Here is a 72089-nt window from a genome sequence, read left to right on the forward strand (position 1 = left end):
ACTACTGCCGTGGTTCTGGGGGCCAGTCCACCAACCACTCCCTCTGCTTCTTCTTCCAAACCCTCATAGTCCGACATTTCAGGCCCATCTAACGCCAGTGGGCGGCAGGATCCACCATCACCTCCCCCACTGGAGCATAGTCCGAAGGGGCTACTCCCTCCCCTTTCACACTACCCCCCCAGCTATGCCAACTCAGTACCGTCGTATGTTGGAGGACCATCTGGGCCTTCTCCAACAGGAAGTTACGGCTCTCTTGGCCAAGGGATCCATGGAGCGTGTTCCTGCCCCAGAAGTAGGTTGTGGTTGCTATTCCCACTACTTTTTGGTACCCAAGAAGGACAAAGGCCTGCGTCCTATCTTGGATCTCAAGAACGTCAAGCGCATACCTCCGAAAGGAGACGTTCAAGAAGTTGACGTTTGCTTAGGTCATGACTGCCCTAGAACCTGGATACTGGATGGTAGCGTTGGACCTGCAGGATGCTTACTTCCGCATCCCCGTCCTGCTGGCCCACTGGCGTTGCCTGCGGTTCATGGTAGGCCACGAGCTCTTTCAGTTTACCGTACTCCCCTTTGGCCTTACCAGCACCCCTCGGGTGTTCACAAAATTGATAGCAGTGGTCGTAGCTCGTCTGCCATCTGCGCAGATCAGGGGTTCAAGTCTTCCCCTATATCAACGACTGGCTGTTGAAGGCGGGCTCTCCCCAGGCTGTCGTCTCCCACCTCCAGGCTACTGCGTACCTCCTGCATTTGCTGGGGTTTTCCATCAACATGCCAAAGTCACACCTGATCACCTCTCAGAAGCTCCTCTTCATCGGAGTGGTTCTGGACACGACGCAGTTTCGGGTTTATCCTCCCGAACTGCAAGTCTGGGATATTCGGGATATGATTCCGATCTTTCAGCCTCTATCCCAGGTTTCGGTCAGGATTACCCTGATTCTGCTGGGCCTCTTGGCCTCCTGCATCCTGCTGGTCGATCATGCCAGGTAGCATATGCGGGCTCGGCAGTGGGACCTGAAGTTCCAGTGGGCGTAGCATCAGGGGAATCGCTCCGATTGTGTCCAGATCTCAGAGGGCACTGTACTAAAATTGAAGTGGTGGCTCACGAACCAGGATTGGGTCAATAATAGATCCCTCTCCCTTCCCCAACCAGAACACACAATGGTGACAGACGCATCCCTTTTGGGGTTGGGCGCCCACATGGGAGAGGCAGAGATCAGAGGCCTCTGGTCTACTGTGGAGTCAGGGCTCCACATCAACCTTCTGGAGCTTTGGGCGATCCGTCTTGCACTCAAAGCCTTTCTTCCCTCTGTTCAGGAAAGGGTAGTGCAGGTGTTCAAGGACAACACCACAGCCATGTGCTGTAGTTTAGTTCCTATTTTACCCATACAGGATCTGCGAGTTCTGGATATCATAAACTGTACCTTTGGTGGCAGACTGGCTCTGGACACCTCCACCGAGAATCTTAGCCTGTTTGTGTTAGCTAGCTCACAGTGCCACTAGACTCTCCTCTCATCGGGGAGAGGTTAATTTTTGGCAACCTCAGAACATGAAAACCCTGATCCTCCAGGATCATGAAAACAATATACTTCTTTTTGCTCAGTCACTCATGCTCACTATTCGGTCTCAGAGAGTTACACAGAAGAAACAGTTGTGCGTGTTACAATAAGAATTTATTGCACAGTTGTTCTTCTAGTGTAAAATAGATGTCCTGCAACAACCGTTAGACAGTAGCAGATATATATGATTTGCAGTATAGGGAAAATAAAAGGATAGTACAGTTCTACCATCTTGCAATAATCATGAATACATACATGAATATAAAATGCATGATAAAAGTGTGCATACTCCTACGATGCCTATCTAGATGTACGTAAGTGTACTTAGCATGTGAGTAGGTATATATATTTTCGTTGGTGGCGATTGGTGAATCCTCCTGAGTATGAGGATGGAATAACTATATAAACAAGCGCTGTCCCCAAGCGAGGGAGCGTCTCCAAGCCGCACTCAGTTTTGAATGTTCAATAAAGTTGATACGAACAGTTTAATAAAGTTTCATAGTTTTTTTATTATTGATCTTGATTCTTCTTATTCTTTCAATTTCATCTTCTGTTCCATATTCATGGAACATTATTTTCTTCAATAATATTAATTTTTATGCACAAAATTCTGGTGTTGCACCCAATGCATTTCGGGCTTGCTCTTCGCCAGGGGACTTATTCTATAAACATAGAATTAACTTCCAGCATAGTACAAAAACAATAACAATAAACTGTACTATAACATTATCACGATAAATCAAAGAAAAGGATTGTGATGGTGCCTGTGATATGATTTTCGTCATATAGTGGGATGCTCAGCCTCATATCTGGTGTTTCCACCGTGATGTAATCATTCAAGTCCACTGTCACCAGAAATTCCAACAGGTTCTGGCAAGCTATTGTTACTTCTTCCACACTGTCTAGCATTGTCTGAGCCCATTCCCCGTTCAGAAGTTGTGTCCTCAGATTTCTGCCTATGTCTGATCTTCAGGCCTGCAACTTTCTTCTTCTTAAACTGAGGCTTTGATTTTGGCTTTTCTTCTTTTTTGGAAGTATAGTCTTGAGCGTGTTGTTTGCCTCTGGATTTTGTACCCTCTTCTTGTCTTTCTGACTGTCCTTCCCTCTCAAGGTTTTTCGATGAACCCTGAAAGGAACGAGATGAATGTGTATCAGTATCCTGATATCTGTCAGGTTTCCTCAATCAGGTTTTTATTAAGAGCGAGGGGGGTGCTGGTTCTAGTCCATCAAGGAGGGGGTCTGTCGAAGAGCCAGGTTCTGAGGTTTCTCGGGAAGATGGGGAGTGATGTTGTCTGTCTGAGGTGGAGCGGAAGGGCGTTCCAGGCTCTGTCCGCGAGGAAGGAGAAGGAGTGGTCTCCCGATCTGGTCTTTCTGGTAGCAGGGGACCACGGCAGAGGAGAGCTGGGATGATTGTAGGGTCCTTTGTGGTACGTGAAATTTGAGTAGGCTGTTCAGGTATGCTGGTCCGGTGTCGTGGAGGGCCTTGTGCGTGGGTGAGAATCTTGAAGGTGATTCTAGCCTCGATGGGGAGCCAGTGGATTGTGCGCAGGTGCTGGGAGATTTGGCAGTATCTTGGCAGGTTGAGGACCAGTCTTGCGGCGCCGTTCTGGATGTTTTGTAGCTTGCGGGTAAGGTTTTTGTTTATTCCGGCGTAGAGTGCGTTGCCGCAGTCGAGTCGAAGACGTGAGTGACGGTCTTTCTGTGCTCAAGGGGGATCCATGTGAAGGTCTTACGAATGAGGTGGAGGGTGTGGAAGCAGGAGGATGCGACGGAATTGATCTGGGGCTCCATTTTGAGCTCGGAGTCCTAATATTATGCCAATTCCTGAGATGATACCTCTTTTCAGAGGGCTCCTGTGGAGGAGATCTGCCTTGGGAGTGAGATCTGTTTCCTTTAAAGTTTTTTTTATTTTTTATTATCCCACTTCTTTTTAGAAGAAGCAGGTGTCTGCTTAGAAGTGTCCTTTTCAGGACTGCCATCAGTTGTGGTTTTTAAGCTTTCCCACCCAAACGGCCTCTGCCTAATTCTGCATAATTCTGCATATGCAGTTTCAATTATTTTGGGTAGTTCGTATTGTTGATCTATAGGACTGTACTCCCTTAGGCGCTGGTGGATTGCCACTGAAGCTGCCTCTCCTTTAATATTAGCTAGTATTATGGCTGATACCTGGTCATAGTTCATTCCTAAATTCAGAGCAGGGTCTGCTCCGTACTCGTTTTGTACTTGTCATAATACATCTGGTACCACCGCCAACAAAGGAATACCATGAGTTCTGGTATAAATGGCAGCAAAGACTGCACCCCAAGTGGTACAATCTTCTACTTTAGGTGTTATCCCTATGGACAAGCAGATAGTTAGCATTCTGTGTTTTTGAAATGGGGTAGTATTTAGGAATACTGCCCCGAGCTGAGTTATTTTCTGAACTACCCAGAATGGCATTTGGTCACGTTTCATGGACATTTTGCCCATTACCGCGTGCAACGTTTGTGGTGTGATTTTAGTTTCTGTACCCTGAGATTGAGTTCTATTTGTTGCAACTGTTGCTGGTTGGACTGTGAACGTCCTCATGACGAATTGCGTTAAGTTTCTATAGATTTTAATGAAATCCTTGTGTTGTATGAGTACAACGAGAGGAACAAGTATCAGTATCCTGATACCTGTCAGGTTTCCTCAATCAGGTATTTGTTAAGCACAACTACTCACCCGTAAGGGTCTCAAGGCGCTGGCGGGGAGGGGTGCAGGTTCCAGTCCATCAAGGAGGGGGTCTGTCGAAGAGCCAGGTTTTGAGGTTTCTCGCGAAGATAGGGAGCAATGTTGTCTGTCTGAGGTGGAGCGGAAGGGTGTTCCAGGCTCTGGCCGCGAGGAAGGAGAAGGAGTGGCCTCCCGATCTGGTCTTTCTGGAACGGGGGACCACAGCGTAGGAGAGCTGGGCTGATAGTAGGGTCCTTTGGGGTGCGTGGAATTTTTTTTAATGTCAGGATGTGGTGTGTATGCTGCTAATATCGGCCATGTTGCCCCTCTCCTCCGAGCGGACCTAATCTTCCTCTTATGTGGGGGTAGGGCACCTTTAAACCAGTATAAATGTTCCTGGTACGTGAGTAGAATCTCTATGTCCTCGAATTGACCATATTCCAATGGTGCATCTCCCTCTGTTTAAGAGTGAAATGTGTGTGTACTCGCATCTGCTGCTGGGAATCTAACCCACAAATAAAATACGTCTGTTTTGTTTGATTCGTGTGCCTCAATCACGAAAGCTACTAAGCCACCCCTAGAGGATAAACCATTTTCTAACAGTTCCAGGGTGATTGTATGTCTGAATTTTTCTGCAATTGGAATTGTGTCTCCATCTTCTTCTCCTGTTGAGAGCTGCAGATCCTCTTCTGGGTTATTTCTGTCCTCAGTCATTTTGTAAAGAGGAAGTTTTTGTTCAAGGTAACTAAGATAAGGTTTTATTGCACAATTCTAGGAATACTAGACCCTAGACTTCTGGGGCGTGAGCCGGGAGTGAGATTTACTAATTTGTATTTTTAATGTACGCTTCTTCTGGCATAACTTCTGTGCTTTTTTAACTAGCGCCTACTCATTCTACTTTCTGCACTTACCGGGTACTGTGCATTGTGTTATTGCGGAGAGGGCCTGGCGCTGCTTAGAGGCGGCTGGTTGGGGGAAAGGCTGCAGTTCGACAGGGGTGGCAGGAGTGAGACCGCCATCTTGGGTAGATTGCAGGTCTGGCTCCGAAGTCTTTGCGGGAGCGGTCCCAAAAGCTTCTTGAGCACCGGCAGTCGGCTCCACGCCGTTCAAGGTCCCGGTCGCGAGGGAGGTCGAGGGACTGGTCACTGAGCCATCACCATTCATCATCCAAGTCTTTGCACTTTGGATCAGGTAAGTCGAAGCACAAGAAGTCGAAGAAGCATCGTCACTCTTTGACTTCTTCCCGTCGGTCAGCTGATGCGAGACGAGGGATGCGGGCAGTGCCCCTCCCACGGATCCGCATAAGGAGCCTGAAGGGTCGACACCGAGTTTCCCTCCCTTCCCAGGACCGGGAGTGACCCCTGCCCAGCTTCATCAGTTTTACAAGGCGATGCATGCCATCTTTGGGCAGCCCAACTCCGCTGGTGCGCCTTCAGGCCCCGCAGACCCAGTTGGGCATCCTAGGCATTCCCTGCCGGCAACTCCGGCGCCGCAGGGCCCCCATGGATCCAGGCCTGGATCCGGATCAGCAACGGTTGACCTAACTACACCTCCACCGGCGCGGTTTTCTTCAGGACCGCAACCGAAACCGGTTGTGCCCCCGGCCGGCATCTACCTCGGCCTCCATCCTGATGTGGACACGGAGCCGGACAGGCATCCCCCGATGCCGGATCCGGTGCCGAATGGTGCCTTTGTGCCCCTGTTCACTCCTGAGATCCTTTCATGGCCAGATTGGTCCCCAGTGGACAAAGAGGAGGACTGGGAGGGGTCAGGTGACCCTCTGACCGACCAGTTGGATTATGCCTCGGACTGGAGAGAGGACTTGGAGGATGCCAGTGGTCTTGGTACCTCCCCAGACCATGGCATGTTGTCTCCTCCTACCGTGGCTACGGAGGAGGGAGCGTCCTATGCAGTGGTGTTGAGTAGGGCGGGCTGAGGCTCTCCACCTCGAGCTCCCTAGAGTGGCGGTCAGGACTAACCTCCTGACAGAGGTGCTTCCACAGCAAGCAAGCTCTTCAGAGCCCCTGCTACCATTTAATGAAGCCCTAACTGACATCCTTTTGGGCACCGGGTCCAGGCCCAACACGGGGGTTTCCATGGATAGGATGATTGCCCGACATCACCACCCGGCCGCGGGTAACCCCACTTTCATCTCCCAACACCCCACCCCTGAGAGCTTGTTGGTCCAAGCCTCTACTTCCAAGAGCGCATTCCCTAGCACTCCACCAGATGAGGAATCCAAGAAGTTGGATCATCTTGGGAAGAAGATTTTCTCTTCCGCCAGCTTGGGACTGCGGTTGGTAAACATTGCATGTCTATTGGCCCGATATTCACACTCTGTGTGGGACACAATTGCGCCAGTGCTGCCTCAGTGTCTGGAGGAGGCCCGGACCGTACTCTCCCAGGCTGTTGCGGCATGGAGGGATGCAGCAAAGTTTACGATCCTCTGTGGGCTGGATACCGCCAACTTTCTAGGCAAGACGATTTCCACATCTGTAGCCCTTCAACGCTAAGCCTTTTTGGCGACAAAGCAGACAATGCTCTAGAACGTTTCAAGGACTCACGGGCTATGGCCAAGTCTTTGGGCCTCTCCAACCGCCCTGCGCAGTCTGCTTTTCGCTCCTTTCATGGCTACGGAAGGGGTGCCCCACTACGTTCCACCCAGAGCCACAGGCCGATGCAAGTTTCACAACCTTTACGTGGCCGGGGACATGGGAACTACTGTCGTGGTTCTGGGGGCCAGTCCACCAACCCCTCCCTCTGCTTCTTCTTCCAAACCTTCATAGTCCGACATTTCAGGCCCATCTAACACCAGTGGGCGGCAGGATCCACCATCACCTCCCCCACTGGAGCATAGTCCGAAGGGGCTACTCCCTCCCCTTTCACACTACCCCCCAGCTATGCCAACTCAGTACCGTCGTATGTTGGAGGATCATCTGGGCCTTCTCCAACAGGAAGTTACGGCTCTCTTGGCCAAGGGATCCATGGAGCGCGTTCCTGCCCCAGAAGTAGGTCGTGGTTGCTATTCCCACTACTTTCTGGAACCCAAGAAGGACAAAGGCCTGCGTCCTATCTTGGATCTCAAGAACGTCAAGCGCATACCTCCGGATTGAGAAGTTCAAGAAGTTGACGCTTGCTTAGGTCATGACTGCCCTAGAACCTGGATACTGGATGGTAGCGTTGGACCTGCAGGATGCTTACTTCCGCATCCCCGTCCTGCTGGCCCACTGGCGTTGCCTGCGGTTCATGGTAGGCCACGAGCTCTTTCAGTTTACCGTACTCCCCTTTGGCCTTACGAGCACCCCTCGGGTGTTCACAAAAGTGATAGCAGTGGTCGTAGCTCGTCTGCCATCTGCGCAGATCAGGGGTTCAAGTCTTCCCCTATATCAACGACTGGCTGTTGAAGGCGGGCTCTCCCCAGGCTGTCGTCTCCCACCTCCAGGCTACGGCGTACCTCCTGCATTTGCTGGGGTTTTCCATCAACATGCCAAAGTCACACCTGATCACCTCTCAGAAGCTCCTCTTCATCGGAGTGGTTCTGGACACGACGCAGTTTCGGGTTTATCCTCCCGAACTGCAAGTCTGGGATATTCGGGATATGATTCCGATCTTTCAGCCTCTATCCCAGGTTTCGGTCAGGATTACCCTGATTCTGCCGGGCCTCTTGGCCTCCTGCATCCTGCTGGTCGATCATGCCAGGTAGCATATGCGGGCTCGGCAGTGGGACCTGAAGTTCCAGTGGGCGTAGTATCAGGGGAATCGCTCCGATTGTGTCCAGAGCTCAGAGGGCACTGCACTAAAATTGCAGTGGTGGCTCACGAACAAGGATTGGGTCAATAACAGATCCCTCTCCCTTCCCCAACCAGAACACACAATGGTGACAGACGCATCCCTTTTGGGGTTGGGCGCCCACATGAGAGAGGCAGAGATCAGAGGCATCTGGTCTACTGTGGAGTCAGGGCTCCACATCAACCTTCTGGAGCTTTGGGCGATCCGTCTTGCACTAAAAGCCTTTCTACACTCTGTTCGGGAAAGGGTAGTGCAGGTGTTCAAGGACAACACCACAGCCATGTGCTGTAGTTTAGTTCCTATTTTACCCATACAGGATCTGCGAGTTCTGGATATCATAAACTGTACGTTTGGTGGCAGACTGGCTCTGGACACCTCCACCGAGAATGTTAGCCTGTTTGTGTTAGCTACCTCACAGTGCCACTAGACTCTCCTCTCATCGGGGAGAGGTTAATTTTTGGCAACCTCAGAACATGAAAACCCTGATCCTCCAGGATCATGAAAACAATATACTTTTTTTTTGCTCAGTCACTCATGCTCACTATTCGGTCTCAGAGAGTTACACAGAAGAAACAGTTGTGCGTGTTACAATAAGAATTTATTGCACAGTTGTTCTTCTAGTGTAAAATAGATGTCCTGCAACAACCGTTAGACAGTAGCAGATATATATGATTTGCAGTATAGGGAAAATAAAAGGATAGTACAGTTCTACCATCTTGCAATAATCATGAATACATACATGAATATAAAATGCATGATAAAAGTGTGCATACTCCTACGATGCCTATCTAGATGTACGTAAGTGTACTTAGCATGTGAGTAGGTATATATATTTTCGTTGGTGGCGATTGGTGAATCCTCCTGAGCATGAGGATGGAATAACTATATAAACAAGCGTTGTCCCCGAGCGAGGGAGCGTCTCCAAGCCGCACTCAGTTTTGAATGTTCAATAAAGTTGATACAAACAGTTTAATAAAGTTAGTTTTTTTATTATTGATCTTGATTTTTCTTATCCTTTCAATTTCATCTTCTGTTCCATATTCATGGAACATTATTTTCTTCAATAATATCAATTTTTATGCACAAAATTCTGGTGTTGCGCCCAATGCATTTCGGGCGTTGCTCTTCGCCAGGGGACTTATTCTATAAACATAGAATTAACTTCCAGCATAGTACAAAAACAATACCAATAAATTGTACTATAACATTATCACAGTAAATCAAAGAAAAGGATTGTGATGGTGCCTGTGATATGATTTTCATCATATAGTGGGATGCTCAGCCTCATATCTGGTGTTTCCACCGTGATGTAATCATTCAAGTCCACTGTCACCAGAAATTCCAACAGGTTCTGGCAAGCTATTGTTACTTCTTCCACACTGTCTAGCATTGTCTGAGCCCATTCCCCGTTCAGAAGTTGTGTCCTCAGATTTCTGCCTATGTCTGATCTTCAGGCCTGCAACTTTCTTCTTCTTAAACTGAGGCTTTGATTTTGGCTTTTCTACTTTTTTGGAAGTATAGTCTTGAGCGTGTTGTTTGCCTCTGAACTTTGTACCCTCTTCTTGTCTTTCTGACTGTCCTTCCCTCTCAAGGTTTTTCGATGAACCCTGAAAGGAACGAGATGAATGTGTATCAGTATCCTGATACCTGTCAGGTTTCCTCAATCAGGTTTTTATTAAGCGCGACAACTCACCTGTAAGAGGCTCGACACGCGGGGGGGGGGGGTGCTGGTTCCAGTCCATCAAGGAGGGGGTCTGTGGAAGAGCCAGGTTCTGAGGTTTCTCGGGAAGATGGGGAGTGATGTTGTCTGTCTGAGGTGGAGCGGAAGGGTGTTCCAGGCTCTGTCCGCGAGGAAGGAGAAGGAGTGGTCTCCCGATCTGGTCTTTCTGGTAGCAGTGGACCACGGCAGAGGAGAGCTGGGATGATTGTAGGGTCCTTTGTGGTACGTGAAATTTGAGTCGGCTGTTCAGGTATGCTGGTCCGGTGTCGTGGAGGGCCTTGTGCGTGGGTGAGAATCTTGAAGGTGATTCTAGCCTCGATGGGGAGCCAGTGGATTGTGCCCAGGTGCTGGGAGATGTGGCAGTATCTTGGCAGGTTGAGGACCAGTATTGCGGCGCCGTTCTGGATGTTTTGTAGCTTGCGGGTAAGGTTTTTGTTTATTCCGGCGTAGAGTGCGTTGCCGTAGTCGAGTCGAGGACATGAGTGACGGTCTTTCTGTGCTCAAGGGGGATCCATGTGAAGGTCTTACGAAGGAGTTGAAGGGTGTGGAAGCAGGAGGATGCGACGGAATTGATCTGGTGCTCCATTTTGAGTCCTAATATTATCCCAATTCCTGAGATGATACCTCTTTTCAGAGGGCTCCTGTGGAGGAGATCTGCCTTGGGAGTGAGATCTGTTTCCTTTAAAGTTTTTTTTATTTTTTATTATCCCACTTCTTTTTAGAAGAAGCAGGTGTCTGCTTGGAAGTGTCCTTTTCAGGACTGCCATCAGTTGTGGTTTTAAAGCTTTCCCACCCAAACGGTCTCTGCCTAATTCTGCATATGCAGTTTCAATTATTTTGGGTAGTTCGTATTGTTGATCTATAGGACTGTACTCCCTTAGGCGCTGGTGGATTGCCACTGAAGCTGCCTCTCCTTTAATATTAGCTAGTATCATGGCTGATACCTGGTCATAGTTCATTCCTAAATTCAGAGCAGGTTCTGCTCCGTACTCGTTTTGTACTTGTCATAATACATCTGGTACCACCGCCAACGAAGGAATACCATGAGTTCTGGTATAAATGGCAGCAAAGACTGCACCCCAAGTGGTACAATCTTCTACTTTAGGTGTTATCCCTATGGACAAGCAGATAGTTAGCATTCTGTGTTTTTGAAATGGGGTAGTATTCAGGAATACTGCCCCGAGCTGAGTTATTTTCTGAACTACCCAGAATGGCATTTGGTCACGTTTCATGGACATTTTGCCCATTACCGCGTGCAACGTTTGTGGTGTGATTTTAGTTTCTGTACCCTGAGATTGAGTTCTATTTGTTGCAACTGTTGCTGGTTGGACTGTGAACGTCCTCATGACGAATTGCGTTAAGTTTCTATAGATTTTAATGAAATCCTTGTGTTGTATGAGTACAACGAGAGGAACATGTATCAGTATCCTGATACCTGTCAGGTTTCCTCAATCAGGTATTTGTTAAGCACAACTACTCACCCGTAAGGGTCTCAAGGCGCTGGCGGGAAGGGGTGCAGGTTCCAGTCCATCAAGGAGGGGGTCTGTCGAAGAGCCAGGTTTTGAGGTTTCTCGCGAAGATAGGGAGCAATGTTGTCTGTCTGAGGTGGAGCGGAAGGGCGTTCCAGGCTCTGGCCGCGAGGAAGGAGAAGGAGTGGCCTCCCGATCTGGTCTTTCTGGAACGGTGGACCACAGCGTAGGAGAGCTGGGCTGATAGTAGGGTCCTTTGGGGTGCGTGGAATTTTTTTCAATGTCAGGATGTGGTGTGTATGCTGCTAATATCGGCCATGTTGCCCCTCTCCTCCGAGCGGACCTACTCTTCCTCTTATGTAGGGGTAGGGCACCTTTAAACCAGTATAAATGTTCCTGGTACGTGAGTAGAATCTCTATGTCCTCGAATTGACCATATTCCAATGGTGCATCTCCCTCTGTTTAAGAGTGAAATGTGTGTGTTCTCGCATCTGCTGCTGGGAATCTAACCCACAAATAAAATACCTCTGTTTTGTTTGATTCGTGTGCCTCAATCACGAAAGCTACTAAGCCACCCCTAGATGATAAACCATTTTCTAACAGTTCCAGGGTGATTGTATGTCTGAATTATTCTGCAATTGGAATTGGGTCTCCATCTTCTTCTCCTGTTGAGAGGTGCAGATCCTCTTCTGGGTTATTTCTGTCCTCAGTCATTTTGTAAAGAGGAAGTTTTTGTTCAAGGTAACTAAGATAAGGTTTTATTGCACAATTCTAGGAATACTAGACCCTAGACTCCTGGGGCGTGAGCCGGGAGTGAGATTTACTAATTTGTATTTTAATGTACGCTTCTTCTGGCATAACTTCTGTGCTTTTTTAATTAGCGCCGTACTCATTCTACTTTCTGCACTTACCAGGTGCTGTGCATTGTGTTATTACAGGGAGGGCCTTACGCTGCTTAGAGGCGGCTGGTTGGGGGAAAGGCTGCAGTTCGACCGGGGCGGCAGGAGCGATGAGGAAATATGAATTTTGTGATCAGTTATGTCCCCTATCGTAGACCCCAACGGCTCCATGTACATGCTATACGTACATGTATGTTCCCTCCTGCTCCAGGTTTGAAGACGCAAATATATGTGCGTCCACCGTCAACATGTCCTCTTTCAGATCCACCATGAATGGGTCAGATATTCCTTTTCTAAGTATGTGGTTCACTTTCCACATTTTACAGATTCAGGCGAGTAGGCCCGAATTCTGTCATCAAGCCTTTTCCTGCCTTCTGCCTCTGAAAGCTCCAGTCTGAGCCTGCATCTATGACCATGAACTTTGTCTTACTCCCTGCGCGGCTAACGGTGCCTGATCCAGCCCGTCGCCTGCCAAGAAACTGTATTTCACCTTCAAGATTATCTCCTCCGCCCCTCATCCGATGCATTCCTGTCTAGTAGTTTAGGTAAACATTCCTCCAGCTACCGTGCAAAGGGCCAGGCCTCGCTGTCCTCATGCAAGTAATTCATAAGCCCTGTTACCATGGAATATTCCTACCCCCTCGCATCTAGTGTAGACACTTAGACGCTTGTACACGCACTAACAGTCAGTATAGTCAGTATAGAATAAGATTCTATCCTAAGAGACCTCTCTTTTTGGATAACACAGTTCTTTAAACATAGGATATTAGATATGATTTGGGATTAGGTTGACATAACCCCAGACTTCTGTCTCCACATGTAGAGTTAAATGTCAAGTCCCTTTCTCCCTCTAGTTGCACGTCAATCACACGTCATGCGGCTGCGCACGCATCTCTGCCAACTATTTCTGCTGACATTGCAGGATTCTCTTATGGATCCACCCACTTGTGACATCATGAATGATGACGTTTTCTAGTTACGCCTATTCTAGTTACGCATGCATAGTTTATTTTTCTTATCAGTTGATACGCCTACTGCATCTGTTTTACTGTAATGCCTTTTCTATAAAAATGATTACCTGTCAATAATATATGCCCTTCCTTCCTGAACTTTCGTGGTGATGGAATAGAACGCCAACAATTCGAATTGTATTCCTTTGTATAGGAATAAAGCCTTTTTAAACCTCTAATACCACGGATTCTGCCTCTCATTTTACTGAGTTATTCTTAATAGACTTTACCGCATAAAAAATAGTACCGGTAACGAAATATTTACCACATAAATTGGCGCCCGAATAGGGACACTTTCTCATCTCACGCGCCGGCGGTGCGTTGCAGGCCCGGTCTCCTGCCACAGCTGAACGGACAAAAACGCGTACCCGCAGGATTTCCTGTATCTCCCTCCGGCCAAGCGGGGACGACTGAGGCTGCGATCAACACCCAGACGAGGCGGTGAGAAGTGCGAAGTATCCCGACCAGAGCCTAGCTGAGAGAGCAAGATCCGAGGTATACAGAGACCCGCCAGGTTCCGAAGTTCCGAGTCCAGTCCGGTCCAGTCCAGTTTCAGTTCCGTTCCGAGGCCTTCCGTTCCGAGCTACCCGGTGAGTACCATTACCAGGGAGGCATTTAACGTGCACATAGTCTGTGCCGGTCAAGACGGGTTTGGGTACACAAATCCGGTCTGCACTGTTTTAGCAGTGTATCTGTACTGTTTAGCAGTATATATAGTATGTTTTCCATATAAATAAATATAAATAAGTATTATCTAGTGTCAGTATTATGTCAGTAACTAGTTTTCTATTAGTTATCATTGTTCGTAAAAACTGTTAAGTGTTAAATGTTTTTAAATACGTTCTATATATTGTGGTGTGAATGACTGTTCATTATTGTGTTTTTTTATAAAGTGTGTCCTAGTAATAAGGTCAAAAAAATGCCGCTCTTCTCGAAACTAAGACAGATCAAAACTAGGAAAGGTGTACTCGAAGAAGCTGTTCCCATCCCACCTAGGGACACTCCAGGGTACTTTATGTATCATAAGCATGGCCTAGATGCCGTATTATTTCTTGATTTATGGGTGGACTACACCAAAGAATTACCAGAGAGTCAGAGATGGCCCGCAGCGGGGACCTGGGATGCAGATTGCATCATGAGAGTAGAAGAAGAATTATGGAAAAAGAAAGCCAGACAGTCACAGAAAGATGCCATTGAATTATGGCGTAAAGAATCATATAGACGTACAGAAAAAGCACTCAGACAGGAAGAGAAAGGTAGAGAGTATTCCAATAAAAACCGAGAAAATCTATTACTTGAGGAAGGTACCCGAGTAAAATCAGAACAAGTAGACAGACAAAGAAACGCCCTTATGAATGGTATGTATCCACTTCTGGCCGAAGGGTTACCTAAGGCTACTCCGGAAATACCAAAAGACTTGCCACCTCCATTGTTTCCAATAAAAGCACATCCCAAGGGGCATCCCAGAACCGCAGAAGATGTTTTCCTTTCCTCTTATTTAGATGACGCAGCTCCCGAGTATGCTAATACCGCACCACATAGACCGCTTGCCGATGATGTTCATCGCCAAGATTCTCCGTCTGTACCTCCACAACAACAAGCTTCGACACACATTCCGACAAACACATCTGTTTCTACCGCTTTTCCCGCAACGACGGTTGCTGTCTCGCCTTCAACAAATCCTTTCACGTCCAGCACCCCAGATGGTGCTACAGGAGGTACAACAGACATTTTTTCTACGCCACCCAGAGGAAATAAATTTTCCCTTAGAGAATTAGCACACCAACGTACGCCCAAACTAGCAACCCCCGACATGCTCAAGGAACTTCTAGTAGATTGTAGATATGATCCTGTACCCGGTAAACGGGACGAAATGCTGCTGTCATCATTACGTATTCGACGAGCTGCAATATATTTAACGAAGCTACCAGGAATGGCTACACATTTAGAAAATATATATCACTTTGTCCAGTCAGGACGAGGTCCTGAAGGTATTAGCAGAGCCATGGAGTACCAGAAAGCGGAGGTACAGGGACAACTGTTACGTTTCCTTATAAACTGTGTAATCAGAAATCAAGACCGGCCTGGGGTAAATCCGGAAGAAATGCAAAAACTTGTCACTTGGGGCCAGAATATATCCGATGGGAGACATGATAAACAGTTATGTATAGTAGCTATGTACCGAAAGATCCGCAAAGAAGTAGAACGAATACACGAAGAAAGATTAGAGATAGACGCCGCTGACCTAAACAGAGAGGAGGAGGAGCAAGAATCAGACCAAGTAGATACAATAGCTTATGTAGGTAGAGGAAGATCCCATAATAATACCAGAGGTTTTAACGACCCAATACGCCCAATACGTCCAGAATGTCATAGACATCTTCCAAACCCTATGCTAAACACAAAATCCCCTGAACACTTATTCCAAGCCGCTGATAAATTACTCCGAGATCGAAGGGGGTACCACGTGCTTGATTCCATGGACGAACAAGAATTAGCCAGGTCCGCAGTACAATGGGCTGACAGTCCCGGCGAATACAATGACGATGTACTTGCACACACGTTTCTGAATCTAGACCCATATGAACAGCGTTTAACTAGTATATACATGATTCAACACCTCCTTATATTATATAAAGGCCAACACTCCGATCCAGGACCCTTACCTGACATATTGACAGAACTACTCACGAATATATGGAGAGGGTCAGGTACTGATTTGATTAAGGAAATTCTGGAATCCCGAAATCAATATTTAAATTTCGTATGCCCAGAACACGTTCCAGTTCCCATTATGGGAAGAAAAATGTATCACATAGATAGACAGAATCCGTTACGCGAAGTACACCCGATCAGAGGTGCCGGTGATAATTTTACACGCGTGTTTGTGTACACGCCTATAACTAAACTAGAATTATTAGAAATGAAGAAAGTAGTACCCAGCCATGACAAGGACCCAGCAGGTTTCCACCGTGAGATAAAAGACATGTTACTAATGGGAGAGTATACCTACCCCGACATTATGAAAATATTGAAAGTCCTATTACCTGCCGGTGTTTATGAGAAACTTAAAGAAAAGGAATGGGAGGTGGGAGACCAAAAGATAGATTGGACAGCATTAGAAAATGAAGAGAAGGCCCGAGCTGCAGGAGCAGGGCTTGGGGAAAAGACTACAGCATTAGCAGGATTACTAATACAGGTACTGCCACGTTTATTAACTACGAAAAAGGAAGACTGGGGTGCAATCTCAGCCTGTAAACAAAAACCAGATGAAGACACTAGTGATTTCTATTCCCGATTTGAAAAATGTTTTAGTATAAATAGTGGCATAAAAGCCAGTAGTGAGTCATATCCACATCTGTTTGTGACAAAATTAGTTGAAAATTCTCTGCTACAAGTCAAGAATAGAGTATTGAAATTTGAAAGTACCTGGCAAGGTAATACCCCATCACAAATGCTACAGATGTTACAATATCACCACAATAGAATTAGAGAAGAACAAGAACACGAACAAAGACGTATGAAAGATACAAAAATGAAAATGCTTGTTGCACAGTCAGTTCCAGCCGATAGTCATCAAAAGGGTGATTCCGCAAGTCCTGCGAAAGGGACATGCAACTATTGTAAACAACCAGGTCATTATATACACGATTGTCCAGTCCTGAAACATAATATTGCCACAGGTAGAACACATGAGAGACCACGTCCACCTAGACAGGATCAGAATCAACAGCAACTGCCTCAGCAGGCACAACCTAGGTTAGCTCCGCAACAATTAGCTCCGCAACAGGCAGCTCCACAACAGATCGTAGCACCACCACAAGCGCAGCCTGTCGCTGCAACACAAGCAACAACACAACAAATGTATCAGTATGCACAAACAGATTATCCCGATTATCAGCGATACTCATGAGATAGCCTAGAGAGGGAAGTTGGCTTACCCCTTATAGAGGTTCCTGTAGACCAAGAGGGACCTTATGTACATAGTGAACTATTAGGGGAAGACAGAAAGTTTTTACTTGATACAGGGGCAAGCAGAACAACTATAAGACACAGTGAAGTTCCAGGGGCACCCCTCTCAGGCTCACAAAATATTTCCCTTGGATTCTCAGGAAAACCTATAATTAATGATGTAACACAACCTCTTCCACTTACAGTCGGTCCATTAACACGTACTACAGATTTATTGCTTACTAAATCATGTCCAGAAAACTTGTTAGGTATAAAAACATTGAAAGCTCTAGGAGCCATAATATGTTGCTCTCCGGAAGGAGTACGACTATTTTTACGTGACTTTAAAGGTCACTACGTATCCAGAGACATGGATCACCGACTGCAGAATTTACCTACACATTTATGGGCACAAGGCCCCACTGATGTTGGTTGCATGAACATTACACCATATCGAGTCACACTAAAGACAGGAGTGGTACTACCACGAATGCGACAATACAAGTTACCACCAGATGCTGTAGTGGCTTTACTGCAAATCATTGACGAGCTCATTGCACAAGGAGTGGTTGTCGAAACTGACTCCAATGTATGTAATTCCCCGATAATTCCGATTCTTAAAAGAACGGATCCGAAAGCTCCGCCAGTATACCGATTAGTTATTGATCTGCGCGAATTAAATAAATGCATTGTACCACAATACCCCGTGGTCCCAGACATCTCTTCATTACTCACAGCTATTGACTCAGAAGCAACGTTTTTCACTGTAATTGATCTCAAGAATGCTTTCTTTAGTGTCCCAATTGATCCAGAAAGTCAGTATTTATTCGGTTTTAGTTTAAATGGACGGAGTTTTAAATTCACACGCGCACCTCAAGGATTTACAGAAAGCCCCAGCATCTATAGCCAAGCACTGAAACGAGAACTTGACAGTATCCACATGCCAGTTAACACTGCCTTGCTTCAATATGTCGATGATCTGCTGATCACCGCCCGAAGCGAACCTGAATGTGAAAAAGCGTCACTGACGGTTTTAAAATTTCTGGCTGACAAGGGGCACAAGGTGTCCCCTTCCAAGCTGCAATTCTGTGTCCAGCGAGTTGTTTACCTTGGGCACTCGCTGTCCAAGGAGGGAAGGCAGCTTACACCCGATCGCATCCAGTTAATTGCTAACATGCCACCGCCCAAGACACAAAAGGAGGTGCGGGCTTTTATAGGCCTCACTTCATACTGTAGGCAGTGGATCCCTCAATATGCATTTCTAGCAAAACCACTCATCCAGTTGACAACACAGGAGGCAGCCACATCGACTGTCCTCCCTTGGACTCCAGAACATACACATGCCTTTGAAAGCTTAAAGAAAGCTTTATGTCAAGCACCTGTCCTAGCAACACCATGTTACAGTAAACAGTTTACACTCTTTGTTACAGAACGCGAAGGTACTGCTTTGTCAGTACTCACTCAGGAACAAGCAGGATCACACAAACCATGTGCTTATTTCTCTAGTACATTAGATCCAGTAGCGCAGGCACTTCCAGCGTGCCTGAAATCAGTGGCAGCAACAGCTTTAGCAATCAGACAAAGCGATGCCATAGTGTTAGGACATCAATTGACAGTACAAGAACCACACGCAGTAGAGGTTCTCTTGAACCGCACACAAACACAACACTTGACCATAGCAAGACTCACCGGTTACGAATTAACATTGTTTCAGCCACACATAGAAATCAGACGTTGTAATACGTTAAATCCTGCCACACTGTTACCAGTAGGCGGAACAGATCCATTGGCACATGATTGTGTCGAAGTCATTACTATCACGACGAAACCCAGACAAGACTTGACAGATATCCCTTTGACGGATCCAGACTTGACATTATATGTAGATGGGTCATGTATGAGAACAAGTACAGGAGAGTTAGTGGCCGCTTACGCAGTCACAACAGACACTGAAGTCATTGAAACAAATTGTATTAACACTTTGTCAGCTCAAGCAGCAGAGCTCATCGCTCTGACACAAGCCTGTATTCAAGCCACAAATAAAAAAGTCAACATATACACAGATTCACGTTATGCATTCGGAGTCGTCCATGACTTCGGCGTACTGTGGCGAGAGAGAGGTTATTTAACTTCTCACGGTGCCCACATCCAACACGGACCCCTCATTCAAGCTCTATTAGACGCCATTCATTTACCTACTGCAATATCGATTATGAAATGCAAAGCCCACACAAAAGTTACCGATATCATTTCTCAGGGTAATGACCTAGCTGACAGAACAGCTAAACAGACTGCTCAGAATCAGACTCTCACAACTGACGTGACAAAGACAATAGTCCTGACACCAACACATTGCATGACAGTTAAGGATCCCGCCCTTGATGTAATTGACATACAGACACATGCTACACCAGAAGAAATAAAGAAATGGACTGAATTAGGAGGGATCCAAACAGATCAAGGATGGATGACGAAGGAAAAATCTATATGGTTTCTTCCCGACTCAATGGTCCAAGTCATCATTAACACAATACATAGTCCAGCGCACCTAGGAGAAAAAGCTATGCTAGACAGCATTCAACACATTTGGTTCAACAAACATTTACGAGCCGCAGCGAAACAAAAAGTTCGTACCTGTATGATATGTTGTCAGTTTAATCCAGGGAAAAGCATCCCCGTAGAACAGGGTGGATTCCAAACTCCCGATCATGCTTTTGAAGTCCTCCAGATGGATTATATCCAGATGGAACGATGTCGAGGATTCAAATATGTTCTCGTAGTTGTCTGTGCTCTTTCCCGTTGGACAGAAGCATACCCGGTTTCAGATTACACTGCCCCGACTACTGCCAAACAGTTAGTTCGAGAATTCTTCCCACGGTACGGTTTACCACGTGTTGTCTACTCAGATAACGGCCAGCCGTTCTCATCCGAACTAATGAAACACGTTTCCCTTCTATTAGGATACCAATGGAAATTCCACTGTGTCCGACATCCCGAGGCGGCAGGTCTCGTGAAACGCCATAATCAAACTCTGAAAATTAGATTGTCCAAAATATGTAGAGAGAAAGGAGTCGATTGGATAGTAGCCTTACCAGTTGCGCTCTTTTACATGAGAATGGTAGCACATTCTCGAACAGGGCTATCCCCGTATGAGGTGATCTTCGGTAGACCACCAAATATGTGGGGGACGCCTATACCTCGTAAAATCACTGATGTTGACTGTAATATGCTGACAGATTACCTGGCTTCCTTGATGTCTGCACTACAATCTTGTCGTTCACAGGTATCCGCAGCTTTTCCCGACAATACTGAGGTGAAGCCCCATGACGTGGTTCCTGGTGACCTGGTTTTGGTCAGGAATTTCGACCGGAAGACCCAACTGGATCCGAGGTGGAAGTCACCGAAGTTGGTTTTACTTACCACAAGGACAGCTGTGAAAATCGAGGGAAGGAAAGGGTGGTTGCACTCGAGTCATATCAAGAAATTTTATGGACTACCATCCAGCGTAGAGACTCAACCCTGTATTCCCTCACAAACAGACTCAAAGCTCCTTTTGGCTGAATTAACGAAACCAGAACTGTATAAACTAAAATTGAGGTCCAGTAAGTCAGACAATTTGATTGTTTAAGTCCTCTCCAAGGTGAATCGGTTGAATTTGTCTCTGACATGTATCCTCTGGACCGGAATAGAGAAAGAAATAATCAAATGCTGCTCAAAAAGCATGCGTATTGTAAATCATTTCGTAGTCATTGTACAGTAACATTATTAATTTTGTTTTTTCTAAGTCTTCTGATCATCATTGTCAGCATCCTATTGCACATGTATTACCCTATTCCTAAGCGTGCTTATAATATAACTGCAGAACATTCTTTTAGTGAATTACCTCTACATGAATTGTCTTATAGATTTGCGCTGCGCAATAACACATTCATTAGTATGCTACATCATTCTCATCAAACCAGCAATGCCACAAATTGTTGGATATGTGGCCGACTCCCTCCCTATCAGAACTATAAGGGAGTTTTGCCCCTCTTTCCCTATCCGTTCACACACAATGGCTCCTGTGGAGCATGGTTTAGTTTGATTAATTCCCTAGATTCGAATTCCGCAGTTTTTCAAGACAACTGGGTATGGGGAAACCTGAACTTAGTTTTGCTTAAAGTCTGCTACCCTAACAAGGAGGGACTTCCCAAAAGAACAGGAACTGATCTAGAAAATGAAGTATATGGATTAGGTAATTTTACGCTTAACCTCATGATCCTGAACGTTGAATCTGAAGCTACACCAATCTTGCCCGCCATGTCAGTATTCCCAGTAAAAGGGGAACTATGTATAAGAAAGAATGGCTCCATACACATGGGCCATAGTAAATGCACCACTGTAATAAACTTCAGTGATCAAGGCAAGTCTACATTTAGAGCTTCTCGTCATTCCTACTTTATATGTGGCCAGACCGCATATATACGCCTACCTTTAGATTGGGATGGTACCTGTTACATAGCATTCCTCCTACCACCTGTTTTCCTAGCTCCTCCTGATTATTATAGAAATACCCATTTAGTACACAATAGACAGCAGAGAGATCTCCCAATTGTCGATTACACTGAAACAGCATGGGAAAAATACACAGATTTCAATAAAGGTTTCTTCCCCTATATAGGTACAGTCACTAATAGTAAGCTGATACGTAGATTAACCAGAACCCTTGAAGCAGTAGTGAATGAAACTATTTCCGCCTTAGGCAATTTAACAGAAGAGCAGTCTGCTATGCGGATTGTTGTGCTTCAAAATCGTCTTGTCCTTGACGTCATCCTGGCCGATAGGGGCGGAGCTTGTAGGGTCATCGGATCAAGTTGTTGTATTTTCATACCAGAAAATTCGCCGTCAGTATATAAAGCCATAACCCGCCTTCATAAGATTGTAAGCCAGATACACCAGAATCCAGGCACCTGGACTTGGTCCGGTTGGTTCTGGGGCGTGTTGTCAGCCTGGGGATGGAGAATGCTCTCCTTCCTAGGTATTGGCTTTCTCATACTATTCAGTTGCTGCTTATGTCTACAATGTGGGCCAGCGATTTGTGGTCTGTGTGCCACCTCGTGTATCCCACATCCAAGTTTTCGTTCGAGATCCCGGAAGAAGAAAGAAGAACAAATGATGCTATATGAACAGATCGATGGATTGATGAAGATCGATATCTCCTAAGGGTCCGAAGGGGACAAGGAGGGAATGAGGAAATATGAATTTTGTGATCAGTTATGTCCCCTATCGTAGACCCCAACGGCTCCATGTACATGCTATACGTACATGTATGTTCCCTCCTGCTCCAGTTTTGAAGACGCAAATATATGTGCGTCCACCGTCAACATGTCCTCTTTCAGATCCACCATGAATGGGTCAGATATTCCTTTTCTAAGTATGAAAGGCCACCGACTTTATGTGGTTCACTTTCCACATTTTACAGATTCAGGCGAGCAGGCCCGAATTCTGTCATCAAGCCTTTTCCTGCCTTCTGCCTCTGAAAGCTCCAGTCTGAGCCTGCATCTGTGACCATGAACTTTGTCTTACTCCCTGCGCGGCTAACGGTGCCTGATCCAGCCCGTCGCCTGCCAAGAAACTGTATTTCACCTTCAAGATTATCTCCTCCGCCCCTCATCCGATGCATTCCTGTCTAGTAGTTTAGGTAAACATTCCTCCAGCTACCGTGCAAAGGGCCAGGCCTCGCTGTCCTCATGCAAGTAATTCATAAGCCCTGTTACAATGGAATATTCCTACCCCCTCGCATCTAGTGTAGACACTTAGACGCTTGTACACGCACTAACAGTCAGTATAGTCAGTATAGAATAAGATTCTATCCTAAGAGACCTCTCTTTTTGGATAACACAGTTCTTTAAACATAGGATATTAGATATGATTTGGGATTAGGTTGACATAACCCCAGACTTCTGTCTCCACATGTAGAGCTAAATGTCAAGTCCCTTTCTCCCTCTAGTTGCACGTCAATCACACGTCATGCGGCTGCGCACGCATCTCTGCCAACTATTTCTGCTGACATTGCAGGATTCTCTTATGGATCCACCCACTTGTGACATCATGAATGATGACGTTTTCTAGTTACGCCTATTCTAGTTACGCATGCATAGTTTATTTTTCTTATCAGTTGATACGCCTACTGCATCTGTTTTACTGTAATGCCTTTTCTATAAAAATGATTACCTGTCAATAATATATGCCCTTCCTTCCTGAACTTTCGTGGTGATGGAATAGAACGCCAACAATTCGAATTGTATTCCTTTGTATAGGAATAAAGCCTTTTTAAACCTCTAATACCACAGATTCTGCCTCTCATTTTACTGAGTTATTCTTAATAGACTTTACCGCATAAAAAATAGTACCGGTAACGAAATATTTACCACAGTGAGACCGCCATCTTGGGTAGACTGCAGGTCAGCGGGATAGTGTTTGCTCCCCTGACTCTTGAAAAGGAGCACAGCTGACTTTGTGCAGTCCCTAGTCTCCTGAGGCGTGAGCTGGGAGTGAGATTTACTAATTTGTATTTTTAATGTACGCTTCTTCTGGCATAACTTCTGTGCTTTTTTAACTAGCGCCGTACTCATTCTACTTTCTGCACTTATCGGGTGCTGTGTATTGTGTTATTGCGGGGAGGGCTTCACGCTGCTTAGAGGCGGCTGGTTGGGGGAAAGGCTGCAGTTCGACCGGGGCGGCAGGAGTGAGACCGCCATCTTGGGTAGACTGCAGGTCAGCGGGATAGTGTTTGCTCCCTTGACTCTTTAAATGGAGGCACAGCTGACTCCGCCCAGCGGGCGTGCCTTCGGCGCGCCAAAGGCAAGCCTGTCTGCGCCCGTCCGCGCCAGAACGTCACCAGTCGCCGAAATCTCTGCCCATTTTTCGGCTGATCATTTGAGATACTCACGCGACGAGCTCCTGCTTTTGGAGTCTAACTGTCCTTCATCAATATGGGCTCCTCAGGATGGCCCTTTTATATGTAATATTTGTACATTTCAACTCCCTTGGGAGGAGTTCCTCCCATGCCCTCCTGATTACACGGTTTCCAAATTTTTAAATTTAAATTGCCGGTCATTAGTGAAGCATCACGCCAAGATCTTTGATCTGTTAGTCGACGAAGCGCCGGATTTATTGTTTTTAAACGGAGACTTGGCTCACGCAAGAGTTGGTTGCGGAGCCTTGGCTGGCTCTTCCCCAAGGTTTTGTGATGAACTGCTTAAATAGAGAAAGTGGTAGAGTGGGTGGTATTGCAATGATTGCTAAGGAGGCCTACACCTGTAGTTTCACTAAGGAGAACATAGTGGGCTGTGAAAGTGCACTGTTTAAACTCAGGTTGAATCATACCTTTACTGTATCTGGCCTTCTCATCTACCATCCCCCTGGCCCCTCTGGCTTGTTTAGGGGAGATTTACTGAACAAAGTCATGCTACAAACTAGTAGCGCTGCAGAAATTTTCACCATTTTAGGCGACCTTAATCTTCATTTTGAGAATTGTGAGAAGGCTGAAATATCCAGCTTCTTGGCAGATCTTGAGGCTTATCAATTGGTCCAGCAGGTCCGTGAGTGCACGCATGTGGCCGGACAACTGCTGGACCCTTTATTCTCTAACCTAAACGCATTAAAGGTATTACCGCCGGTTCCGCAGGCTTGGACAGACCATTTTTTGATTCCATTTTCGTTACGACTGCAGGGAAAGATAGACCTGAAGCGTCCTGTTCCAGTTCTAAAACGACCTTGGCATAAACTGGACATCGGTCGCTTGTCGGCTTTTCTGTCTAGCCATAGGCCTCAGCTGCCCTTAGACATGGAGCTGCGAACCTGCGCTTCCATGAGTGGTTGACATCAGGTCTGAACAAGTGTATACTGGCCAAATTGGAAGGGAAGAACCGTGGGCCGTCTAACCCTTGGTTTAACGAGTCGCTAACTACAGCCAAAAAGGGCTGTAAACAGCTGAAGCGTGCCTGGAGACGCTCTTATGATGTGGCTACAAAAAGTAAATACCGAGCAACCCTTAAGCAGTATCATAAACTTATCCGGAGAGCCCGAGCGGATTACGTGGCCGATAAAATCTTGGTCAGTTCGAACCCTGCTAGGACTATCTTTTCTTTGCTGAAGGGCATGAAGAGCGCGGGTTCTGCTGGGGTTTCCCCGATTGCCTCGCACCATCAGTGTAATGAGCTGGCTAGGCACTTCGTGAACAAAGTAGAGAAGATCTACCAGGGACTGCCTATTGTGGACTCGACCGGGGTTGTTAATCTCTCGGTGGGGAATACGTTATCTTTTTCTCCCCTCTCCCCACTGACTTTGAGTCCCTTTGTTTGAAAATCAAATCGGGCTCGCCGGTCAACCCCTTGACACCTGCCCGTTTTCGTCAGTTTCATGAGTTTATCTCTCCTGTGAACATTGATCTGGTCAGCCTCTCATTGTCTTTAGCATCCGTACCCAGGGCGTGGAAACATGCCACGGTCACCCCACTGCTAAAGAAACCTTCCTCTGATCCTGCCGATCTGGGCAATTATCACCCTATCTCCCAGCTGCCTTTCCTGGCGAAGCTGGTGGAGTCTCATGTAAACTCTACTCTTTCTGAATTTATCGAGCAGAATGCCATCCTGGGTTTATCACAGAACGGTTTCCGAGCGCGGCACAGTACCGAGTCTGCCTTGCTAGCAGTGACAGAAGTGATCCAGGGGAATTTGGATGTAGGTGACTCTGCGGCCTTAGTCCTGCTGGACTTAAGTGCTGCGTTTGATACCGTCTCTCACGTGATACTTTTACAGCGTCTCCAGGAGATTGGTATTAGAGGTAAGGCCTTGGACTGGCTTCAGTCCTTTCTGGAAGGGAGGTTGTTTCAGGTCTCCATGCCACCGTTTCACTCGCAGGAGTTTGCTTTGAAACAGGGAGTGCCGCAGGTCTCAATCTTGAGCCCTCTCTTGTTCAACACCTATGTCCGCCCCCTGGCTGCGGTAGCCAGGGGTAGGGGATTGTCATTGGTGTCGTATGCCGGAGACACCCAATTGGTGATCGCCTTTTCTCAGAAATGTAGTATCAACTTGGACAAGTTTAAAGAGGACCTTTTGGTGGTCGCGGACTGGATGGCAGCAAATTGCCTGCAGTTGAATGCGGGCAAATTTTGTTCAGGATGGATCGGCAGTTGTGGTCCGAGCAGTGTTGGCCAGAGCATCTTAAACCCACCCCCATGCCTAAGGAGGCTGTGAAGAACCTGTGTGTGTGGTTTGACAGTGGCCTGACATTCGACATCCAGTCGAAGGCTGTGTCCGGGGTTTGTTTTGGGCTTTTGCAAGGTCTGAAGCCTTTATTGGGTTTCTTTCCTCCAAAGGTGCGTCAGACCATTGTCCAGGCGACTATTCTCTCTAGGCTGGACTACGGCAACTCCCTTTATCTGGGTGCCAATAAATCCAGTAGTAAACCTTTACAGAGAATTCAGAATGCAGCGGCTCGTATTTTGGTGGCTTTGCCAAAATCTAGCTCGGTTGCTCATGTGCTCCCCAAACTTCACTGGTTGCCGGTGGAAAAGCGCATTCAATTTAAATCACTCTGTGTGGCACACAGGATTTTGGCACACAGGATTTTGACCCTCAGGCACCTCCAGGGCTGGCTAATTTGCTGGAGTTCTATGTACCACGGCGCTCCCTTAGATCTACTGACCAAGCATTGGTCTGCATTCCTCAAGTTCGGAAAGCGAGAGCAGGTGGCCGCTCTTTTCGCAGTCTTGCTGCGAAGCTCTGGAACTCGCTCCCTGTTTCCATCAGAGCGCTCCAGAACCACCTTGCTTTTCGCAGAGCCATAAAAACCTGGCTCTTCCCTGTCTAATCATAACTCTCCTCCAGGCCCACAGATTCGGTCTTTGGTGGCACTGGGATGCCCCGTTGCTGGGGTAGCTATGCGCAATACAAATTCTGAAATAAATAAAATAAATACTGTGCCTTTTCAAGCTTTATTCAACCAACAGCTAATATACAGGATTCTTAGCCTACTTAGCTGTGGCGGAGTTCATGCCCAACCACTCCAGACATCTCTTGTGTTTGGTCAGTAGGGGTCTCTGTGAATAGCACGACTGAACTACTCAGATTCTACTGTTAAATAAGTACCCAACCAACGTTGGCGGCGCCATGTCGTGTAGTTCCTATATTACCCATACAAGATCTGCGCATTCCGGATAACATAAACTGTAGGTTTGGTGGCAGACTGGCTCTGAGCACCCCCACTGAGAATGTTAGCCTGTTTGCGTTAGCTAGCTCACAGTGCCACTAGACTCTGCTCTTATTGGGGAGAGGTTAGTTTTTGGCAACCTCAGAACATGACAACCCTGATCCCCCAGGATCGTGGAAACAATAGACTGCTTTTTGCTCAGTCACTCGTGCTCACTTATTTGGTCTCAGAGAGTTACACAGAAGAAACAGTCGGCCGTGTTGCAATAAGAATTTATTGCACAGTTGTTCTTCTAGTGTAAAATAGATGTGCTGCAACAACCGTTAGACAGTAGCAGATATATATGATTAGCAGTATAGTGAAAATAAAAGGATAGTACAGATCTACCATATTGCAATAATCATGAATACATACATGAATATAAAATGCATGATAAAAGTGTGCATACTCCTACGATGCCTATCTAGATGTACCTAAGTGTACTTAGCATGCGAGTAGGTGTGAAGCCAAGAATCCCACTAGGATTTAGTCTAACCCCATTACCTGAAGTGAGAGCGTGTAAGACATCATCCTGGTATCGAGTTGGACACCCCGTGAGGGATGTGTTAGACCACTATCAGCTGGAGCATCTGCATGCAGGGGCCTCGGCGTCTCTGGTCAGTGTGTCGGCCTGAAAGTCTCGGTTCCCTCTACCAACCCTAGCAGGATGGGCTGTATTTATACAAAAAGTATCTAGGGTTCCTTTGTCCCGTGCTTCTTGTATTAGCCGTTGTTGGATTTGAGGATGACATATGGGATGACCCTTGTACGTAGATATTATGCAGGTGGTGTAGCCCCTGCCTGGTTTCCAAGAACCCTCATGAATATTCATTCATACTGTTTGAGTCCATTTTCTGAAGTTATAGGAAGCTATGGTTCAGGGAAACACCCTCCTTCTGCGCCCAGGACTAGAAGTAGGTTAAGGTTCAATCCTGAAGACTCGTTACTGTGTAGTATATGGGAGATAATGTAGGTGAAGGTGTATGATGTTACCAAGGCCTATATTAGGGTACCTATATGAAGCATAACTGGTACTACAACAAACAAGGCGGGTGGGGTCGTGGACCGTATGTTAGGAGGCCCTCCACCTCTGGACATGACTGGAACATCAGGGCATATCCCTGGTGGTTCAACACCTGGAAGGTTCACTGAATGCCAGGGCGGACAAACTCAGCCGCAGGTGCATGATGGATCACAAATGGTGTCTTCACTCTGAGGTGGTGCAAGGTCTCTTTCAGCAGTGGGGAGAACCTTAGTTAGATCTATTCACCACTGAAGAGAATGTGCAATGTCAGCAATTCTACACGTTGGAATTTCCAAGGCGGCACTCGCTAGACGACGTGGAGTTGCGGTCTTCTATACGCCTTTCCGCCTACACCACTTCTGCCAAGAGTGCTGAAGAAGATCAAGCGCGATCAGGCCCAAGTCATCCTCATGGCTCCGGATTGGGCACGGAGGGTCTGGTATCCGGAGCTGCTCAACATGGCCATCGATCCTATGATCAGACTTCCTCTTCGGGAGGATCTTCTGTCGCAGCAGCAGGGGACAGTTCTCCACCCGAACCTGTCCAGCCTCCACCTCCTTGCATCAAGATTGAGCAGCGGCAGTTGACGTCTTTCGACTTGCCTCCCGAAGTCTGTGATGTAATCTTGGCAGCCAGGCATCCCTCCACTAAGACGGTATACGCCTGCCGATGGAACACATTTGTGGCATGGTGCGCAACAAAGGCTGTGGATCCCCATTCTGCCCCTCTTTCTGAGGTTCTCTTGTTCCTCATTTCTTTGGCCCAGCAGGGCTCTGCTCTGGGCACTATCAAAGGCTATCTCTTGGCCATTTCTGCCTTTCTCAGGCTTCAGATCAACCTACTCTCTTCACCAGGGCGACAACAGCCAAGTCCGGAGAGATGGCTTCTTTGGGTGTTCTGTTCTCTAGGACTCTCTGGTGTGAACTTGGTTCGCAGACCCTCCTCCGGGGTTGGTATTGCTGGGGTATCTATTCTAAGGTAAGGAATCTATACCTAACTGTTTCTTTCAGATGCACAAGTTACTTACCTTCGGTAACTATATATCTGTAAGAAACATAGGTTAGTTATAGATTCCTTTCTGCCCCACCCATCCTCCCCATTCTGCAAACTGATTTCTAGGGTTAAGGACATCCTTTCTGGGACCTAGTTTTGTGCACCAGTGGTCAATGATTGCATGGCTCTGCGTTTCTGGTGTGGCAAGTCGTGTACAGAACTGAAGTCAGCGCGCGAGGGCGGCATTTAAGTAGCTACCGCAACGTCATCCTGGTGACCACGACACCAACAACGGACGCAAAGCCGACCGATGCCACCATTGACCGCGCAGAGGTACTGCTGATGAAAAACGTTCCGGATCCAGTCTGAAGTCTGTGGGTAGTTCTAATGTAAGGAATCTATAACTAACCTATGTTTCTTACAGATATATTGTTACCGAAGGTAAGTAACATGTTCCTTCAGACACTTTGATCTGGTAGGCGTCCTGATGTTTGGTAGCTCGCTAAAAAAGAAGCAGAAGAAGATGACGCTTGAATATTCACATTGGCAATATTTGCCGTTTTCTAGGTTGTCTCTTCCAAATGATGACTTGTGGTCAATAGTGTTCTGCTAGCATCCAACTCTTGATCAGAAACAATGATTTCCTGTATGTCACAGGTTTCTGTGCCACTCTTCTACGAGCCTAGACCTCAGCCCATGTGTACACCTCATTAAGTTTATAGTCGATGGTGTCGCGGCGAAATTTCCTTAACTTGCGTTCTTGAATTTCTTTACCATGAGTGTCTAATTTAGTGATCAATTCGCCAAGAGTTTTGTTCCAATATTCAGGCTCACATCTAGATGATAAATCTGATTTGATCATTTCTGCTTCTTCCTCCAGATCCCGAATTGTCTGTGAATTTTCTTCTATTAGTAACATGATTACATTTAAAGAACACTTATTCAAGATGGCTTGCCATTTTTCCATGAAGAACTTATTAAATTGAAGCCAATATAACAAATGCTTAATTTATTTATTTATTTATTTATTTAGCGATTTGTAAAGCGCCTGGTGACCCAAGGGCATCCCCGCGCTATAAAATTTGCTGTCCAGATGGGAAGGGAGGAAAGAAGGAGGATGGCCTTATTTAGGGAATAAAAGTGTTTTCAATTTTTTTCTAAAAATTAGATAATTGGATTCCAGTCTAAGGGTGCGTGGAAGGGCGTTCCATCCAGTGGACGCTTTTACTGAGAAGCGTCGACCTCCAGTGCGTGTCTTTTTAAATTTGGGGATGTTGGCTAGGTGCTCATTCTCAGACCTCAGGGATCTGGACGTTTTATATGGAGTAACCAGGTCGCTGAGGATCGAAGGGCCACTTCCATTGATCAGTTTAAATGCCGTGCACATGGCAATCTCCACCTCCGTGGAATCTTTTGTAGCTTGTGGTACTGGATGAGCGTAGAGGCATGAAGTCGTTGGCTCTAGCACCTTCTTGTGATGAATTCGAGTTGTTTGAGTTGTGTTACAGAACCTCCCTGTATGTTGAAGGAAGTGGTTTCATGAATTAATGCAAATTTGTCACTAGCTTGAGCTGGTGTATAAGGTCTAGTGTCTGCTCTGTTATCTGTGATGTTGGATATGGCTTCGAAAGGCATGATATAACAGAGGGTGCTGCAACTGATCAGCTTGATGAGGTTTTAGGAGACAAGGGTACCCCGATATGTGAACCTGGGGTAATAAGTAATAGTTAAGAACAATGGTTCAAGTATGGCCCAAAAGGGTCCAATAGAAAAGGTGACCCAAGCAGGGTCACTTGTTTTTTAAGAGAAGTGAAATCAATTCCGTAGGGAGCAGGAGACAAAGTACGTAAAGGGTCATGTAGGTCAAAAGATAACAGGTATTTATTTAAACAAAGTCAGTAATGATTTGAAAACAAGCAGCTTGGCAGTACATAGATCCGCATGGAGAATATAATTTTCTTAAGAGGGGCAACAGGGCAGTGAATGGGAGCCTGAGGCCGAGCAGTCAGAGACGTCCTGCAGCTGCTGGGGCTGATGAATCATTAACCTTTGAAGCCCCTGCCTCCCACTTTGGAACCTCTAGGAACTTTACGGGCAGTTTAACTTCAAAATACATGCTCACCACTGTCCTGAAGATGAACCCCAATAATCGGGTTCGAAACGCCGTCGACCACCCCACAACATGAATTCCTTATAACTTGTAAAGATCAATTATGGAATTCAACTTCTATATTGTTGTCAATTAGGCCTGGGCAAAAATTTCGTTCCGTTCGCGGAAATTGCGATAATTTGACATTTTTGCGTTCCGCGGAGAGCGCGAAAATGTCAAAAATTCCGGTTTCCGCAGCTTGGCGATAATTTGTTTCTTGCTCGCGCTGTAAAATGATACATTCTCGCGCGCGCGCGATCGCCTTACCTGAATCCCTGCGTTCGCCGACAAGTTTTCTTGATCCGGTCGCGTTCTCCATGAGATGTTGTATTGTTTTTAGCCATTTGCGCTGTCTCGCGACAGTTCGCGCCCGCAGTGACGTCATGCGTCGCGCGATCACGTCTTTCTTCTCGCGATCATGCACCGCGAGAACAACTCAAAACAAGATGGCCGCGCCCGCAAGCAACCACATGGGTAAGTTGGCGACCCGCAACCATGCAGAAAATCTCGCGAACATGCCGGAAAAAAACTTCCGCATCTTCGCGATATTTCTGCTTGTTTGCGATAATTTTAAACATTCTCGCGATAATTTGCGAAGGTTAATTCCGCAAATTCCGCCCACCCCTATAGTCAATGCGATGTCTTTTTAAAACTACTATCACTATTTCACACCACACTTTATTATGTGAGCATTCTAAAATTGACTTTGTTTAAATAAATACCTGTTATCTTTTGACCTACATGACCCTTTACGTACTTTGTCTCCTGCTCCCTACGGAATTGATTTCACTTCTCTTAAAAAACAAGTGACCCTGCTTGGGTCACCTTTTCTATTGGACCCTTTTTGGGCCATACTTGAAACATTATTCTTAACTATGCAACTGATCAGCGGCAAATGTATCAATTAAATAGTGTTGCGCACTCCTTATCCTTGGATATGAATCAAACCATTACTGGCTTTTCTCTATTGTGCATTTTCTTTATTGTGCGTGCAGGAAGAGGTTGCCTGCCTCTAATATAGCATGTGAAAACAAACAAGTGACACTTCACCTGATGCCTGACTGCACAGCGAAAGTTAAACTTAACACATGATACGACAATATACATGAATATGCAAACTTACAACTTGTATGCTTCTCAGTTTACAATACATGATTTATTGAATGGGATATCAAATTTAAACAAACAAACGTTGTGAAAATTAATTGTGACAAAATCCAATTCATTTCAAAGGATTGTATACAACATTTATTAGATTTAGTCTTTAAAATCAAGAAGTTCTTCAATATTCTGTTGGTGGTGATGCCCAATGCATATTGGGATAATGAATCCCTTCTTCAGGGCCTCTATGAAAACAAACAAATATGAAACTTAATTAGTGGATGATGCTGTATTACATACAGGGGTAAGAACCATGACACAGAATTATAAAGGTCAGAACAAAGGGCAAAAAAAATAGACAACTAGCCAATGACCAACAGCTAACCTCTGAATGGTTGACAAAGGTGGAGCACTTGTTGTAACAGATACAAGTGTTTACAAAAGCAAGGTCACATAACATCTTCAGAATCCATTGACATATGCTACACTTGAATACGATCCTCCTCAAGACATCATGGCTACCCTGATGAAGATTTTGGACAAAGCCATAGAAATGATTTGGATCTCGGCAAAGACTTGTGACTTTTTGACTGTACAACATCCCAGACGTCCACGTCTGTACATGCTGCCTAAAGTCCATAAAAATCCTCATAATCCCCCATTCCGACCAATTGTTTCAGGCTGCGGTTCACATTTTGAACCTCTTGGGCAATACATTGACTACTTTCAACAAACCTTTGTACAGAACTGGAAATCATACATAAAAGATACCACACATTTTTTACAATTACTCAACAATTTGGACATTTCGACACATGAACAGTGGCTGCTGTGCTGCATTGATGTGACATCTTTATGTACATCTATACATCTGCAGGAAGGCATAGACACATGTGAATGGGCTCCTTTACAACTTCTTACAGTCGAAGCTAACAAAGTTTTCATCCTAGAGATTCTTCAATTTTGCTTACAACACAGCTATCTCACATGGAAAGACGATTTCGATCTGAAAGTTAGCAGCACCTCTATGGGTTTTTCTGGGGCACCTTCGTATGCTAACATTTTCATGTCTAAATTCAAACAAGATTACATCTTTACAGATGCAGAATGGAATTCCAACTTGATCTTTTACGGACGATTCATAGATGACATCTTCATAATTTGGAAGAGTTCTCAGGCGGCATTAGTGTCAAAGATTCAAGAGTTGAGCCAGAAAAACACACGTATACAATTTACTAAGGGTGGGCGGAATTTGCGTAGCCGCGCTACGCAAAGCTCCATGAAACGGTGAAAAATCTCCGCAAGCACGTAGAGTTCTGCAAACACGCGGAATTGCTTGTTCCACACTTTTGCGATGCTTTTTTTCTGTTCGCGAACGCTGTTTGCGTGCTCAGGGGGAAATATCGCGCGAACACACATTTTAAAAGTGAGAACAAGCAAAACATTCTGCAAAGCCACGGATCGTGGACATTTTGGCAATTCCGTATTCTCCGGGGAATGTGAAATTACCCAAATTCCGCGAGCGAAACGGAATTTACCGCCCAGGCCTACAATTTACATATTCTCTCAGTACTACGTGCTTATCTTTTTTAGATGTGTTGATAACCAAATCAGCTACCAACTTGGACACTACCATTTACAAAAAGGAAACAGACAGAAACAACTTGCTGTTATTTTCCAGTTTCCATCCACCCAGTCTCATTCATAATCTACCATATTCTCAATTTTTAAGGATTACAAATATTGCAACCGCCCCAGAGGCTTTAAAGTCAGCTATAGTTAACCAAATATATTCAATTTCAAGCAAAGAGGTTATCCATCTTCTGTACTCACTGAAGCAGAAACAAGAATCTCCTCTATTCAGAGACTTGATTTGCTCACTATGAAAACCAAAACACCTCAAAACCGGATGTTATTTGTTTCTAAATACTCAACGAAATCAGCAGCGATCAAAAAGATCATTAGGAATCAATGGGAGCCTCTTCAGCATGAACCTGATTTCAAGAACTTGTTTGATGAACAACCATTATTTGCACACACAAAAAGTCGGAATATCAAAGACATGTTAACATGACCTAAATTCACACAAAATACACCAAAACTGGCATGCGCAAATGTTATAATTATGTGCATTGCAATAATGTAATTACAGGGAACACTATCATCCATCCACGGTCTGGTAAACTCATTAAATTGAGATGTTCAGGTGATTGTAATTCTTCTTTTGTGATCTATAGCATTAAATGCCCATGCAGCTTATTTTATATAGGTAAAACAGAGCACAAGATAAAGGTGAGAATTATTGAACACAAAAAGTATGATTCAAACCAAGAACCTTAAATCCAATCTAGTTGCTCATTGGGTGGAACACAATCCCAACATAGCACAACTCAGATTTACAATGCTTGAAACTTTGCGCATTGTAAACTGCTATCCAAACGTAAGATCTGGTGGATAAAACAGCTTAATACTATGGCAAGAATGGGTTGAATGATAAAATGGACATGATTTGTTTTCTTTAATTGTAGGGTCTATGCTATCAGAGACAGCACAGTGTACAAGGTTGCTCTTGTTCTTCATTCTGTAATGTGTCACACAAACTATGTATACATAGCACCATTGGAGTAGTGGAGCTATACATGTTATCAATCTGGCCAGCACCTGTTGTCACATGTTGTGTGTATATTGATTTCATGTCTACAATCTAGAGAATGGCATCATGAGACATTATTATTATTTATTTTTTGCATTTCATTTTGGTAACTTGGGCTTTTCTTCACTTATGCATGTTTTGCTTTCCAGCACAGCTATTTATTTGTTCACTAAGTGATGCACCTATCCCGACTTCTCCCAGCTTTTATCAGTTTGCCCAGCATCATCTTCATCCTTGACAGTGGTTCATCACCGTATTTTCGCATGACACATTGGCCATTGCAACTGAGTCCGACCTATATTGGAGGTTCGGCACTAGTACTAGTTTACCTGACCTCTTAACGGCGCTCTCTTTTGCTCTGTTTCTAGCTGCTGGGGATCTCCACAGCCACAGTATGCTTATTGCCGTTTTTCACTGTTTCACATTTCTCACAGTCACATGAGTCTTCTCTTCTTAACAAGTTGCTTTGTTTTTTACTTACTTTTTGTGACTATTGGGGCCCAGTCTTTCAGTGTTTGAGATTAGATATTTGTTTTCCTTTGTAATTGCCTCAGAGACAACGACCTAACATGGCGTCCAGGTTGGGTTCACATTTTTTAGTCCGCCCTACAATAAAAAATGTTTACCATTGTATCTCTTTTTTTTGCAGTTTCAACCTTTGTTCAATAGACGAAGTAGTTCCCCGATGTACATTTTTCTATCTCTGAGCCTGTTACGGCTTTGTGCAGTAGTGTTGAAGATTAGACAACTCATTTTCCCTCTTTAATCACTCCAGGCAACACATTTTAACATGGCAACCTTGTTTGGTTTACATCACCTAGTCTGTTTTCCACTTTATGGTGCCATTTCAAATACCGGCAAACGCATACCGTGGTTTCACCTGAGGTTTCACCTGAACACGACACTACCTGGTGAACCATGAGTACCCGGATATTCTGGTAGGACCCGTTTCTGCGGAAACGTTTACGTTTACCTATGATGGTTCAATATATTTAGGCGATCACTCCTAAAAAAAATTGTCGGTGTATTGATTTCTACGTTGGCAGCGTACATGGTTCAGCTATGGGCCACTGGAGAGCCAGTCACTCGACTCGCTGGTATACTGAGTATCCATTTATTTGCATGTTACATGGGTCTGACTTTGCATTACACAGGGTTGTACATTGATTTATGTTCTGATACATATTTCCTTTTCTATTGTCTCACTCTATAGCATGACTCGTGTGTATTGGCCTTTGTGATTATCATTCACGATTGGTAATTAGGACATTGCGCTTTACATTTAGTGAGCGTAATCATTTTGCCATATATCTGAATGGGTTTGCTGCACCAGGTGTTTTTGTTGTTAGGTGTTTTCATCTCCACTCTCTTTTTGAAAAAACATTTTTGCATATTTTACAGGATTTTGGTAAACACGTAGTTTTTCACAATTTGTGCCACTAGCTTCGGTTATTCTTTAATCGGCTCAATTCCTTTATTGATCTTTCGTCTCATTTTTTGCCATTCGTTCTGATCTTTATATTTCTGTGTTATGATTCTTACCCCTGTATGCAATACAGAATCATCCACCAACTAAGTTTCATATTTGTTTGTATTCATAGAGGCCACTAAAGAAGGCATTCATTATCCCATAATGAATAGGGCATCACCACCAACAGAATGTTGAAGAACTTCTTGATTTTAAAGACTAAATCTAAGAAATGTTGTATACAAACCTTTCAAATTAATTGGATTTTGTCCCAATTAATGTTCACAACTTTTGTTTGTCTAAATGTGATATACTATTCAATAAATCATTTAATGTAAACTGAGAAGTATACAAGTGACTTGCCCTGAAATCTGGAGAACTACCAAAGCCTTGGGTAGCCTGCTAGCACTTTGAAATTGCCTACAGTCTCCCTTGCTGATGAGTAGCTACTCCCCTGCAGCCCGCAGACACCTGCAAGCAGAGTACGGTCTATCGCCTTGCATCACCCCAGTTGGACCGATCCTGCAGATAACTAGGAGAAGCTACTCATGCTCTGGAAGGTCAGATCTGTCTCTCCATTGAGTGTGAAGACACACGGACCACTCAGAGCTGTGCAAGATCAACCCCTGGGGTACCGGACGTCCTGCATCAAACAGCCACAGTGAGAGTCCAATCCAGATTCTCACTGCACCACGATCGATCAGTCATTGAGGGACATCAGCATCTCTGAGATCCACTTTGTGGATAGCCCAGCTGTCCTGATTTTATCCATGCTAGCTGTTTGTCCCCAACAGGGAGGAGCATCCTTGCGCATCCAGGCCAGCTGCCCCAACCACTCTGCATCCGAGCTACCCAGTCTGGATTCCGAAAGAAAAGGCTGTGCCCTATTGTTCGAAGACCCATTGTAACCCAAGACTCCATTTGGGAGCTCTCGGGCTTGTCTCAAAGTCCCCTTGAGCAGTTTGTTTTCAGATGCCCCCCCTTCACCATAGCACATACAGCTACAACCTCACCAGCACCCTGCTCCTGGTGAAACCTGGTCAGTTCCTAAAGAGCTCTGGTAGTACTTTGGACCTTGGCCCACTATGACTTGAAACCTATAAGGTGAACCCCTGAAACCAACTGTGCCTACCGTTACGCATTTATGAGTTTTCTTTCCATATAATTGCATCGTGCGTAAAGATGCACAGGTATGAGCAATTTACTTACTTGTAAAACTTTCTACCAAAAACAATACTTATTTTTGACCAAAGTTCTTGATTTTACAAAATATATAAAAATAAGTGTTCCATTTCTAGTTTGGTCTCAGATGTATTGTTTGAGTGTGTGTCTCATGTATTGATTCTGTGATCACAACAAATGCTTAGCACTACCTTCTGAGGACCATAACTGCTTGCCCACACTGTCAAAGAAAGATAGCTTTAGTATTATCTACTTTAGCTTCAGTAAGCCCATTGGGGACCCACTGGACTCTCTACACAGTGTACTTCTTTTCATTGCACTAGATAGAGAGCCAACTTCCTACACTTGGTTTGATCTGTTCGCTACAGCTGAGAATGTCCACAGTTTTGCAAACTGGAGTTTCCAAAGTGACTCTCACTCTGAGATGCTTTTCATCTCAAGAGGACCGTAGGCCTCGTGTATGCCTTTACTCTCATACCACTCCTGCATAGAGGTCTCAAGAAAATCAGGAACGACCGGGCCCAAAACAACCTTGCAGCTCCAGATTTGGCTTGGAGAGTTTGGCATCACAGGCTGTTGAGTATGGCCATCGGTCCTCTGATCAGGCTGCCACTTTGGGAGGATCTTCTGTCGCAGCAGCAGGAGGGGGGTTCTCCACCTGAACCGGTCTATTCTCTGCCTTCATGTGCGGAAATTGAGTAGTGACAGTCAAAAGCTTTTGACCTTCCACCCAAAGTCTGCAGTGTTACCTTAGTAGACCGGCGTCCCTCCATCAAGACGGTATATGCCAGCCATTGGAATAGGTTTGTGGTATGGCGTACAGCCAAACAGTTTGATCTTTTATCTGCACCCCTTTCCAAAGTTCTTCTGTTTATCCTTAGCCTGGCCCAGCAGGGCTTTGCTTTGGGCAGGCTAAAGGGCTAAGTGTCTACTTTTCTAGGGCTGCCAGATCAGCCTTACCTCTTCAAGTCCCCTATTGTAACTAGGTTACTCAAAGGTTTACAAAAATTATGTCTTGCAGCTCCCTTTATTATGACTCAATGGGACCTTTTTTTTTAGGAGGGGGGGGGGGGGAGTTTTATATAGCGCGAACTAGACCCAAAGGTATCAGAGCGCTTTCCATGAGCACCAGTTACTTTACAGACAGACACATTTATGTTTTAATAGGCACAGGAGATGAAGTGGTTTGCCCAGAATCACAGAATGTCGAGTGTCTCTGCCGACTAAAACCAGCTTCGAAGTCCACTGCCCTAGCCATTAGGCCACATTCTCTGCCCAACCTTAATTTGGTACTTACGTTTCTAATGTGTGCTTCCCTTGAGCCCCTTCATACCTTCCCTCTTAGGCTTCTCACCACCAAGACGGTCTTTCCGATAGCAATTACATCTGCCCGGAGGGTCAGTCAACTACATGCTTTGTCATCTCCTTCTTCCATTCTTCATTCCATGTAGGCCAATCTATTACCTTGCCTACCTTTTATGCTCCGCTGCACCCCTCTAAGGAAGAGGAGAGACTTCCCAGGCTGGACCCAAAAAGAGAATTGAAGTTCTTTCTTGGCCACACAAAACTGTTCCAGGTGGACGATCAACTCTTTGTGGGAAATTTCAGAGCCAAAAAAAGGTAGGGCCGTGCAGAAACAGACAATCTCCTGATGGAGCATGTTTTGCATCTGCTACTCACAGGCTAAGAAGCAACTCCCTGAGGGTTTGCATACTCATTACATCAGAGCAAAGGCTGCAACCACTGCGTTAGTATGCAGAATTCCTGTCCCGGTCGTCTGCCAGGCAGCATCATGGGCCTCCTGTACACGCTCACCAAACCGTTCTGCCTGGACATTCAGGCCCATTGGGATTGTCACTTTGCCCTTTCGGTTCTGCAGAACTTTTTGGTTTAAATCATGTTTGCAGACCCACCTTCAAGGAGGTATTGCTTGGGTATCTACTCTAAGGTAAAGAATCTGCAGCTTTAAGTCTATCAATTAAACCAGTTACTTACTTTCTGTAATACCTTATCTGGGAGACACTATCTAGCCACAGATTCTTTACCAACCCACCCATCTTTCATGCTCTGCAAAGGGATTTCTAGGTCCAATGCTGGTTCCTTTTTCTCCACCCTGGTTTCACACACCCGTGGTCAGTGTTCTTCATGGCTCCGTGCTTCTGGTGTGGAAAGTCGCAAAAAGAAACTGACATCAATGTGCTTCGGTGGTGCCTATATAGGCACCGCGCAAATCACTTCTAGCATGGATACTATCACATGGAGCTAAACGACACCAAGTACCGGCGTGCTAGGGTACTTCTCATTAAATTATTTCCGGATCCAGTGTGATGCCTGGGGATAATTCTAAGGTAAGCAATCTGCAGCTAGATAGAGTCTGTACCAGATAAGGCATTAGTGAAGGTAAGTAACTTGCTCTTGAGGGCAAGTAGGTAAGCAGGTGGTAGAGAGCGAGCAGTAGTTACAGTGGATGCCCCCTACCAGGCCTGCCCCGACATCACATGTGGCAAGTGGCCTGCCCATTCTGCACAGACTCTTTATTGAGGTTCTCACCCTGGGCAAGTGGCCCAAAGGTCAAGGCAATTACTTGAAAGGCGCATAAGACCCACTCTCGGTCTAAATCGAGGGCAAGGACCGGTTCATGCTCTTGGGGCCATTCCTGCAAAAGATCTTCCTCCCACTCAAAATTTTCAGATGACTTCAAATCATAGAAGAAACACAAGAAGGCATAATGGTATTCTTCTTCTCTACCACACTCTTCATCAGAGAAGCCCCATGAAGGTGCCTCTTGACCCCGATCCCCTACCGAGGAACAGATTTCCCAGCTGGTCCAGATGCAGCTTGACTTTCTGAGTCTGTTGTGAATGCCACAACAAGTAGAGGCTATGTTGAGGATTTTTAACGGCCTTGCAGCTTCTGATGCGCCTTCTGAGGAGGCCTTCAGTCGGATTACAGCCCGCAGCTTTATCCTCCCAATTGTTTTGTCCGACTCCGAGATTAATCCACTGTGACCTAAGCCGAAGTTGCTTCCCATGCATATTTTAAAGCAACTAGTCTAGCCTATATCTGACTGTGAGAGTGATTCCTGGTAAGTGGAAACATTCTGTCAAACACTCCAAAACCTTTATGGCTCCGACTGAAAGCATAGCCAACATGGTACAGGTGGCGACATGGAGATGACAAGGATAATGGCATTCCTTTACTATGATGATGAGAATCTTTTCATGGACCCTCAGGAGGTCTGTGGCTTGGATATTTTTCCTGACACTAGATTGTCATCCCCCTGACCCCTCTTTAGAAGAATCAGCCCCTTTCGCTGTAGTTATACAGTGTGTTACTGAGCTCATGACTTACCACTGTCATCTATTGAGATCAAGACAAAAGTCCCAATGGAAGTCTTGCAACGAGGGCAAGCCTCTAAAGAACCACTCCTCCATTTTAATGATGCTCTCACAGACACACTAATGGACATGTAGCTCAGGCACTGCTCTTGCTAAACAGGAAATAACAAGTCGCTGGAAGGCGTAGAACTGCCCTAGGAGACCCTGCCTTCCTAATACAACATTCTACAACTGAGAGAAGCCTAGTGTTTCTGGAGTCTATGAGTAGACTAAATCCAAATTCGTTCTTTACAACTCCTCCTGACAAAAAATCTAAATGGATTGAGGCATTTGGAAAACAGATGTTTTCTTTGGCTAGTCTTGTTCTTCACTCAGTTAAAGCCAGATGCAATTGCATGCCCTAAGGGATAAGTTTAGCTAGATCTTGACAATAGTCCCTGCTAAGTATTGCACCAATTTGGCACAATTCATCCAGTATATCCCAGATGCAGAAAAATATGTCATCTGCTCTGGGCTGAACACCACTGAATGCTAATGCAGAGCAGATGATGCCTGGGTGATTCTTGAACACCACGCCTGGATGAGATCCGTGGGCTTTTTGGATGATAACAATGTATCATTGATGGATTAATCACTTATCGGCACCAGGCTCTTTGGAGACAAAGTAGATTCAGTTTTGGAGCACCTTAACAAAAGCAGGGATGAAGAAATCAAAACCTTCTCAGGGGTTTCACTGATACACCTGGTCATTTTAAACCAACAAAGAAGAGATTGGCACAGAAGCTGTAATATAAAAACAATGCATTTATTAAACCTCACATGAGGGAGATTGTGTCACACAGTACCCTCAAGTCACTGTAGGAGGCATTCTAAGGAGTACAGAGAACAGGGGCCTTATATACCCGCACAGGGTCTCAAAAGAAGGGGGTACAAGTACACATGAGAAGAGTTACACACATAGATGGTCATACAGAAAATGCACAGTCAACAAGTAGGAGTAATGAGTTGCGGACATCAGTTAGAACAGCCTGACAGTTCTATACTAGGAGCAGGTGCATTCTACTAGCTAGGCCCTTCTGAGCATGTGCAAGGTTCTGGAAGAGGGAGAAAGCAAACGGCTAGCACATAACTAAAATGGCTCCCAAGTACAAAATGGCTTTCAGCTCATGCTAACAGATTCCTGCAATCTTTAACAGGGACACAGCATGCTCTCTCTGCCTTTCTGTGCCCATGTGTCAGTATCCACTCTAATTCTGCCTCTTTCAAAGGCTTTGGAAGGGGTTTGACTCAAAGACACAAGGCACTCCACCCCAGCAAGAGATCCCCCAGTCATTTCAAGGCCAGGGATCCAACAGTGTATGTCCAATCTCTCAGTGGCAACATACTACCCAGTTGCCCACCCTTCCCACTGCTATTTCCAAACTTGTCTAGTTTGTCCTCTGCAAGACATGGCCACTCTGATTGAGGCAGGATAAGTTATAACCTCCACGAGTGGCAGAACATTATATTCAACAAATGAGTATTCCATATCATTCAACAAGAATACCTCTGACATTCCTGTTAGAACCACCTCATATTCCACCCACATCAGAGTGGCTTTCAGAAGACATTTTTTCCATTCTGAAGATGGGAGCACAGGCTCTTTTGGACAAAGGAGCCATAGACAGCGTTCCAGCATCAGAAATAGGACCTGGATGTTCTCCTGTTATTTCTTGGTACCGAAGGACAGAGGTCTTTGCCCAGTTATAGACAAGCCCCTGCTCAGTTCCTCCTGAAAACAGACGAATTCAAGATGATCACATTGGTCCAGGTTGTATCTGCCCTGAATCCAGGAGATAGGATAGTAGCGGTGGACCTGCAGGATATTACATTTCCGTCCTGCAGTTCCACATGCATTATCTGCCTGGAGCATTTAAAGTTCTGTGCTCCTCCTTCAGCCTCACAGGTGTTCATGAAAGTGATGGTGGTGATTGCAGCACATCGTTGGAGGTCAGGTATGGCAGCATATCCCTACATCAATGACTTGCTTTTCAAGACTGGCTTTTCACAGTCAGCAATGAACCACCTCCAGATGATGCAGACCTCTTAACATCTTTGGGGTTCTAGATCAAAGTGCCAACTCCTGATTCCTTCACAGAGGTTTCGTTTATCGGTGCTGTTCTGCATATGGTGCAGTTTCGAACCTTCTCTCCAAATTAACAAGTCCAGGACATTCTGGCTTTGATCCTAAAGTTTCAACCTTGGTCGTGCGTCTCAGTGAGAGCGACTTTGAGACTTCGTGACCTCATGCATCCCGCTCATGGACTACACCATGTGGCACATGCAGGCACTTCAACGGTGAGTATGCCTTGTTATCCTGCAGTCTTTTTCCCTGCAGGGAATTACAACGCGGTTGTTACAACGACCGCATTGTAATTCCGCATACCATTACCCCACAAGTCGTAACATTGACTTGCGGAGGGGGGCGCTGAATGGTGGATTGGTCGAATTTATTATTCCAACTCCAGTCTGCGCGGACATTAGGGAAGGAATCCAACACCTTCTCCACTCTCCGCAAGTCGTTGTTCTGACTTGCGGAGTAATCGTATGCGGAATTAAAATGCGGTTGTTGTAACGACCGCGTTGTAATTCCCTGCGGGGAAAAAGTTTCGAGGTAAACGTTGTTTACCCTTCAGCAGTATCTGAAGTGTCAGTGGATTTAGCACTAAAGGGAATATGCTGGATTTCATTCAGGTTTTGGAGGAAAATGCAAACAGCCTGCTGTGGGGGCTGCTCAACTTCACGTGGACTGGAAGTAATCTCCTCTCCCTAACCCTCCCGGAGCTGATGGTGGTGACAGACACATAACTGCTGGGCTGGGGAGGTCACCTGGAAGAGATGGAGAGCAGACGATGCTGGTCTCCATGGAGATCTGACTCCACATTAATCTTTTGGAGTTGCAGGCTATTGACTTTGTGTTGTAGGCCTTCCTGTCTACAGCCAACACCACTATCATGTGGTATTGCCATTATCTAGAGGTGGGTCCTGGGTCTTGTTCCTGGAGGCTGTATGCCTCTAGAAATAGCTGGGCTGTCTTTGGATTGCTCTGGTGGTGAGCCTCCTGGTAGGATCTTTTAAGAGAGGGGTGAATTAACATAGGTGGTGATGACCAGTGGATTACGAATGCTACTCATACTCCGAGGTGGCACAGGGCATCATCCAGCACTAGGAAGAGTCCTAGATCGATCTTTTCTTCACTGCAGAAAATGCACAATGTCAACATTTTTGCATGCTGAAGTTCCCAAGGCAGCTCTCTCTCAAACACATTCCACCTAGAGTGAATCACGGGACTCCTGTATACCTTCCTTCTACTACTTCTCCTGCCTTGAGTTCTGGAGAAGATCAGGAACAACTAGTCACAAGTTATAGTGGCTCCAGATTGGGCCAGGAGTGTGGGATACCCAGAACTTCTAGGCATGAGCATCTGTCCTCCGATAAGACTGTCACTTTGCGAAGATGCAACAGCAGGGCATGGTCTGAATTTGGGTCTGTTTAATCTGCCTCGCCATGGGAGGAGATTGAGTAGCAGCAGTTGAGTGCTTATGACTCCCTCCCAAAGTCGTGGATGTCATTATAGCTGCCAGACACCCATCTACAAAATCAGTTTAGGCAAGGTGCTTGGGGGAGTTTGTAAGCAGGTGTAATTCCCACTATTCCAGCCCATTGCAAGCAACGTTCTCAGATGCTTTTTGTGCTTTCATTAGCCCAGCAGGAACTTGTCATGGGTCTGTTATGTGTAAGCCCTATTGACCGTTTTGCTTTTAATAGACCAGCTGTCCTTGTTTAAATCACCTGTTGTGTTAAATCTTCATAAAGGTTTGGTTGAAAGGTTCCTACCCAAAACTTTTTTGATGCTGCAGCCAGGACCTTATTTTCGTTCTCAGTTTCCATTTGAGCCAATGCACAGCTGTCCTTTGCATCTGCTGATGGATAAGACAGCCTCTCTCATTGCGATAATGTCAGCCTGTCACTGGGGTGAACTAGAAGCTCTGTTTGTTCAACCTGCATACACCACATTTTTCACAGACAAACCGGTGTTGCAGGCAGTTTCTAACAGTGTGTGACTGCTTTTCATTAGGGCTGAGCGTAGAACTCCGCTCCGCTCCGCTCCCAGAGTTTGGTAACTCCTTATAAACTCCGTATGCTGCAACAGATAAGAGTTTTTTTGTTTTTTGTTAGTGTGCTCGAAATGCCCTTTCACACATGAGGGAGCGACTTGCCAGGCGGTTGCGATCCCCCCCATGAGATTTTCAGAGCCATTCATGAGCGCCATGAGATTTGCTAGCCGGCTGCATGTTCCCGCGAGATTTTGCGGTCGCCAACATGTCATTCGGTCATGCCAGCGAATTCCGGCGGATGGTTTCTGACGTACGTAATTCCGAACGCACAGGATCTACCAGGACTGCACTATGGGGAAGATTCTCTCCTCAAGAAGTATCAAAATCTTCTATAAATTACGATTTGGAGTAAAAAACGCAAATAGACATTTGGCGTTTTTTTGTGCGAGGAGTCCCTTTTCAAAAACTTTTTTTTCCAACTGGAAGGAAGTGCCCCAGAGTCTCCAACTTCCTGTCCCTGTACAGTAGGCTCCTCCCATTGCTTTGTCCATCTTCTGAAGTTTTGAAAAAAACATGGGTACCCCAATATGTGAACCTGGGGCGAATAATGCGGTAGAAGTACAATGGTTCTGGTGTGGCCAAAAAGGTCCAATTATAAAGTGATCCTAGGGAGAGCACTATGACTAGAGAAATGTAAAATTATTTTCCTTAGGGGTACAAAAACAATGTACATAGGGACATAGGACAGTTCAAGTGAAACATTTAGCCTCACGGATTACTGTACCAGTAAGTCTCCACTTAGTGGTTCATTTCCTTTCTTCTTCTTTTTAAGCGCCCTGCCATCTAGCTTCTACTGTGCAATCGATCGCACCTAGAAACACACCTTCCTACTAGCGCGATTCTCTCTAATTTGCGCAATCACGTGCAGCATGGTTTTCTCCTTTTAAATACTTTCGCCAATCATAGTCTACATTACTGACTTTCTCATGTGAATCGCTGCTGAATAACGCTCTAACTTCTCTTAATTCATGTGTTACTTGACCTTTGGCACGTTTGGAAATGTTCACAGATAGTATGTAACTACACACTCCTATACCAAGTAATAGGGTCTGGACTATTATTCATATGTGTCCTTGTGTCTAATGTTTAAACGAATGGAGCCTTATGAATGTTTTTATTTGTACAACCTGTGGGGACCAAAACATAGTTTATTAAATTGCCTGTTTTTCCTCATTTTAGATTCAGTTCTCACCTTATATGTCCTGATGATGATCTCGAACAATTGAGATCGAAACTCCGTTGACCACTTACAACATAAACTCTTCCTATTGTATAAAAAGTTTTTTGAAGAGTTTTCTACAATTGTTGTCAATGCGATGCCGTAATTTTAAACTTCACTATCACTCTGCACATCACTTTTTTCACTTATTGTGTGAGCACCTGAATACTATTATTGTCCATCTTCTGGTAACATTTCATTTGGATTTGGAGCTAGAAAGATCACTCTTTGTGTCTGACGCTTATACCATTAGATTTAAGGTCTTTAATTTTGAGATTTCACAGGTAAGTTGAAAAACTGGTGTTTGTTTGATTGGAGTCATGCATCTGGAATTATTTGTACTTTTATTCGATTTTTAATATTTATTGTAGTGGGTTGCCTGTAGTTTCAGAAGGGGCCTAGTTATTTCTTTGCAAGTAATTTTTCTTCTTTTATAAAGGAAACATGTTGCACGGTTCACTACATTTTCTCCATGTTTTCCAATAAATGTTCAATGTTGATTTAATTCACTAAGCGGCCTAGTCAGCCAATGGTCCTTTCAGCCAGTAGGCCCAGTGCTAGTCATGGGTGCATGAAGCAACAGTTTCTGTGGTGTTTGTTGAATTGAAACATCATTAAGGCCGTGGATGGTTTTGGATTAAACAACAAAAAGATTTTTTTTTTTAGCTACTCAATGTTTTTTCTCCCTGCAAACAGTGTATAGGGTGGGTAATGCCTTTGAAGGATTTGTGTTGTATCTTGCAAACATTGTTTGCCCTGTTAATTAAATGTTTTGGCATTGCTGATGTAATGCTGTGTAATCCTTGTCATGCCTCCTGTGTCTGGCCAGTGTGTGAGTGTGTTTGCTATAGGCCACCATGTGTCTTTGTTGCTCATGTGGTCAGGGCCCCATTTTGTATAGTCAGCGTCCATAGGCCTGCATGTGTTCTTGTTTTCCAGGCCTCCTGCTTTTTGCAGTGACCATGTGGCTGGCATCTATTTTGTGTAGCCAGCCAGTGTGCTTTTGCCATAGGCCTGCATGTCTTCTATTTGTTCCCCATGCCTTCTTGCTTGTTGTTGCTACCATGTGGCTGGCGGCCATTTTGTGTAACAAACACAAATGTCCACAGGTCCAGCACCAACCAAGAGGTAAGAAGCACAACCAATATATGAAAGTAATCATAAATATCCAAGGAAGAGTCCTATTTAAGAGGACGAAATCCCATCACCCACCAAAGTGGTATGCTTCATCATCTGGGATCTCCTCTTGGTTGCAAAACCTAGTTCAACCAAGGGCTGCAACTCCCTCACTGTGGGGGAGTAGCTCACGGATGTTTTAGATAGAGTCAGTTGGTCGGATCTCATAAGATCTGTGAAGCATGGGAATATTACTTGTGGTGGGTGTTCGCAGTGCAAAGAATAGTGTTATAATAAAGTGACATTACAATTGACTACCAAGCAACTGACGAAATTTTAATAATTGACTTTTGGTGACAATGGTTAAAAAACAGGGCAAGCGCGATCTGAAAAAATGGTTGAGCGTGCTGATTTATATAGAGGGTCTACATGTTGCAGCCATTGGGATCGAATTTTAATCGTGGCCTTCCTCAGGACCTAGATGGTATCGCTACTGCAAATATATGTGTTCAAAACAAATTTGAGTGATACAACCTACATTAACCTGTTGTCTTATCATTGAAGCATATACAGGATAATTGTTGTCACCTGTGAAAAAAGACAAACATAGTGACAAAGTGTACCTTGTTGGAAAAAATGAAAACTTTCTTACACTGTATATTGTGCTTTTGAATAAGAACATCACTTGTTAATGTTTCTAACATATTACATAATGTCACTTGCATTGCAGAAAGAAGAGAGCAATTTCCTTACCCGTGTGCGTACGGGGGAACTCCTCACCACTCCTGGCAGCAGCTCAGGGCTTGAGGCACTGCTCTGTGAAAAGGAAAAGCTGAAGTCATGGGTCCTGCAAGTGTGCCATACAACAGTTTTCAATAGTTTTAAAAAACTCTCATGATTCATTCCAGAAAAAGACCAAAGAGAACTACACCGGGCTACTATAGTATCCACAAGAATGGAAATGATGTGGAAAATAATATCTGAAGAAGATTGTGCATTGGCCTACATTCTTTAAAGTGCATTGCTGGAAGTTCTATACAGCATGGATTGGTATAGACCAGAAATCACAAAAGGCTTGTAAAATGGTCGTAATATGTGTGGGTGCTTAGAACCCACATCAATGTTATGAAGATGCGGGAAATTCTGTTTGACCAAGTAATTTCCTATAACCAGGACGAAAAAAACCTCAGAACAAAGTCTAATACGCTCTGTATACCCGGCTGTGTTCTCTTTCACAAGCCCACAGAGTTGGAAAACAGCGTGCTCTACAGCGCCACACGCATACACTCACCTCTCCGTCAGTAACCCAGACCGTTTACTTGCTGTTTCAAGCGGTAATCAGCGAGAGAGGGAGTGCGCCTTAAATACTCTGCACATTATGTTAAGTTCTTGCAGGTGAGTGTCATTAAGTCTTCAACTATGACGCGTGTAGTCCGCGTCATTGTTTCTGTTCCATGCCTGAAAAAGAGCTATGGATAATGGGAAACGTAGTATTTGCCTGCGTCGGCAAAGAATTTCAAGACAAGTATAGTCAAAACTAAAATTGAAAGCTGTATAAGAGTAAATGAATAAATAAAACGGTGTCACACACAAAGACTGCACCTGGAGTTGTCCATTGTTGGCGATACGAAGAAATATGTAGCATTAAGAGGCCCGATGATAAAACTACCAAATCAGACTATGAATCATGAATAATGTAGTCTGTATACCATTAGATGTTAATCTTGGGTACGGCAGTTGTCTGTGAGCCCGAAAATGAACTCAGGGTGGGCTGTGAATCATGGGAACTATAGTTAGTCACTAGGTGTCATAGGCAGGTAAAGTTATTATCGGCATTAAAATTGTACAGTAACCATCCAGTTAATGATTATAAACGTTATTAGGACGCCCATTGATAAACTGTAAAAAAGTAGTTTCGGTGCTGCTAGTTGTTCTATGGCACTGTAAATGCCAAGAAATAAATTGACTGTCAGATGGACTGTGAATCATGGGAATTATGATCATTAAGTCAATACATGTCCTACGCAAAAGACTGCTACACGGCCGAAATACGCTTTGTTTACGTATTTGATTTCTAATTAAATAGAGTGAACAAATCTCTCAAGAAATACCTATCCTAGAAATGTCCTTTGTAGTTAACTATGGATTGGTGCAGTAATTATGAAGAGCTATGTGCCATTAAAGACGCCCGTAGGAGAACTACAACAGTAGACCCCGAATCATGGGGCATGGAGTGTATTGCTCACTATAATATATCAAGTGGCCAGCCAAATGCCCATATTACGACCATTTAACAAGCCTTTTGTTATTTCTGGTCTATCCCAATCCACATGTTGACAAGGGCTACATTTACTTGCTATATAGAACTACCAGCAATGCACTTTAAAGAATGTAGACCAATGCACAATCTTTTTCTGATATTATTTTCCACATGATTTCCATTCTTGTGGATACTATATTAGCCCGGTGTAGTTCTCTTTGGTCTTTTTCTGGAATGAATCATGAGAGTTTTTTTAAATTATTGAAAACTGTTGTATGACACACTTGCAGGACCACTGACTTCAGCTTTTCCTTTTCACAGAGTTGTACCTTACGCCCTGAGCTGTTGCCGGGAGTGGTGAGGAGTTCCCCCGTACGCACACGGGTAAGGAAATTACTCTCTTCTTTCTGCAATGCAAGTGGCATTATGTAATATGTTAGAAGCATTAACAAGGGATGTTCATCTTCAAAAGCACAAAATACATATAAGAAAGTTTTCATTTTTTCCAATAAGGTTCCCTTTGTTACTATGTTTGTCTTTTTTCACAGGTGACAACAATTATCCTGTATATTCTTCAATGATAAGACAACAGGTTAATGTAGGTTGTATCACTCTAATTTGTTTTGAACACATATATTTGCAGTAGCGATACCATCTAGGTCCTGAGGAAGGCCACGATCTAAATTCGGTCACAATGGCTGAAACATGCAGACTCTCTATATAAATCAGCGCACTCGACCATTTTTTCAGATCGCGCCTGCACTGTTTTTTAACCATTGTCACCAAGAGTCAGTTATTAAAATTTTGTCACTCGCTTGGTAGTCAATTTTAATGTCAATTTATTATATCACTATTCTTTGCACTGCAAACACCCACCACAAGTAATATTCCCATGCTTCACAGATCTTATGAGATCCGACCAACTGACTCAATCTAAAACATCCGTGAGCTCCTCCCACACAGTGAGTGAGTTGCAGCCCTTGGTTGAACTAGGTTTTGCAACCAAGAGGAGATCCCAGATGATGAAGCATGCCCTTCGGTGGGTGATGGGATTGTGTCCTCTTGAATAGGACTCTTCCTTGGATATTTATGATTATTTTCATATATTGGTTGTGCTTCTTACCTCTTGGTAGGTGCTAGACCCGTGGACATTTGTGTTTGTTACTAATTGTATTGGGGATTGTGTCCGCGTAGGTCTTTAAACTTCCCTTAGACTCTTAATCCACCTTGTGTTTTGTAAGGCCATTTTGTGTAGCCAGCCAGTGTGCTTTTGTCATATGCCTGCATGCCTTCTCTTTGTTCCCCATGCCTTTTTGCCTGTTGTTGTGACCATGTGGCTGGCGGCCATTTTGTGTAGCCAGCCAATGTGCTTTTGGCGTAGTACTGCATGCCTTCTTTGTTGTGGCCATGCCTCCTGCTTGTTGTTGTGACTACATGGCTGGCAGCCATTTTGTATAGCCAACCAGTGTGCTTTTGCCATAGGCCTGCATGTCTTAACTGTGTTCCCCATGCCTCCTTGCTTGCTGTTTGATCATGTAGTTAGTGGCCATTTTGCATAGGCATCCAGTGTGCTTTTGCAGCAGGCCTGCATTCATTATTCTTCTGTCATTATGTTGTGGCCATGCCTCCTTGCTTGCAGGTTCACCATGTGGTCAGCCGGTGTTTTTTTGTGTATGCAGCCCTTGTACTTTTGCCACAGGCCTGCATGTCCTCTGCTTTGTTACCAATGCCTTCGTGCTCACTGTTGTTGTTGGTGATGACCATGTGTTAATGGCAGGCAGCCATTTTGGATGACCAGCCAGTGTGGCCCTTTGCCATACTACTTGCAATGAAATAGCATTAAATTAAATTAAAATGATATGCTTGGGGATAATTTCAATTATTTATAATTTTCTTATTTTAATTGTTTGAATTTTAGTCTAATTTCTTTTGTGATTTTTTATTTTTATTATCATTTTTTAATTTTATTTTTTTAAGTATTTAAAAAAAACATTTTCATAATGACTGGTATCAATTAATCAACCCCAGGACTGCTATAGGTGCACAACAGCATTCATTGTCTAGGGATTATTCCATTCTCATTTGACAGCTGCACCTCCCTGGGTGTCACATGCCACATAATGCACATAAAGCAAACAGTTACATCTGTATGTTATGTTATGTTATGTTATGTTATACGACATTTATATAGCGCACGGCTACTCCAACAGAGTGTCCCGGCGCTTTTCACTTGCAGCACATCGAGAAAACATAACAACATACAAGCAGAACAGAAGAGAGACTAAGAAAAAGGAAGGAACAAAACCTACAAATTAAAAAGCCAGGTCTTCAGGCCCTTCCTGAACAAAAGCAAGCTAGACATGCTGCGGAGACCCAAAGGCAACAGGTTCCAAAGCAGGGGGGCTTTTAAGCTGAAAGAGCGCCCCCCCGTACGAGCTTTCCTTACCCGAGGTACCGAGGCCAGGTAGAGAGCTTCTGATCGTAAGGAACGAGCTGGGCGATAAAAAGTCAACCTCCGCTGCAAATACTTTGCCCCTGTGCCAAACAAAGCTTTATGCATCAGGGTCAGAGTCTTAAACATAATCCGTTTCCGGACAGGCAGCCAATGCAATGCCTGCAGCAGCCCGGAAGCCCCCACTCGCCTGTGGAGTCCAAAGATGGCGCGAGCCGCAGCATTCTGCGCCACCTGCAGGCGCTGGACCAAATAGTCCGGCAATCCCAGAAAAAGGGCATTGGCGTAATCCAATCGTGAACCTATAAGAGCCTGGACAGTGATCCGTCTATGCTCCTCGGAAAGCAAAGGTAGAAATTTGCGGAGCATTTTCAGAAAGCCAAAGCAGGTGCCAACCAAACCAAGGATGTGTGATCTTAGCGTAAGCTTGTTGTCCAGCTTAACTCCCAGGTTTTTGGCAACCAACGAAGACTGAGCCGGAGGACACATGTCCATAGGCCACCAGGCCTGCCATTCAGGGTCAACGGTACATCCGAAGAACAGGACCTCCGACTTGCTGGAGTTGGCCTTTAGACCGTTCCACTGGAACCAGTCAAAGACCATCCCCAGACAACCCCGAATACCCTCTCCGTCAAATGCCTGATCTTTCCCGCAAGTGAAGAGCAATTGGGTATCATCTGCATACGAAACAATCTGGGCCCCAAAGTCCTCCACCAATGCCGCAAGAGGGGCCATGAAGATATTAAAGAGAGTCGGGCTCAATACTGATCCCTGAGGGACTCCGACACCCAGTGGCGGCATTTCTGCGGAGCTTTGGGAAACCCAGACTGTTTGACGGCGGCCCTCAAGAAAGGATGTAAACCATTTGAGCACCGCCCCCCTCAGGCCGATGTCATAAAGCCTAGCAAGAAGCGCCTCCTGGGGGACGGTGTCAAAGGCCGCCGACAGGTCAAGCATGACAAGCATGGCCCTAAAGCCTGCATCCAACGTTTCACGGATAACCTCCGTGACCTCCAGCAAGGCCGTCTCAGTACTTAGACTGGGCCGGAACCCGGATTGTGATGGATGCAGGAGATGGTTGGTTTCTAGGAAACCAGACAGGATGCCATGTACATGCTTCTCCGTGATCTTCGCCAGAGCCGGGAGAAGGGAAATTGGCCTATAATTGGCCAACTCCTCGGCGTCCAGGCCAGGCTTCTTCAGGAGGGGGATCACCATAGCCCTCTTCCAGGCGCATGGGACCCTGCCCTCCCTCAAGGAGGCATTGAGGAGAGGATTAACCAAAGGGTTCACCACCGTTGCCACCCTGGCCAAAAACTTGGCCGGGCAGGGGTCCAATGGTGAACCAGATTTAAGATTGGTTAGCAGCATCAGGGAAGCTTCGTTGGAAATGGCGGGGAACTCCTCCAGCACAGCAACTGGCATGGACGATGAAACAGTTCCCACCCTAAAGCTGCGCCTCTCCTCACCAGACCTCTCCGGGAAAGAGGCCTGGATGGCCTTAATCTTCTCGGTAAAGAAACTGGCAAGATCACCTACCCAAGTGTCAGACGATGCTGGCAGGGGGACAGTGGCTCTCAGGGTCGTGAACTCCCTCACCACGGTGAAGATCTCCTTGCAGGAGTTCGTAGATGCCTCAATCCTCCTAGCCAAGTACTCCTTCTTCGCATGCAAGATGTCACGATGATAGACTTTCACTACCGCCCTATAGGCTTGTTTCGCCTCCTCGTCGTAATGGCAACGCCAGGCCCTCTCCACAACCTTACACTTGCAACGAGACAAGCGCAGCGCCTCAGTAAACCATGGCGCTGATAGACGTTTGGCTGTGGACCGAGGAGCAGCTATAGGGGCGAGATCATTTAGCCTTGCTACCAACCAGTTCTGCAAGGCCTCGATGTCCCGCTCCAGATCGGCCGTAAGGGGACAAGGATGGTCCACCAGTGCCTGCGCCAACAGCTCAGGCATCACTTTGTGCAGTGCCCTTCGGACTGAAATAGGTTGTGTTGGGGCGTCGCTGTGTGAAAACACCACCAACGGTATAGAGAACTTAATCAATCTATGACCAGTCCATAGCACTGGCACAATGTCAATGTCGACAAGAGATGACGACGAAAACACTTGGTCCAAAGTATGACCCCTCTCATGAGTAGAGCCCGTGACACAGGGTACCAGGCCCAGCGGAGACGTAATATCCATCAATCTGATAACATCAGGTTCGTCCTCCACATCCAGATGGAAATTAAAGTCACCCGCCAACACGCAGTGCTGTGTAGACAGAGCCAACTCAGAGATGGCCGTCTGTAGGTCCTCAAAGAAGGAGCCCACAGGACCTGGAGGCCTGTATGTTTTGCTGTTGTTGCCCTTTCGTATCGTTCCTGAGTGTACATCATGAAAGTTTATGTTGGTGTGGTTTTCCGTTTTACAAATTATTAAACTGTATTGTTAATTGCTTATAATAACTGTTTGTTTGTACTACTAACTGTACTGCAGCAATGTCACGTTTCAATGATGTTCTTCTTGCTTCTTTGCTTTTAGGTGCACCAGAGAAGAGACATCACCCACGGTTCTGCCAGACAGAAAGCCTGTGTATGAAGTGACACATGACCACACATCACAGAAATCTCTTCAGCTTGTGAAGCTAAGTGCCACTGCTAACTGACAGCTTCATGATGTCCCCAAAGAAAGATGCTACCAAGAAAGTGACGAGTGAAAAGGATAGGGAGCTTACCACCAATGGTTATGTCGACCCAGGCCTTTTTCGGGAGAAAAAAACTAGGCCTGCTGCACCCGCCTTCCAGGAGCAAGGGGCTACTTTTGTGCCTTGTTGGCTTTTCTCTGTTTACCAGATGAACCCTCGTTGTTTAAATCCCCCATATTCATGAGATTCATTAAAGGTCTCACAAATAGGTTTCCTCCCACTCCTTTTATCATGCCTCTGTGAGATTTAAATTTGGTTCTCACTTTCTTGATGGGTTCACCCTTTGAACCATTACAGATTGCCCCTTAAGGTTCCTAGCATTTACAAGAATAATGTTGGTTGCAATCACTCCGCCAGGAGGGTGAGTGAGTTGCAAGCTCCTAGTTCCAAGCCTCTATTTACATTATTTCATGCGGATAAGATGGTTCTTAGGCCCAGAGCTGCTTTTCTGCCTAAGGTGGTCACTCCTTTCCACCTAGGGCAGTCCATCACCTTCCCCACTTTCTAACCTCCCCCTCACCCTTCTGAGGAGGAGGAGGAGAGACTTCATCATCTGGACCCCAAGAGGTTGGTCAGCTTCTACCTGGACAGAACCAAAGACTTCAGGTTGGACAACCAACTCTTCATCGGATATGTGGGCAAGATGAAGGGCAAGGCTGTCCACAATAGAATGATGTCTAGGACGATCATCATCTGTATCAAGATCTGCTACCCCTTGGCCAAGAAGGAGTCTCCTTAAGGTATTCAAGCTCATTCTACCAGAGCTAAGTCTTCTTCTTTGGCTTTAGCTCGAAGTGTCCCTTTGGTAGACATCTGCAAGGCGGAAACTTGGGCCTCCCTCCAAATTTTTGCAAGGCACTATTGTTTGGATTTGGAGGTGAAGAGGGACAGCCATTTTGCACATTGTATGCTGCAGAAGTTTGAGTGTAGGCAGGTAGGCAACCTCCTCCAGGAGTGGGACTGCTTGGGGTTTCAATTCAAAAGGTGAGGAATCCACAGGCAGATGTAGCCATCAGAAGAACAAGTTACTTACCTTCCGTAACGCTTTTTCGGGTGAATACAGTATCTGCCTGCGGATTCCTCACTGACCCATCCCCCTCCCCGTTGCCTGTCTGCTTTTACGGAAAAATAATCAATGTATATCTTGTGAGATTTATTGTTGGAATCATGTGATTCTTGGCACTAGGAAATGTCTATAATGAAGAATTTCCAATTTTGTGTTTGTAAAATGTGCATACTTTTGGAATTGTTGTTGGTTCACCTGTTCGCATTGAAGGAATGGAAATAATGGGCGGAACTGACGCCATTACGCGGACAGGGTCTTCTTATGGCTTCGATGACTTCACGCGGAGTCTTGTGTGGAGCGGTTCCATTGTGATGTCCTCGTCGATTTGGGTGAACTGAGGAGAAAAGTTTCTGTGGAATGCTACGCATTGAGATGATTCAAAAGGTGACGAATCCACAGGCATAAACTGTATCCACCAAAAAAAGCATAACCGAAGGTAAGTCCCTTGCTCATTTGGGTTCTTTGAAGCTTTTCCAAGCATTCCCTTACTAGACTTAAAGGACATCGCGAAGGATGGCCATACAGAAGCTCAAAGGAACTAAAGGCCACTCCTTTATGTGGCACCTCTCTATTAGCAAACAGTAGGCATGGCAGGAAGACATCACATCTCCTTCTGAGTTTTTCATGTGGGCCCATGATCATACTTTCATGGTCTCGTTAAATCTCTCAACCAGACCATTGGTTGTGGGTGATATGGGGTGGTACACTAATATGTCACCCCACACTCAGCCTACATGGTTTTTAGGCTTAGCCAGGCATGAAGTTACTGCCTCCTTCTAAACCCGTCTCCTTAGGAAAACCCACTCTAGTAAAGATACTGATGAGGGCCCTGGCAACTGCAGGAGCAGTGACAGTCCTAAGTAGAATTTCTTAAGGATACCTGGTGTCATAATCAACTTCCACCAGTATGAATCTGTTTCCTGAGGTTGTTTGGTGGTGAAGAGGACTAACAATGTCAATCCCTACCCTCTCAAAGTGAACCACAACTACTGGCAGTGAAATTAAGAGAGTATTTGGCTTGCTACCTGTCTTGCCACTTGCTTGACAGATAACACAGGAGCTGCAAAACTCCTTTACTTTCTGGGCTATACCTGGCCAGTAGACATGGGTGACTAACCTACTCCAAGTCTTTGTCTGGCCAAGATGCCCAGCTAAGGGGATGTTATCTGCTAGAGAGAGTAAGAATTCTGTACTGCTAATCCTAGTGGCACCAGGTTTTGGGGTCTCTGGCCTCGGTATACAACAGTCCCTCCTCTCAATGGGTTCTGTGGGAGCCACTAACATCTCCCTTTTCCTGGTGAGCGGCTTGCTGTCTCAGGCTCTCAAGAGTGGGGCAGGTCCTCTGTCCCTGGCAAAGATCTTCCCTAGAGGGTCCACCTGGACCTAGGAGCTCTACTGTATAAGGCTCAGGTTTGTGGGGCTCAGCTCCCTCAAGGGCTGACAAGTCTAGCCCCTGAGGAAACGGCGCCTAAGCTTTTGTCTGTGTAGAAGTTGGTTCCCCAAAGCCTTGCCTTTTCTCTTGGAGGATTGGGTCATTATTCCAGGCTCAAATTCCTCTTTTTAACCCTGGGCTTTGCACCGTGCTCTTGTTTTCATACACACCCATTCAGGTATTTCCAGCATGGCTGCATGAGTTTTCATCTCCACATCAGCCCATGCTGAGGTCTCAAGATGATTCCCTAACAGACATTCTACTGGAATTGCAAAGGACACAACCATCTTCTTTTGGACAGTAACCCCTCCTCCCTCTAAATTTACCATAGCCACGGGATGAACGTTAAGAATGTTATCATCATTGATAACTAGATAGGTATGTCCCCTTATGTACTGCTTTGAGGATATCAGTTTGTCATTCACCATGTTGACACTTGCACTTGTATCCCTCTGTGCTTCTACATCTACTCCATGTATATGTGGCTTTTGTATGTACTTCCCCAGGTTACTGGGCCAGACAGCCAGGGAAGCTATATTCTCCACCCTCCTTCAGAGACTAAAATAGTTTCATTGTGCTCTATGGCCTGGTCAGGACACACCAAGGATCCCATCTGGATGCTCACAACCCCTGGGGGTGCTGCACTAGTGGGGCCTTTTTGGAACAGGAAGAGTCCCAGTTTAATGTCCATTCTGCTTAGAGTTGAAACACCATGCCTTTTTGGGATCCCAATGTTGACCCTGGTACCCACCCTTTGAAGTGTATTTGGGCCCACCCTCCTGACAGCTTTTTGTGAGCCTATAGAAGACTCTTTGGGTTTTCCCCTTTGTGTCCCACATCTTTCTCTTATGGGGATTAGCAACCCTTTACTTTTGCTCACCTCCTTGGATACCCTTGTTTTGACCAACTGGTCATCCTACATTCCCAGCTCATATGGAGAAACGTACCCTAGATCTACTAGATATTGATTTAGTTTTCCTGAGGTACAATTACTTAACAAATGCTCTTCCATTAGCAAATTATAAAGCCATTCTTAGTCTTGCTCCTTTCTTCCTTTCAACCAGCCAACTAGTGTATTGATTGAGAAGTCGACACAATCTACCAAGGATTGACTCAAGGTGCTGTGAGTCTCCCTGAACTTAATCCTGTACTTTTCAGGGTAGAGTCCAAAGCCCTCAATCAAAGGATCCTTCATGAGGTCATAAGACTCAGCATCTACCTCATCCAGTGTTGGGAGTCTACCCCTCCACTAATCTGAGAACAAATCCCAAAGTATAGAGCTTCACTATCTCTGGTGTACCCTCCTCATTTTACATGCCCTCTCAAAGGCAGTAAACCATTTGGCAATGTCATCACCCTCAACATATTTACTGACAATCCCTTTGGGGATTTTGGATCAAAAGTTACCTCCTTCTCCCTACTTACTTAGCTGCCCCCATTTATTGGGTGCTAGGCCTATCTCACCCCTTTCTCTTTCTATGGCCAGGATTTTGGCCTCAAGGGCTGCCCGTCTGGCTAGTCTCTCAAGAGCAATCTCTTCATACTCTATCCCTTCACTGGACCCTGTATTGCCTGGCCTAACCCCGGCACAGTGTGTAGGGAGATGTGTGTAGGCACTATGGGAGATTCACAGAACTAATCTGATACAAAATCCTAACTTTACTACTTATGGTATTCCCATGGGCTGCAGCATGTATTATGCCACCAATGGGAGGTCACTCAAACTGTGACTACAGGCCTGCCATTACAGCCTATGTGAGCTGGTGCTAGCACCACTCACAAGAGATATAAACAAAGGTTCCTGCTGATCCTGGTCTCGTCGTCCTGCCAGTCTTCTGCGTCGTCTGTGCCTGTGGTTCATCCAGGTTTTTCTCCAGGTCTGTGGGCATCAAAGACAACTAAAGTAATCTCCCTTGGAGTGAAGAAGTCACTACCCTGCATCTGCAGGCACTGCAATGAAGCTGACCGGTCTGCTGCTCCTGAGGTCCCATGGACTCTGAAAGGCTCAACAACACAGGTGGTGGTACTGCAACTCCCTCAAAGCCTACAATGTCTTATCAGCAAGTTTGAGGCCAGTATCCCTCATCCGAAACACTGGAACAGAACCCCTGTGCACTGTGTCGACTTGACGTTGCCAAGACTTATTAACTATTGATGGAGCAAGGACTCGTTCATGTGAGACTTGCTCGGATTCAATCCACTTATTTAACTTATTAATACTAATTATGTTTCATGATTAATCCTTGCACCTTACAGTTACAAAATTTAGACAGAGAAGCTTGCCTATGTGTTTTCTAACTATTAATACAGATAGCGGACTAAAAGCGCGGCTCTAACAGGGAAAACTTTACTTCGCATGCGTCAATTGCATCTACGTAATGGAACGTGTAATAGCTTTGGAGGGAATTTTTCACGCATGAGTAGAATGCACTAACATGGCCTCTTCAAGACCCACATGCATGGCACCTGCTTTGCTATTAATAAAATGTGTTATTATTAAAAGCTAACGCAGGGACAGTATTACATAAATAAAGGGGAATAGAGTAGATGTAGGTGGTATACAGTGAAATCATTTATTTCTTGAATTATTGTTTTTTCTTTTGACGTTTTGTTAGTTCGTATTTTGGGCCTTCTTGCCACAACCCGAGTGAATGATTGAAAACCCTCTGCGCATGTGTGACCTCTACTTTCCCATGAATGGACCTCATCCAAGGCCATCGACCGCTAAACCCTGGGAATCGCGGATGCCAGAAGTGCAGAGGCTAAAGACATATGAACATTGTTGATGAAATTGTTTAGAATGTGAATAAACTTGGGTGGGTAATAAAATAAAATGCATATTAATAAGTGGATGGGTTTGGGAAAAAAGAAAAGATCTATACCATCATGGTGTGATGATCGAATGCCCTTTGCCTGTCCAATCTGAAATTATATATTTGCGATGTGGTAACTTTAGGGGGTGGTCCATGAACCCCAAAAGGTATAACTAAGGTAGTTTAGTTAGTGGGGTGTGTGTGATCCTGAGAGAATGCTGAGAGAGATGATGCTGTCGGAGAGAGATTGCTGAAGAAGATTCAACAAGAAAATTGCCAATTCAAAGAAATTGATTAGAAAGAAGATCGCGGAAGAATCTCAAGGAGTAAGAGGGTGTCAGAGAGGGGTGCGGCGTGTTCGGCGGTCTAGAGAGGCTCACTGTCCTGATTCCTGACTTGAAGGCTTTGTACCTGATCTTTTCCTGGAGACGCTTACCAGACCTTTTGCCAGGGGGTTGGTTTTCACACCATCTGTGGTAACTATAATAATATATATTACTTATGTACTGCTATCTCTATCGTCTCCTTTCTGAGCAACGTCAATCTATTGATTTTGTTTGAGTTTTGGATTGATTGTAATTTTCCCCCTCCTTAATGATTGATGGTATCCGTAGTGTGCAATTGAAAGGTACACTCACATATAACTTAGACAAAAGCTTTAAAACTTCCTGAGTCTGTGTTTATTATTATTATAAATATTTTACATTTAGTGGTTATGTACATCGTCACCATCAACTAGTACCAACTAATTTGGTCCATCGACCAAATGGAAAGAACTTATTGATGAGTGATAAGAATTGAAAGGAAATGAATTGTTAGAATAATGATCAATAGGTTTTACAAACTTATTCATTAACCTCCCAGCGGCTAACCAAGTGAATTTGAGTAAATAGGTGTATGTGTTTTGATGGGCTCAGGTGAATATATGGTATTGGAGTATCTGTTGTTCATGCGCCGCTGGATCACTATGTCCTCCAGAGATCTTAGGGCTACAAGAAGCTCCAGCCCCCAGCATCTCTTGCCACCAAGATCTTCATCCTCACCGTGGGCCTGCATCTTTGGTGAGCTGCTCGAGGTTCTCCTGCGACTCCTGTGCATTCGGCCTGTGGGTCCACTTGAGGGTCTTCTTTGGCTTCAGTGGGCTCCCCTGCTTGCTCGGGCCTGCTCTGACTGTCCTGCATTTGGTGAGTCCCCTGGGCCTTGCTGGTCCCAACCCTGTACCTTCTTTGTTTACCTGCTGCTGCCGAGGCTTGTTGGTGTGCCCACCGGACACCGAACTCCAGGTTCTCAACTTCCAACGTGGTACAGCTTGTGAATGGCTCCTGGTCTTCCACAGCATCGCCTGGTCCTCACAGCCGCAGCCACAAATCACGTCAACTCTCTTGCATCTTCAGTCATCGATGGTCTTTAGTCTTCCGTGGCTTCTGGTCTCTCCAGAGTGGCACAGACTCTGTCCCCTCTGCTTGCAGGTACTTCTCTTAAAGAATCCATCCTTGGATTCCACCGGACTCTCACTTTCTTCGCCAGCGGAATCTTAGGGCCTACTTTATGGTCTACGGTGGTTTCAGACGTCACTAAGCATCTATTCACCCGTCTTCCCCGGTGTAGGTATCCTGGTTCCTGGGGTATCCACGGATGGGGAAACTTCCCAACCTTCCATCTTCCACTGGGTTTCTTCAGGGACCACTGGAAATGGTCCTTTTCCTTCAAAACAGCAACCATGACTTCCCCATTTACTTGCATTGAGTACCGGCTGTGTTTCCACTCTGCACACAGCTTCTATGGGGTTTCTTGGGTCGCCAGCTCTTCTGAGTCAAGTCTCGACCTCATAACAGTTTGCATTCCACTTCTTTAGTATATGGTTTGGTCTCCCACTGGAGACCACTGGGTATTGGTGCTTACTTACCTGTTTCCTTTTGAAATATTGTGTGTATTATGTTGATATGTCCGGGTAGGAGATATTCAAATTTGTTAGTGAGTGTGTATAATAAAAACAACTATTTGTAAAACTACACTGTCTGTTTCTTCTTCATTTAACCTAGACTACATGATTAGTTCTGGTAGAACAAGCTGCTTAACACTCCTTCTGGATTAAGTTTAAAGGCTGCTCTCCACAGCTATCACTTAGAGAGCTTTTTATGGTTGTCTAAGAGCACTAAAATCATCATAAGAGTTGTCTGGACTAGTACAGGGCGCTTTACTTGAATAATGGTGCAATATATCCTAAGGCAGCCTCCTACAGGTTGGTTTCATAGTGAGTGATGTTTACCACTACTCTATGGGGTTGTACTATACTTGGATGCATCCTGGCCCTTATCCTACATAGGTACAGGTGGATGAGACATTTTGCTTCATTGGGTGCACCTTATACTAAGCCAGCCTTCTACACCAAGTGATATCAACAAATGAAAAGTCATATACACCACCGCTGATCCACCAATTTAAAAAGCTGTTTTTTTTATGAAGTGCACTCAAATGAGGTACACTATTTAGAAAGTCCTGATGACCTTTAATGGCTTACAAATTAATAATACCAAATTCTCTCTTTGGGCTAGTGTGGGAGAGCAGTTTAGGCTTATCAGAGGGTAGTGTTAAGCTCTTATTGTGCACACTGAGTCAATAAATCAGACACATACTCAAGTAGAAACTCGAGACCAATTTAGAAAAATAGCACAGATTTATATCTACATTTTGACGCCAAGATTATCGGAATCAGATAAGCACTTTAGATGTTATCAATTTTTACAGTAATAATAGCAGAAAATGACCGCTGTTAGATTTGAAGCATGAGCCTCAAACGCGATAATGTTATCCTATGAGAAAAACATTCACTGCATAGGTACATTGTATTGTAATTGTATTGTGATTGATTTGATCTGCTTCCTTTGGTTTTATCGTCTTTCCTTTCCCTCTTGTACTTTTACTGTGCCCTTTTGCCTTCTGTTTCCCTCGCCGTTCCTCCCTCCAGTTTTTTCCGCCGCTGCGTACCCTACGGCCCGCCCCCCCGCTCACCCTCCCGCTGTAATTGTACTTAGATTTTTTTTATCTGCTTCCTTTGATTTTATCGTCTTTCCTTTCCCTCTTGTACTTTTACTGTAGCCGCCACCCCGCTCGCCCATTCGTCTGCTCCCACCCACCTCCCAGCTGATCCTCCCTCCCACCTCCCCTTCTTATGGCGGCCGCTGTGTGGCCGCGCCTAAGGCAAGCCCGTCTGCGCCCGTACGCACCTGGACCGTGCCCAGCGCCAGAACCCCTGGCCCCCGCGAACGCCACAACGCCCGTCTCCACAACGATGCCAGCACCCTCCACGCACTCAACACCGGACGATCACACACCTGCTTCCTGGCCGCCCCGAAGCGCACCTAAGGACCCTTTTCCTGCCGGAACTGCAGCTTCACCAGCCTCCGAGCCACCAAACCACCCACCGAGAAAGGACACAACCACCTCAGATGCATTCTACTCAACACCCGATCCGCCAGGAAACACTCCATCGAACTCTGACACCTACTCGACTCCACCTCCCCAGACGTCGCCTTCCTGACGGAGACCTGGTTGAACCCCTCCTCGGCACGCGACATCGCCATAGCCATCCCTGACGGCTACAAGAGCACCCGCAGGGACCGCACCAACGGAACAGGAGGAGGAATCGCCATCGTCCACAGGAACACCCTCAGAGTCTCGACCAGCACCAACGACACCCTCAGCACCGCCAAACACCTGCACTTCCAGATCCACACTGATCCCAACACCACCCTCAGAGGAACCCTTATCTACAGACCCCCCGAACCACGGCCACAGTTCATCGCCAACTTCGTCAGCACGCACGCCCTCACCTCCACAGGCTACATCCTCCTCAGGGACTTGAACTTCCACCTCGAGAACAACAACAACACCAACTCCACCACCTTGATTGACAACCTCGCCAACCTCGGACTCAGACAGCTCGTCACAAAACCCACCCACTTGGCTGATCACACGCTTGACCCCATCTTCTCCGCAAGCTCCCACGTCTCCTTCAGCCACACCACCGAACACCACTGGACCGACCATCGCTGCATCCACTTCACCTTCCGGAAATGCAAAACGCACCACCGCACTCAACAGATCTCTCGCGGATGCTTGAGCAAAGTCACCGAAGACCAGCTAAACACCTCCCTCGCCCGAAGCCCACCCGTCGACCTCACCGACCCCGACACCGCCGCCCGAAACCTTAAACAGTGGATCAACGACTGCGCCAACACCCTCGCCCCGCTCAAGAAACCCTCCAACAGACACACCAACAAGAAAGCCAGTTGGTTCACCACGGACCTCCAGGCATCCAAGCAAACCTGCTGAAAACTAGAGAAGAAATGGCACAGCGAACAGACGCCGGGCAGCTATGCAGCCCACAAGAACACCATCCGCAGACACCATCACCTCATCAGATCCGCCAAAAGGGCCTCCTTCAAAGACCGCCTAGACAACAACACACAACAGCAAAGAGCTCTTCAACATCGTGAAGGAGCTCCCAACCCCAGCTCCAACACCAATGACATCCCACCTTCACAAGACCTATGCGACACCCTCGCCAGCCTCTTCCATTGCAAGATTGCAGACATCCACGACAGCTTCAACACCCTGACCACCCCAACAATCACCGAGACCTTCAACCTCACAGCCACCACCCCCACATATCCCCTGCTCACCTGGACTGACATAAACAACAACGACACCATCAAAATCATGAACACCATCCACTCCGGCTCTCCATCAGACCCATGCCCACACAACATCTTCAACAAAGCCAGCTCCAACATTGCACCCCTTCACCTTCAAGACCGCAACCTTCCTGGAAAACTGGAGGCACTCCAACATCAACGCCTTACTCAAAAAACCCAAGGTAGATCCCAAGGACCTGAAGAACTTCTGACCCATCTCCCTGCTCCCGTTCCCAGTGAAGGTCATCGAGAAGACCATCAACAGACAACTGACCCGCTACCTCGAGGAGAACAGCATCCTGGATCGGTCCCAGTCCGGGTTCCGCAGCAACCACAGCACCAAAACTGCCCTCATCGCTGCCACTGATGACATCAGGATCCTACTGGACAATGGCGAAACTGTGGCCCTCATCCTCTTGGACCTGTCAGCTGCCTTCGACACCGTCTGCCACCGCACCCTACGCACACGCCTCCACAACGCTGGGATCCATGACAAAGCACTGGACTGGATCACCTCCTTCCTCGCCGGCAGAACCCAGAGCGTCCGCCTCCCCCCCTTCCGATCCGAAGCCACCGAGATCATCTGCGGCATACCCCAAGGATCATCCCTCAGCCCGACATTGTTCAATATCTACATGGCACCACTCGCTCACGTCGCCAGACTGCACAAACCTCAACATCATCTCCAATGCCGACAACACCCAGTTGATCCTCTACCTCACCAAGGACCCCGTCACCGCCAAAACCAACCTTCACGAAGGAATGAAAGCTGTCGCCGAGTGGATGAAGATCAGCTGCCTGAAGCTGAACTCAGACAAGGCGGAAGTCCTCATACTCGGCTCCAGTCCCTCAGCGTGGGACGACTCCTGGTGGCCGACCGCACTGGGAGCAGCACCTACACCCACCGACCACGCACGCAACTTAGGGTTCATCCTCAACTCAACACTCTCATGACCAAGCAAGTCAACGCTGTCTCGTCCTCCTGCTTCAACACCCTCCGCATGCTCCGAAAGATCTACAGGTGGATCCCCACCGAAACAAGAAGAACTGTCACACATGCCATCGTCAGCAGCAGGCTAGACTACGGCAACGCCCTCTATGCAGGAGCCTCGGCCAAACTCCTGAAACGACTACAAAGCATACAGAACGCCTCCGCACGCTTGATCCTCGACATCCCTAGCCGCAGCCACATCACACCCCACCTAAAAGACCTGCACTGGCTTCCCGTCAACAAGAGGATCACCTTCAAGCTCCTCACCCACACACACAAGACACTCCACAACACCGGACCGACATACCTCAACAGACAACTCACCTTCTACACCCCGAACTGCCAGCTCCGCTCTGCCAACCTCACCCTTGCCACCGTCCCCCGCATCCGAAGAGCGAACACTGGCGGCAGATCATTCTCCCACCTCGCCACCAAAACCTGGAACACCCTCCCCATCCTTCTACGGCAGACCCAGGACCTGTCGAAATTTAATTCGTAACTGAACATTATCTGCGCCATCTTGCCTCTTCCCCAGCACCGCACGCAAAAACACACGGCAGCCATTTTAGGCACCATGGCCTCTCTCCCTGCTCATTGCCGATCGCCAGCGCGTCCCTCTGGCGCTGCGAACATCCCCCCACGCGCTGACCACCCCCGCTCTCTCATGCACGGGCCATAAAACCTCTCCTCCTGCGCGACTCTGCCTTGGAACCACATCCCGTGCCTGACCAACACCTCCCTTCATCCCTTACATGGTCACACACCCTTTTAATAACCCCCTTCCTCTGTGCTCGATTGTCTGAGCCGATCCCAGGCCATCACCTAGCCCTGCGGATGCAGTTTATTGCTCCCACTGTAAGGAATCACCCCTCTTCAAAGGAGTTACAGTTGATCAAGGCCCCCACCCCATGAGACCCGACCAGTCGCACACATTCCGGGAATCGGCGGGATGTCCAGCTGTGTGATAAGCCATCTCCTACTGTGGGTGGGGTGGGGACTTCTACTGTAGCTATGTGTGGGAGCGGGCCTGAGGCGGGAACTCCGAGGATGTCCTTTCATGTATCAAAGCAATCTCAGGAATGTGCCATGTATAATAAACCTGTAATAAAGTAATAAAATTGTGTATAAGAGACCAGGTCTCAGAGACGCAGAGAGAGCACCTCGAAACGATACCTTGCTGTCCGATCTGACGTGTTCTGCTCCGTCGGAATAAAACCTTTGTTTCCTGCCTTCCAGTCTCCAGCGCCTGCCTCATTGTTTGATAATTATCGAATGGTATGAGAGGCGATTACCGCCGGGCAATACTTAAAGGTTATCGACTGAAACTGCCCACCTTTTTACAATTGGCGACCCAAACGTGGGGCCCATCAGCTACACGTGGATCCAGCGGGAGAGGTCCTGACGACAGAGTGAACGACTGCAACGATCGGGAAGAGCTCCTGCCCGATAGACCCTCGTCTGGCAGCCGATCATCCGAGCTTCACTGGTTCCGAGCAGACCTCTCTCGAGTGATCTACGGTCCTGACTGGGAACCATCAGGAGTGCCGCGGCAATAACGGAGAGTAGAGGACGATCGGGCGCTGGAAGCGGAAGACGAGAAACTGTCCATGCGGTCCGGGTAAGGTCGTGTAACACGACGAATTGCGAAACGATTGTTTGATTGATTGAAAATACTAGTATTGCTTATTTGGTTATTCTTTGAGATATTCGCTGCCTGCAAACGGGGAAGAGTAGAAATACTCCCTCTTCCTTTGCAGATAGTGAGGGGTAGGTAACGCGGACCTTTGTCCCCCTTTGTAATCTGTCGTGCCTATTTATCTCCCCACTGATTGATTGGCCGAACATTGATTGTTTGAAGAATAGTTCTTTTTGAGATATTCTCTGTTTGCAAATAACGTAGAATAGAAATATTCTGTCTAGTCTTTGCAAGTAGTGAAGGATAGGTAGTGCGGACCTTTGTCCACCCTTTGTAATCTGTCATGCCTATCTTCTCCCCACTGATTGGTAGTTGGTTCAGCCCGGACCGCTTATTAGAGATGAACCATCCAGCTCCACTGGAAGGCACCCCTAATAAGGACATGTTCACTAAATATGGACTAGTCGCCGTAGTCTATAGCAAACTATGGCATAAATATACAAAGAAGGACCCCGAAAGTCAGTGGCCACTGATAGGATCCTTTGATGATCGTAAAATAGAAATGCTAGAAACAGCTCTTCGCAGTAATAAAACAACGCCCACCATGCTTGATAGTATCGGCATGTGGCGCAAAGAAGCAGCACAACGGAAAAAGAGAGAAGAAGTGAAAGCAGAAAAAGAGTTACGAAAAGCAGCTCACCTTGCCGCTGGAAAGTTAGAAGAAGAAATAAAAGAGAGAGAGGGAGCTAAACTAAAACAAGAGTCTGAAACATCAGGCCAGTGCCCTGTTAGGACCCCCTCTACGCTCTACCCTGAGTTACCTTCCAAACATCGAGCGAACGATGATTTGCTATTAGGCCCCCCAATTATCTACATGCCCCCTCCATACGCTCCCTCCCAACCTTTAGTACAGCACCCACCATCCCCGAACGCAAGCGAGAGTAGTGCCAGGGCCTCGGTCCTCACGGCCTCCGCGCCGGCCGAACCCCTTGTACTGAACACAACGTTAGCGGTAACATTAGATGACCCTGAGACTAGAAAGAAGGATTCCACCAGAATGAATCGGCTGACCAAAGGTGAACAAGCCGGAATCGATAAGGTAGTGAGAACATTAGTAGAACGGAAGGAAAGTGAGGAATATGTGACGGATATGTACAATTCATATGCCGATAGCCACAGACGACACTTTGTCGTGCGGTTTTGTTACCACACCCTAAATGCCTATGAGGATAGATACCAGGATAAGGGTCCTGAGAGCTTAGCGACTTTGTATAGAAAAGTTGACATTGGTGATGAGGGCGAGGGCGATGTGACGGACCTCTTCACGCGTACGCTTGAAGTCTTCCGCCACCTCAAAGAACAAAGACAGAAAGCCAAAACAGAAACCCCCGTAGCGACTGAGCCCCAGGCAGAAAAAACTGATACCATGATGCCCATCAAGGAAGCCGCTCCCTACTGGGTCCCCCCACGAGGTCAGGGAACACACGATGACATCAACCACCAAGATGCGAAGGGGAGGGTTGTGTATAACTGGGTCTATCAGCCATGGGACCGACAAGACATCCTGACTTTCAGAAAGTCCTTACACGATTTGAGAAAGAACCCGACTGCCTTTTACACTGAACTAGGCACAGCCTTAGGTTCAACAATAATGACCCTAGCGGACATCGATTTGTTTTTCTGGTTATGTCTGCCAGCTGATGTGTGGAAGCAAATCCGGAGAGTCGACCACTTTGAGCCGTTCGGATATACCTGGGTACAACTCGATGCCATAGATAAACAGCGAGACCCTGGACAGAAACCCTTAAAGGCCATATTAGAACTCCCAGACAAGATTGTCCAGAAATTAAAGACCCTGATCCCAGAAAAGAAGGTAGACTGGTCGATAGTAACGGCTTGCCGCCTGAAACCCCAGGAAGACGTATCGGAATACTTCTCACGATTCGAGACAGTGTTTTCCGATTATAGTGGCCAGGACATGACCACTCCAACCGGACATCACCTTTTTGTCCAGAATTATGTTAAGGGTCTGTCGCAGGAAGTCTCTCAGAAACTACAGACTAGTGAGAGTAGTTGGGCGGCCTCCAAACCCGCGGCTATCCTTCAGATGGCCCAGTACTACGAACACCAAAAGAACGAGAACGATAGGGCGTCCGAGAGAAAGAAAAAGGACCTGAAGGAAAGAGTAATGATCGCACAGTTGCAAGGGGTGACAATAGGAAGGGAACCTTCCAAGGGAAATTATCAACCGACTGCTCCTAGAAAACTACCCCCTAGAGACCATACACCCGCACCCTATGCTGGACGTAAGGACTTAGATGAGAATCAGTGTGCGTTCTGCAAGGGATTCGGACATTGAAAATCTCAGTGCCCGGTCCTTCTGGAAATGAACAAAAATAGAGAAGCAAGAGACGTAGCGAATGGCCCCAGAAATAGAGGACAGGGACGAGGGTACACGAATGACACCAACAACGACAGGCCAGGTAGACCGAACACATTTGACCATCCCCGACAGAACCAGTACCAACAGTCTGACTACGAGAACACCCATGACTTTGCATAGGACCGCCAGGGGCAAGGGAGGGATCCAGTCGAGCTCTGTGTTGACCAGCAAAGTCCTTATGTCACCGCTAAGGTCCTGGGCACGAAGTCTCCATTTTTGGTAGATACTAGGGCGACACGTAGTGCGTTATCTAAACGACTGATTCCAAGGGCACCCTTGTCTGGCTCACATGTAACATCAATAGGTTTTGATGGAACACCCTCCACTAATCCCTTGTCCACACCGATCTCCTTTGATTTGGAAAATAACACCACTGACACGACATTTCTGCTCTCCTCCAACACCCCCGACGCCATTATGGGTCTTGACTTGCTAAAACATTTCCGAGCTACCATTAGGTGTTCCCCAGACGGAGTTCGAGTCATACTGTATGATAACCCAAATCTGTTTGGGCCTTGTCTCACACGATGTATGTTCTCCATGACCGATGCTGACTTGTCCCTACTCAACACTTTACCCTCGTACCTATGGGCCAAAACTGACTCAGACGTAGGACGCATGATGATCGACCCTGTACATATAACTGTTCGACAGGACGCAGTGCTCCCAAAACTTCCACAGTATCGGATATCGCCCGAGGGTGAGAAGGCATTGGTAAAGATTATCCAGTCCCTAGTCGATGCAGGAGTGGTAGAAGAAGTAGTTAGTAATGTTTGTAACAGCCCTATCCAACCCATTGTAAAGAAACAAGGCGAGGGAGATGAGAAAGCGTACCGCTTCATCATTGGCCTACGAGAGGTTAACAAAGTGGTTGTGCCTCAGTATCCCGTAGTCTCAGATATCACCACCATTCTGACCCTGATTCCGTCCACTGCCACCACCTTTTCTGTTATCGATCTCAAGAACGCATTCTTCTCCATCCCCATCCACCCAGACAGCCGCTACCTCTTTGGCTTCACCTTAAGAGCCCGTTCGTACAGATTTTGTAGAGCACCCCAAGGCTACACTGAAAGTCCCAGCATCTATAGCCAGGCCCTCAAGAGACAGCTGGACGCTGTCCAGCTACCGGATGGAGTGGTGTTAATACAGTACGTCGATGATATTCTTTTGGCGGCCGACACCACTCCGCTTGCAGTCACAGCCACCATCCAACTCCTCCACTTCCTCGCGGAGAACGGTCACAAGGTCTCCAGGAAGAAGTTGCAATTCTGCCAACCCCAAGTGACATACCTAGGCCACCTCCTGTCCGAAGACGGGAGGAAGCTTACGCCTGACCGAATTCAGACCATTCTGGAAACCCCTGTTCCCAAAACTCAGAAGCAAGTTCGCTCTCTGGTAGGCCTCACCTCCTTCTGTCGACAGTGGTTGCCAAACTTCAGCCTTATCGTAAAACCTCTGCTTTCCCTGCTGGCTAAAGATGTCCCCGTCCCACTCCCCTGGACCCCCGAATGCCAATCCTTCTTCAAAGAATTGCGAGATGCCCTTTGCTCAGCACCAGTCCTAGGAACCCCAGACTACACTAAGCCTTTCTCCCTCTTCACCCACGAAAGGGAGGGATGTGCGTTGTCTGTTCTAACTCAATCCATAGGCCCCAAGCAACGCCCTTGTGCCTACTTCTCCGCCACTCTTGACCCCGTAGCCAGAGCTTTGCCTGCCTGCCTTCGAGCAGTAGCCGCCGCTGCTGTCTCTACCCGACAAAGTGAGGGGATCGTACTTTCAAACTCCCTCACAGTGTTAGTACCCCATGCGGTTGACACCCTCCTGAACCAGACTAAGACTCAACACCTGACTAGCGCACGACTGACTGCTTACGAACTGACTCT

This window comes from Triturus cristatus, chromosome 4_1, assembly GCF_964204655.1.
Source record: "Triturus cristatus chromosome 4_1, aTriCri1.1, whole genome shotgun sequence".
Lineage (NCBI taxonomy): Eukaryota > Metazoa > Chordata > Amphibia > Caudata > Salamandridae > Triturus > Triturus cristatus.